Here is a 72,089-nt window from a genome sequence, read left to right as displayed (position 1 = left end):
TACCTCTAGAGAAAAAATTATACAAAATAAAATCTTCAAAACAGCGCCTAGCCCAGGGTTTAAACTATCTCTGTTCTAGCTTTTATATATAAGCAGTCTAGCGTGTGGATCTTAAACAAAGCATTTATAAAAATCAGCTGTTTTGACCTATGTTCATAAAATCAGCCGGTTTTCGTGTGCCAAGCATAAAAGACCAATTCGTTTAAGATACGGAGTTTAGACTGTCCATCTACCTACCAGTGTTTTTAGTTTATTTTTCTACGTTTGTTCTCATGATTTTGTTGTTTTTTGTTTTACATACAAATTTAACTTAAAATAATTATTTAAATTTTTTCAATGTTTGTATACTGTATATAAAAAATATTGATTTCAGTTGTATGTGTATATACTATGTATAAACAATTAATAACATTTATTCGCCTGAACTTATTTATTCTGTATGGTGCTCACTTTTATCTTAATTCTGAATTTTGGTACTTTTCATTGTTGTCCTTATGTAAATGTAAAAAATCATAGTTTTTTAAACCGTATCATACCATGGGCAATAGAGAGAAAACAGACTTGTTGTGGATAACGTTATGAGAAGATAGTTAGCCAGTCTGAATCAAGGTTTTCGTATAGAAAACCTTATTCAGCCAGGCTGAACTAAAGTTTATTGCATAGAAAACCTTATTCAGCCAGGCTGAACTAAAGTTTTTTGCATAGAAAACATTATTCAGCCAGGCTGAACTAAAGTTTTTTGCATAGAAAACTTATTCAGCCCGGCTGAACTAAAGTTTTTTGCATAGAAAACCATTCAGCCAGGCTGAACTAACGTTTTTTGCATAGAAAACCTTATTCAGCTAGGTTGAACTAAAGTTTTTTGCATGGAAAACCTTATTCAGCCAGGCTGAACTAAAGATTTTGCATAGAAAACCTTATTCAGCCAGGCTGAACTAAAGTTTTTTGCATAGAATACCTTATTCAGCCAGGCTGAACTAAAGTTTTTTGCATAGAAAACCTTATTCAGCCAGGCTGAACTAAAGTTTTTTGCATAGAAAACCTTATTCAGCCAGGCTGAACTAAAGTTTTTTGCACAGAAAACCTTATTCAGCCAGGCTAAACTAAAGTTTTCCTATAGAAAACCTTATTCAGCCAGGCTGAATTAAAGTTTTGCTATAGGAAACCTTATTCAGCCAGGCTGAATTAAAGTTTTGCTATAGAAAACCTTATTCAGCCAGGGTGAACTAAAGTTTTCCTATAGAAAACCTTATTCAGCCAGTTAAAAGTTTTTCGCATAGAAAACCGAATTCAGACAAGCTAAACTAAAGGTTTTTGTATAAAAAATCTTAAGTCAAATCCTAAAGAAATTTATAAAGTGCTTTGTTCAAAACCTCAAATATCCACAACATATCTGGCAAAACTCTTGTTTCTATTTAACTTCCTGTTAACAATTTTACTAACATATATATTTATTAAATTATACTTATTTTGCTAATTATTTTGTATGTGCGAGTTTATTGTTTCTGTAATACTTCCTATACTTTTGTGATATGTTTTTTTTCGTAATTTATTTATATATACATTAATGTTTTTTTGGGTTTGTTTTTATTTAAAAACAAATTTTTATGTAAACAGCAACACTATAATCAAATACATTAACTAAATACTTAAGGCCAACTACAAATAATGTTTAATTTATGTTATGCAATTGAAAAAAAAAAATAATAACCAACAAATGCACACAAATTCTCTATTTAATAAAAAGCCGAGAAAAAACTTTGTAAGTAATTATTTTATGCAATTTGAAGCACAAATATACTATAAAAACTTATTATGTATAAATAAGAGAAAGAAGAGTAAAGCTCAAACTTGAAATATTTATTTTTAAATTTATGTTAAAAACAAAAGAAACTACAAAAACAAAATCAAAACAATAAAAATAAAATTTTGTTTTTTTTTCTAAGAAAAACTAAAATAAAAATAAACAGAAGAGAGAAAAGTTTGTTAAACAATTGATTGATAATAAAACATTTAAAATGAATTTTGTTAAAGACCGTCTGTGATGTATTGAAAAATAAATAAACAAGCACATTTTTAAACATAAAAAGAAAATAAAAACACATATAACAAATAAAAAACGGAATCTGTTTTGAAAAACAAAAAAACCTAATATCAACTATATATTTATTATAACTCTTAATAACAACTATTATTATGCGATGTATTTTTCTTTTTTATTTCCAAGAAGTAAAATTTAAAAACAAAAAAAAGCAAACCCCTAAAAATCAATGTTTAAATGTTTTAATCTTAATAACGAAAATATACATAGTACATTAAATGAAAAGAATATCAATAAATTATATATACCTTAAAGGAAAAATAACAAAAAAAAAAAACCCTAAACCTCTTTAATTATAAGCAAAATACAAAACTGTATTAGCTATATAGCAACGCTGTTTTAGCCAAATCGAAATGTAGCCACACCCTTGTATTTAGACTTTAAACCAAGCTAACACAACAGCTATAACCACTGAAAACCCATTTGAAAATGTGAATTTTAGCGTGAGAAGAAAAAATATGTCTTAAACACAAACAAAACTATATACAAATCAAAATACAGATAATTTATCTTAAACACACATACATTCTGATTTTTTTATTTGTTATACATATGCCATAAAAGATTATATAATTTTTGCTAGTTATTTAGCTTAACAAAAATCTTGAAATGTCGAAAAGTCATACTTATTGGCCGTTATAGACTGTTTGACATACATTTTAATATGAAACTCTCTCTGGAATACGTAGTAGTCGCTCATCTTTTTTATGTCGATGCCGAGGTTATTTAAAATCTCCAACTATCCACGGTTGGTACGAATCTACTTTCTCGTACAGGTTAAGTACCGCATGCGTGATCGAGTAGGCTTTTGATTCGAATGAGATTTCGTTACGTATAGAATGGATGTACATATCAAGATATATTCATTTACAGGTAGTTGCAGTTGCCCAACAATAAAATACCGAGTACACTATCTGTCAAAATCAGTGATTAGTGCAAAGTTGATTTTGTATATGTTATTAGTTCGTGGCATTTTTTGTTGTTTGGTTCTTAACTATAATACACACACACAACCAAAACTCGATGACAGATAGTGCACATCGCGAGAAATATTGTACTCAGCTGTTTACGGTACACTACCTGGTAGTTATGTCATGGTAAGGACTACAAAATATGCCCGTATGTATTCCCTGAAGAAAAACATTGTACGGGAATAGGCCAACATACCGGCAGATTATATTCGTGTTGCTTGCAATTCGTTTATTCTCGACTCAGAACAAATGATAATGGAAAATGCGGTCATATAGCGCAAAAGTGATTGGATTCAAAAATATTTCCACATATTTTCGTACTTTGAATCAACAAAAATATTTTCACACAAACAAATTTGGTCGTTTGTCAGCTACCCGGTAAATCTAAATAACATGCATTTGTTATTAATAATATAAACAATTATTTAGATTACTTATTTACGCTTTATTACGCAGTGACATTGGAACACTTTTATATATCATTTCTATGCGAATACGCACAAAGTCCTCTCCAGAAACAGAGGACGACAAGCACATCAAAAGCAATGTAAGCATGCTTTTTCATTTATAAATTCACGTTTGTTTCCAAAAATTTCAATAAATTAATATTTTTTACAAAAGCCGGGTAGATGTTAATTGCCGTTTGTGTTGTTTTGGTTTGCCACAAACATATGTTCAAATCAACTCTGATGCAAAAAATAATAGGCAGCCATTTGAAAAATTTCGATACGACAGCTTTCATGACATAATTACCAGGTAGTGTATCGTAAACAGCTGAGTACGATTTTTTCTCGCAAAGTGCACTATCTGTCAACGAGTTTTGGTTGTGTGTGTGTATTATAGTTAAGAACCAAAGCACACACACACACAACAACAAAAGGCGCGAACTAGTAACATACACAAAATCAGAGTTGCACTAATCACTGCCTTTGACAGATAGTGTACCCAATATTTTGATGTTGGGCAACTGCCACTACCTGTAAATGGGTATATCTTGGTGCCGAGTCTTGTTGGTACGTCCATGGCCGGCGACCGAACTAATGCAGCGACCAACATTTAAACGATACTAAATAGCTTTTACTTCGATTTGAGCTAAACTTCAAAGGACTCATGTCCACCACGCTACCTCCAAAGCTGCTATTGGCTGTTTCTTACATTTCTCAAAGATTTGGCATCATTTGTTCTTTAGATGTTTCTTTCCCTTGGCTTTTTTGCCAAATTTGGATGGCCATGGATTGAGTCATTTCAACCTTTTGTAGCCCATTCATTTTGCATAAATTATTCTTAAATATGAAAAAGTATGTATTTCTTTATTTCATATTATAATAACACTCAAAAACATACATTTTTACTTTTATTTTAACTATTTATATCAAGTAACAATTCTATTCGAATGCTCCAGAGCTCATGTGTTATGCTCTCGTTAGCGAATGCCATAATCTCGAAAGTCGAAAGTGCTTATTGTTTAACGAATGCGGTAATGCCACAACAAAAATTTTCGAACAATTTTACGTGTTCACGTATGCGGTAATTCGGCCCCAGGCTTTGCTGTAGGGACGTGTTGGCGATGTCCTAGTTTGGCCGTGTCGAGAAGTCCAGTGCCACGAGGACCGTCCAACCACATGGCCTGGGCTGATTGAAGCCACGGCAAATGTGTGCGGTGATGGCATGCAAAGCAGTTGTTGTAGTTGTAGCATTGTGTGGTACACCGAGGCGGCAGCCCTTGTCGATGAAGGATTCCATCGGGTCAATCCGATACGTACAACCGGCCGCCATGGGATTGTAATTCTTGTTGTTGTTGCGCTATGCAGCTGATGCTCGGGGAATGGAAATTCTCCTATGAAGTTCGGGAGGAGTAATGCCTTAAGCGTCTTGACTACTGGTGAGTGAGGGGAGTTCGGTCTATACGACTCCCCCAACACTCGGGTCCTTTCCAGGCTTTAGTAACGGGATCACTCTGCCTATCTTCCAGACATCGGTAACTATAAGTGTGTTCAAAGACAGGTTGAGGACAGTAGGAAGGTACTCAACTGCAGGTAGATCTAGATTCTTCAGCATAAGTGTATAGATTCCGTCGGTTACCAACGCCTTGGATTATTTGGCACCGCGGATGACATTTGCAACTTCATCTACGGTAAATTGTGATGGCTGTCCATCGTTTGGAGAATACGAATACGACGAATCACTCTTCTTCTAGCCCTGTTTGGTTTGGTAGTTATCCCTGTGGTAAATGCCAACTAAAAACAAATTATCTTGAACAGACGTAGAGAACAATGAGAATTATTTTACATTTTCAAGTTTTTTGCCTGTTAGGGCGAAGATCATTAAATTTTACAATTTTTGTTTGTTTCTATTTCGAGGCGAGGTCAATGATCGGAGATTTTCTTTGCAAATGGAGAAATCCAGAGATAGAAACACACACCAACGACCATGGGACAAATTTCATCTTTGATTAGAAGACTTTTCAACCATATTAGGTGTGACGGTTTCAAGGGTCGTGCGTTGGTACGTTGTATTTGAATCGTATTTTTTGTCCGTATTTATGCCAAAACGCTTCCACACAAACCACGCTTCCATGTCTATTAACTGTGCTTTTTCCCAATGCATGTGTTTTCTATTATTATTATTTTCAATAAGGCTCTGGAGGAGTAACTATTGAAATATCCCGACTATTGGCGAGAAAACAAAAAACGGTGTATACAATTCCCTTTGTCTGATTTTAGTAGTCTGTCTGCGTCCAGACAGAATTAAGAAAAGCGTCCAGAACTCGACAAACCTAACAACTTTGGCGTCTAAATAGAGATTTCGTCCGTCCCAAAGTAAGTTATATCACATATTCTACATAAGTTCCAAAAGATTTAAGAGAACTAACAAATACCGGCGATTACAATCTTCGGCATTCCCCAATATCGTTAGGGTCTATATACCACAACGTTCTTGCTTCCAAAAGGGAACTTGCCAAAGATCGTGACTCCTCATGCAAGAATGTGGCTACAAAAAAACAAAAAACTTCGCCGTCTACATGGATTAAAAGCGCAATACACAAAACAATTGCGGCTAGCGAGGCTGCTTGTAGAGCTTGTGGAGAGGACAACGAGGCGTTGGAGCACTTCCTCTGGCAATGCTCAACCATTGGGAAAAAAATCCCTACGTTTTAGTATTTTTCGCACAAGAACAAGCGTGATGGGGCTCTTTTGTTGGGGTATCATCAAAGCTTTAATTGTCCATTTCCAATGCGAAATTTCTGATGCAAACCTTCAATATTATATGTATATTTTTTATATCAAAGTTCAGTTGCTTAACTGTTTATATTTTAATGCCAATATTTATTTGTTTTGTGTGAGCGACTTTTTACATAACAAGATTTGAAGCCCAGTAATTAATCAGCAAATGTAAACGAAATAAAAAACAAAAAAATTGTTAACATTGGTGAAACTGTGTAATATAATTATATAAAACATATACCTATATATATAAAAAAAAACGTGTATAGAATTCCAATAGTATTATACTATATTGTTTTTATTTTGATGAAATCCACAAAAAATCAAGAAAATCCTACGAAGAACGCAACAAAATACAAAAATCGATTTTATTTTCATAAAACTTTTTAAAAAAAACCGGGTAATTCGAAAAGTAAATAAACGCAACTACAAACATTTTGGAAAGTTGTATTTTTATATTTAAAATTATAAAGAAATCCTAAAACAAACAAACAATAAAATTGTTGACTCAATAACAACAAAACCAAAACGAAAAATATTTTTGGGAATTATTGGAATATTTTTTAAACAAATTATTTAAATCAAGACACTTAAAATCTATACAAAACCATTCAAGAATATAAGAGAAAGCAGCAAAAAAACATAGTTCCACAAAGCAAAACAAAAAAACTTTGTTCTCTCAGTAAAGCAATAGATCTAAAATTTTAAACAACCAGTATCAAGCCATTAAAGTAAAGTTACAAAAATATTTAATCCAACATGGCTCAAATATTACTACAATAATGCAATAAATATCTCCCAAAAACTCACAGATAAACTAAATGAACGAATATAATCAAAAGCCTCTGCATATATAGAAACTTTTTAATTCAACACAAGAATTTGTCTCCTTGCAACAACAAAGCCAACATCCATTCCTACTGTTCCAACTACTCACTCGAGTAGCTAGCCCTCCATAATAATAACTGTGCAAAGAAAAATAGTTTCCAAATGAATGTTTAAAATGTTACCACAAAACAAGAACCCATATTAATAATAAAAACAAATAGAACTATGTTACGACAACTCTCTAAAATTTTAAAAAGTTTTTTTTTAATAAAAAAAGGAAAGAGGTAAGATTTTCTATATCAGACATTTTTCAGCAAAGTGTCTGCTTCCCAGCCACTCAGCAAAGTGCCTGTCTCCCAGCCACTCAGAAACCAGAATGAAGCCCAAAGCCAAACAGAAAAAACTTCATACTGAAATAGTGAAAATCTGTCAATAGAATAATAAGGCAGCAGGAGCCTATAGTTGCCTATGGAGGAATTCGAGACATTTGAAAACCGCACATGTGTATATTAATCCAATGAAAGCCAATTGGGAGGGCTTCAGATAAAACACAGCTAGAACAAGAACTGATTTCCTTTTCTCATCGGTAGTAGAGGAACTTTTTGCACTATTACTCCCAAGCTTTCTAGGAGTATTCGTAAATTGCCACTGCTTTGAACGCCTACAAGGTCTCAACCAGGTTGCATAGGACGACCCTAGTGGCACTTGCCCAAAATCTTTCGATATGGTCAGCTAAGACTTGCTGATTGAGGACATTGCAAAAACACTTCGCGAAATACATTTTACGTACGTTGTATATTATATTTCGTTTGTCCCAACGTTTCGTCAATTTTTGTTGACATCTTCAGGGGATATGTCTATTTGATTAAAACATTACATTTATTTCAAATCTTCATGAAAATATAAAAAACTTACAATAAATTAGGATATATTCACATGAATTTTTTCGTCAAAAGCACATTTATTAACAACACGAAACGCGACATTAATTATATTGGAGACAACTTAAATTTTAATATCACAGATCTTTATATTGCAGCACTGTATCTTATACTAATATTGTTTGTGTCCTCTGTCAAGTTCATCGTCCTATCTATTTTTTTTTGTATTCTTAAGTTTTCTAAAGTATTGGGTTGCCCAAAAAGATTTTTTAAAAGAAAGTAAATGCATTTTTAATAAAACTTAGAATGAACTTTAATCAAATACACTTTTACACTTTTTTTCTGAAGCAAGCTAAAAGTAGCAGCTGATAACTGACAGAAGAAAGAATGCAATTACAGAGTCACAAGCTGTGAAAAAATTTGTCAACGCCGACTATATGAAAAATCCGCAATTACTTTTTGGGCAACCCAATATATCTCTTTCTCTCTTTGATTTCTTTATCTAATATTTTGACATTTTTCAAGTCTGCCCTATGTCTACTTTTCAAAATATGTTGCGCCAAAGCTGTTTTCTGTGTTCCTTTTTCAATGTCAGGGTTGCCATAAGTGCTGTATAGTTTGCATTTTATTTCGTCGAAACGTTTATTAATTAATTTCGTCTGAATATTTTGAATTTAGGGATACGGAGAACCTTGTAGAGTAAAACAAACTGTACCCCAAGTTTGGAGTGATATCTTTGGCGTTGTATAACATTTGTGCTGTTGTTATAGCAGTATGTTGAACACTGAGGCGGCATCCCTTGCTGAAGGAGGCTCCATCGTGTCAACCAGGAACGTACAACCGTTTGCCATGCAATTGGTTGTTGCTGTAGTCACATACTGTTTGTAACCACATATTTATGTGGAGGTGGCGATCCTCCCCAAGCTCTATAGTTGAGCAAGCTCGTTCCGGTCGTTTGCCATGCAATTGGTTGTTGCTGTAGTCACATACTGTTGTTGTTGTAACCACATATTTATGTGGAGGTGGCGATCCTCGCCAAGCTCTATAGTTGAGCAAGCTCGTTCCGGTCCAAAGGATCGATCGCCGCGGGAACAGGGTGGCCATTGATTATTTAAAGTGGCCAAAAACTCGCCTTGCCATATCGAGCTTCATAGGCACTCAATATTTGTGTAAGAGCCGGTACCAACCGACCTCTCACTGAGACTCCGCTCGATACGGCTGATTGTCCGCGACTGCCGTTGCAGCTACTCCGTATGGAGCATTCCACTATCCGCAAACTGTGGATGAAATCTGGTAGCTCGCAGCTAAGCTTCTCGTAACGGCAATTAACACCACACAGATCGGACCTCAAAGTTCCAATTTGTGTGGTGCTCACAGCTATCCCGTGCCGCGTCACATATTTGTATGTGGGGGTAGCGATCGTTGGCATGCTCACTTTGCTAATCAATAAGCTCATTGTCACCATTTTCTGACATCTTGGTATTATATACAAAATATAGCCATCACGGCTTCAAAATGAAAAAGAAAAACTTTTAATTATTTGTAAATATGTATTTGTTTTAATTTAGAGTCCTTCTTGAACTTAATTTCATTCATATTCGTAATCTACTCGTTCATACCTTTAATTTGATACCCATATTGCCTAAGTTTAAGATACTCATATTGGTTTATGATACCCATATTGTCTAGGTTGCCAAATTTTCAAGATCCCGTAGGTCCTTCCCGTGTCAAAAATCGCAATCAATACCTTTCATTTGATGCCCATATTGATTAGGTTGGGCTATTCCCCCCAAGGGTGGGTCTTCACGGGCCTGAGCCCCAAAAACTGACTTCATATTCGGGTTCCTGGGGTCAAAATTAGGGGTATGCAAAAATGAGATTTTTCTGCCAACTACCCTGTAAAATACAGTCCAGCCTTTGTTTCTAAATTGTTATTTAGTTTATCTAAAGACAGTAAGTGTTTAATAGGTTATTAGTTTTTGCATACACCTAGTTTTTAAATTTTTATTTTGAGTAGGTAGTTTTTTAAACTTATGTTAGAAAAGTACTTCTTATGCATAGTGTGATTGTTTATAAGCCTGATGGGTTTTGAAAGAAAATCTCTACAATGTTAATGTTAGAGATTGGAAAAATGTTCCGCCTACAGCCTAGAAATCGTAGATTTTTAACAGGGACCATTGCGTTGCAAATTTAACATTCCCCACGGGTTTGGGCACCAAGGGTTCTGTGAATTTTGCCTCACGGAAAAAACTGAATTCCTATTAAATGAGACACCAAATGCAATTTTTACTTTGTTTTTTTTTTTTTACTTACGAAAAAATTCTAAAATTAATTTCTTAAAATGAAAATCTATTTCTTTTTCCTTGAGAAGACAAATCCACAAAGCCTACGTTTCCATGGCCTGTTTTTCTAAGTGTGCCTTTAGTTGGACATTAAAATCATCTTCAACATTATCATCGTCCCAGTTGTCTTCCCAGACATTGACTTCATCTTCATCCTCATTGGCGGCATTGAAATCTATCATAATGAAAACAAAAATTATATAGCGTGGAAGGAATGCTACTTGCAAAAGTTGTACAAACCTTCAGCGGGAAATTCTTCAAATTCATCATCCTCTTCAAGTAAACCTAAATCTCCTTTAGCAGTTTTCTCTTTATCAGCAGCCATGAGTTGTTTTTCTTTAGATTAGCGAATGTAAAAAGTTTTGTGTTGCTCGAAATGAATGCGCCGAGTCATCTGTCATTCACCAAAAATGAAAGAAAATTCGATTTCGACTTATCGATTATGAAAAAAGTAACTAATCGATAAAATCAACGTTTTGGAACCAAAGGAAATGAAACATGACTATAAGCAATTGGTGAGTTAGTCGTGAACGTAATGTGGGGTTTACATGTTGCAGACTGGCAAATTTATACAAGGTAAAGTCATTAGGCCAGCAGCCGGTTGTACGCACCGGATTGACCCGATGGATTCCTTCACCGCCAAGGGCAGCCGCCTCAGTGTACGTGTTCGTCGTTTTTCGTCATGGGAGAGCACGCCTCGGAGTGTCTTGTTTGTCTACCTCAACAAACTGAAAATATTTGCAACAAAATCTTTAGCCACATTTTTCACTACATACACGCATGAGATGCGTAGGGAGCTGAAAGTGATGGTCAATGGAGTAATGTTTGCGATCATCAACTGTCCCAAAATATTTGGTCACATTTGACAGCTCTTACAAATTCTCCTCCTCCTCTTACAAATTCTCCTCACATCCCCAAGTCACTTGCCGGCAGCACTTGGAGTACTGACAAAGAAACCTTGTTGACCACGTACCAAGCAATTGGCTGGTCTTACCACAGACCAGCCAATTGCAGCGCCAGTGTGGTCTCGTCAGCTGTGATACGCAGTAAAATAATATTCAGATCTATCAGAATGCCGCTCTTCGAACTGCGACGGGCTGTTTCCTTAATTCTCACGTGGATCACCTCCATCAGGAGACAAAGATCACACATTATGTGTACATAACTTTCAGAGTTGCTATTTTTGAAATTACATATGACATGTCTGATGGTGTAATGACAGCTTCAGCAATACATTCTGGATAGGTATTCACCGCCCAGAAGCGTAAAGGTAGATCTACATGATCATCTAGAACAGTGATGTACACTAACACAATGAAAAAAACTAAAATGTAGTTGTATGAGGGCCATTATAAAGCGAACGATCAACTCAGGGAGGTAGCTACGTAGAATAACAACAATGCATCACTGAACGAAGTCATACGAAATTTCTTATACTGATCGTTTCTTGTGCTGATCGTTTTTACAATGCCCGCGGGCATAGGAATTTGTGTGCAGTTGTGTTGTGTTGCTCATTTATGGTCAAGAGCATAGATGTGCAACAACATAACCGCACATTAATTCCCTATGTCCGCGGGCATAGGTGTAAGCAACTCTTGTGGCTTCGTTCTGTCGATGCATTGTTGTTATTTTACATAGCATTTTTGTTATTTTGGACTTGTTTGATTGGTGGCAATTTACTGTCCCTCATACGAACACAGTTTATTATATTCAACTGTGTTAGTGTGCTTTTAAAAGCGATCTTTCTTCTTCTGTTCCTGTGGTATCACAATGGACGAAAACGTCTAAGTGAGTTTGATGGCATACTGCCACTTAAACCTAACCTAACCTTGTGTGCCCATCACTGATCAAGAGCGTGAGGTTCAGCGCTAGAAGAGAGAATCTCTAGATCAAGCGGGTCTAGACAACACTCATGCAGACACGGTAGCATATGCGGTAAATAGATACCGGGTGCATGTGGTCCTTGGAGAACGACCGCCTGCCATTACACCTCAAGAAATTGACCTCCCCCGGCAAACCACAGTAGTTCTGGCTCGATTACGATGCGGTAGATTGAGCCGTTTCTACTCATACGTAGCGAGGATTGATGCCAACGTGCAGGATTCATGACCCGATTGTGACCAGGGACCACAAGACATACATCACCTGTTTAACTGCCCAGCCAGACCCACTGGACTCAGACCCAGATCCCTCTGGACGCACCCCATCTTAGTCGCGGAGTTCCTGGATCTTGACACTCGATAGAATATAGCAGACAAAAGATATAACACAATAAACTGATACAACAACAACATAAACAACAAAAATGGCTGGAACTGGTAACACACTCGAAATTAGAATTGCACTAATCTCTGATTTTGTCAGATAGTGCACTCCACTCACAAAACATTATTTGTTAAGGCTGGTACTACGTTTTTTTGTGCAAAAATTTCCCTAAATCGTTTTTTCAGTGGTTTGGCAAGGTTACCACATTTGATTTTTTTGGGATTCTTTGGCCAAAATGTTGCCATTTACATATAAAAATCAATATGGCACCAACCAATTTCATCTGTTTATGAACATGCTTACACACAAATGTGAGTGTATGAACCGTACTCAAATTCATATGTAGATATATGTTGTTGCAATGTCAACCAAAACCCAACCCTTCGAAATTAATAAATAATGACCCACAAAACTATTTAGAAAGAATCGAATTCAGCTTTTATTTGTGAAAATGATTAGATTTTGTAGTATGTTTCGTATGTATTAGTTAAGTAAGCACAACTTTCCAAAAGCCTTTGCCGGCATCTTCCACTTGTATAAAAATAATGTTGTTGTAATAGCAAGACCAAAAGAACAACACTTTCTTTCACAGATAATATGAAACGATTAACAGTGATTTGCAGAATGCGCAATCAATTAATCATGGCGAAACAATTAAAGGTGGTCTCATTTGTACAACAACCACAAATCATAAGGGGCAATCCGCCATCTTGCCATCAAGCTGATCGACGGTTTGCCAACACACGTGTGTGTATGAGTGTGCGTACATGAGCAGAGAATCTGCGAGAAAGAAGATGACAACAAAGAGAATGCAAAAAAAAATCTGAAATCTTAGTACCGTCAAACCTGGCTGGCTGTTAACAGCTGTTTGCGTGATATCAATTTGTAAAATCCGCCTTTTCAATTAATAGACAATTTTAGTGTGAATGATCTCAGTGCTAGGCCTAACATAAAACAGTAGCTGTGGTCCAACATTTAAGGCAAAAATAGAATGAGCGTTGTTTTTCAGCGCTACAAAAAGCAACACGAAAAAGGTAAAGAATTTTCAACTTTGACGGATAAATTCAAGCGTCATTTTGAGTGGCCTTACGCGAAAAGTGTTTTTAGGCATAAACGTTAAAAATTGTTTAACTTTTGAGAGTTGATTTTGTGTGATTTGTTTGCAGAGTTGTATTTTCCAACGCAACGCTCAAAAACAAAGCTCAACGCGCTCATCATGTTTTGGCCTTTAGTGTACAACACACTGCCACAACAACAAAATATTTAAGACCCAGCACGGGATAACTACGAGCGCCATACAGGCTGGATTGTGGATAGTGGAATGCTCCATACGAAATAGCTGCAACTGCAGTTGCGGACAATCGGCGGTGGAGAGTCTCAGTGAGAGGCCGGTAACGGCTCTAGCTTAAATACTAAGTGTCTTTGATGCTCGATACGACAAGGCGGGTTATTGGCGTCTGTAAATAACCAATGACCATCATGATCCCGCGTCGATCGGTCGTATGGACCGGAACGAGCTTGCTCATCTTTAAGAGCTTGACAAGGATCGCCACCACATGCAAATGTGGCTACAACAACAACAATATCTAACATCTTAAAAACAAATCCCAATCAATTTTATGTCATCATTAAACCTCTTTATTGCGGTCCTATTAAATATCTAAGAGATACCTATGCAGTTTTTTCAAAATGTCACAACTATGGTGTCTAACTATTTGTTACTATATTTTATTATAATTATCATTAGGCTTATCTATAATTTTATCGTTTTATTCGTTGTGGGTTGTGTTGTCTTGTTTGGAATCTACAAATACTTTCCATTATCGCTTATGCCACACAAATATGTACATACGTATGTGTTATTACCATTTAAATGTAGGCTTGAGATGGAAATAAGCGTAATTTATAAAAATAAAAACGTGGTAAGTTCGGCAAGGAGGAATGTTGGGTACCCACCACCATGAATTCTGCAAAACAATTTACACATACTAACATAGTAAAAGTTCGGCCGGGCCGAATCTTATATACGTTCCACCAAGGATCACATTTGTCGAGTTCTTTTCCCGATATCAAGTTGTCGTCTGATTCGGACCATAATTGAACTGAATGTTGGAGACCATGGTAGAAGTCGTTGTGTAAAATTTCAGCCAATTCGAATAAAAATTGCGCCATTTAGGGGCTCAAGAAGTAAAATAGGGAGATCGGTTTATATGGGAGCTGTATTAGGATAGTCGTTGTACAAAATTTCAGCCAAATCGGATAATAATTACGCCCTCTAGAGGCTCAAGAAGTCAAGATTCTAGATCGGTTTATACGTCAGCTATATCAGGTTAAGGACCGATTTGAACCACACATAACACAGTTATTGGAAATCATAACAAAACACCTCATGCAAAATTTCAGCCAAATCGGATAAGAATTGCGCCCTCTAGTGACTCAAGAATCATGATCCAAGAGCGGTTTATAGCTATATCAAAACATGAACCGATATGGCTCATTTACAATGCCAACTGACCAACACAATTTCAAACGGCTAGCCTTATTCCTTCGAAAATTAGCGTGCTTTCGACTTAAAATGACATGACGATCAAGAATATATATACTCAATGGGGTTTCAGAGGAATATTTCGAGGAGTTATAAACAGAACGACGAAATTACTCTACCCCCATCCTATGGTGGAGGGTATAAAAATGATTGAAATGAATCTCCGTAAGTAAATGTATATTACATCCACTCACAAAACAATTTTATCTACTGAGTAGTATTACAAGTTGTTATTTATTGTTGACGGCTCAAAAAAATTTTATGGTCTAAAACACGGGAAACAGTAGTTGAAGTTATACATTTGTTTACCTATATTTATTTGTTTATGAGGCACAGTGGGCAATACATTCTTGACAAAATGGAAAACAATGGCGTTAGTTAGTTTTTGTATGCCTACCACCAAGGCCGATTTAAAAAGGTGGTCTCACGCAAACAGCTGTTAACAGCCGGCCAGGTTTGACGGTATTAAGATGTCAGATTTTTGTTTGCATTCTCTTTGTTGTCACCTTCTTTCTCGCATATTCTGTGCCCATGTACGCACACGTTTACATACACGCACGCATGTAAATAGTTTCGCCATGGTCGACCACTATCGAGAAGGGCATATACTAATCTCTCGTTCGTTTGTATCACATCGCTTTATCCATCTGTCTCGCTAGAAAGAGGCTGAGACTTCTGACATTTGAAGTCGATCAAACCTTGCCCTCTGCCTTGAAAAATTAAAAATTGCAAAACAGTTGTGGTACAGGGTAAAATGATAAGATTAAGACTTAACTAAGAAACGATCAAGACTTAATCTAAGACGAAGGCCAAGACCAAGGCGGATTTAAAAGGGTGGTCGAACTCTGTTAACAGCCGGTCAGGTTTGACGGTATTAAAATGACAGATTTTTTTTTGCATTCTTTTTTTGTTATCTTCTTTCTCGCATATTCTCTGCTGATGTACAAACACGTATACATATATATACGTATACACACAAATTTCTTTGTGTGCGTGTGTGTGACAACATTGCGGATTGCACCATATGATTTGTGGTTGTTGTACAAATGGGACCACCTTTAATTGTTTAAGATTAAGATTAAGATTAAGATTAAGATTAAGATTAAGATTAAGATTAAGATTAAGATTAAGATTAAGATTAAGATTAAGATTAAGATTAAGATTAAGATTAAGATTAAGATTAAGATTAAGATTAAGATTAAGATTAAGATTAAGATTAAGATTAAGATTAAGATTAAGATTAAGATTAAGATTAAGATTAAGATTAAGATTAAGATTAAGATTAAGATTAAGATTAAGATTAAGATTAAGATTAAGATTAAGATTAAGATTAAGATTAAGATTAAGATTAAGATTAAGATTAAGATTAAGATTAAGATTAAGATTAAGATTAAGATTAAGATTAAGATTAAGATTAAGATTAAGATTAAGATTAAGATTAAGATTAAGATTAAGATTAAGATTAAGATTAAGATTAAGATTAAGATTAAGATTAAGATTAAGATTAAGATTAAGATTAAGATTAAGATTAAGATTAAGACTAAGACTAAGACTAAGACTAAGACTAAGACTAAGACTAAGACTAAGACTAAGACTAAGACTAAGACTAAGACTAAGACTAAGACTAAGACTAAGACTAAGACTAAGACTAAGACTAAGACTACGACTACGACTAAGACTAAGACTAAGACTAAGACTAAGACTAAGACTAAGACTAAGACTAAGACTAAGACTAAGACTAAGACTAAGACTAAGACTAAGACTAAGACTAAGACTAAGACTAAGACTAAGACTAAGACTAAGACTAAGACTAAGACTAAGACTAAGACTAAGACTAAGACTAAGACTAAGACTAAGACTAAGACTAAGACTAAGACTAAGACTAAGACTAAGACTAAGACTAAGACTAAGACTAAGACTAAGACTAAGACTAAGACTAAGACTAAGACTAAGACTAAGACTAAGACTAAGACTAAGACTAAGACTAAGACTAAGACTAAGACTAAGACTAAGACTAAGACTAAGACTAAGACTAAGACTAAGACTAAGACTAAGACTAAGACTAAGACTAAGACTAAGACTAAGACTAAGACTAAGACTAAGACTAAGACTAAGACTAAGACTAAGACTAAGACTAAGACTAAGACTAAGACTAAGACTAAGACTAAGACTAAGACTAAGACTAAGACTAAGACTAAGACTAAGACTAAGACTAAGACTAAGACTAAGACTAAGACTAAGACTAAGACTAAGACTAAGACTAAGACTAAGACTAAGACTAAGACTAAGACTAAGACTAAGACTAAGACTAAGACTAAGACTAAGACTAAGACTAAGACTAAGACTAAGACTAAGACTAAGACTAAGACTAAGACTAAGACTAAGACTAAGACTAAGACTAAGACTAAGACTAAGACTAAGACTAAGACTAAGACTAAGACTAAGACTAAGACTAAGACTAAGACTAAGACTAAGACTAAGACTAAGACTAAGACTAAGACTAAGACTAAGACTAAGACTAAGACTAAGACTAAGACTAAGACTAAGACTAAGACTAAGACTAAGACTAAGACTAAGACTAAGTGATAACGACGATATCAACATTTTTCGAGGTTGTACATTAAAGTTTTATTAGCGAATCTGGCTGGTACCAACTTATAAAAAGTAATACTTTAAGTATAGTATACCTATAGTAGTATTTCATAGTCAACATTTGTGTAGAATATTTAGATCAGTCGCAAACTCATTTCAAATGAGTATTTAACTTTTTTTTATAAAAGGACCCCTTAATGCGTTGGTTGGGGGTTAACTGATTTTACAATGATATTGCTCGCAGTCTTGTAAGTAATATTGCCGAATACACTACTACTAACTACTAAATTTCCCAAGAACATTCCACTAAGGAACGGGAGATACTTCATTCATATCAGTAAGTGCAGTCCGATTAAAGTTTAAGCTCAATGATAAGGGGCCTACTTTTTTATATCGAGTTCGAACGGCGTGCGCAAAGCGAAAGTAAGAAAAGTTTAAACATGGCAGAATTGTTCTGATGTTCACGCCGGAATTTGAACCCAGGCGTTAGACGTCATAGGCGGATATGCTGACCTCTGCGCCAGGGTCGTCTCCTTTCCTCCGAAAAATGAAAGGATTCGAGTAATCGTAAGCCGAATATTTAGAAAAATATCCAGAAGGGGGGGACTTCCCCCCTCTTGTTAGGTTACGCTTTGATGTAAATGTTGTTACTATGCTCGTTTTTTGCGAAATTTTTTGTGATTACTTTTTTAGATAATAGATTGTTAAGCAAAAAATCTTGGTGATTTCATTCAGTAGGACGTTCCTCCAAAAACTGATTGGGGCCATACTTGGTTTGACTGTTGGAGACCAAAGTGGAATTCATTGTGTAAAATTTCAAATCGGATAAGAATTGCGACCTATAGTGGCTCAAAATCTGTTTATGTGGAAGCTATATTTGGTTCATATAAGTATATTAAAGTTTATGCAAAATTGCAGCCAATTCGGATAAGAATTTCTCCCTCTAGAGGCTCAAGAAGTATAATCGGGAGATCGGTTTATATTAGAGCTATATATGGTAGTAAACTGATTTGGGGCAAATCGGATAAGAATTGCGACCTATAGTGGCTCAAAAATCTGTTTATATGGAAGCTATGTCAGATTCACATAAGTATATTAAAGTTTATGCAAAATTTCAGCCAATTCGGATAAGAATTGCTCCCTCTAGAGGCTCAAGAAGTATAATCGGGAGATCGGCTTATATTAGAGCTATATATGGTTGTAAACCGATTTGGGCCAAAACCAAAACACCTTATGCAAAATTTCAGCCAAATCGGAAAATAATTGCTCCTTCTTGCGGATCAAGAAATCAAGATCCGAGATCGAATTATATGGGAGCTATATCAGGTTATAAACCGATTAGAGCCATACTTGGCACAGCTGTTGGTGGTCAAACCAAAACATTTCATCCAAATCGGATAGTTATTGCACCCTCTAGCGGTTGTTGGAAGTCAAAATAAAACACTTTGTGAAAAATGTCAGCCAAAACGGATAAGAATAGCGTCCTCTAGAGGCTCAAGAAGTCAATATAAGATAACGGTTTATATGGCAACTATACCAATAAAAAGTATTTATGCAAAATATCAAGCACTTGGTTTTACTCCTTCGAAAGTTATCGTGATTCGACGGACGGACGGATATTGGTGAATCGACTAAGAATGCCAAGACGATTAAAAATATATTTTTTTTATCCAAAATTTTAGCCAAATCGGATAGTTATTGCGCTCTCTAGTGGCTCAAGAAGTCAAGATTCGAAATCGGTTTATATGGGACAAAGTTGTTGGAAGTCAAAATAAAACACTTGGTGATAAATGGCAGCCAAAAGGGATAAGAATTGCGTCCTCTAGAGGCTCAAGAAGTCAATATAAGATATCGGTTTATATGGCAGCTATACCAAAACATGGATCGATTTGGCCCAATAACAAACCCAACCGCCCTGAACTAATAAGAAGTATTTATGCAAAATATCAAGCACTTAGCTTTACTCCTACAAAGTTATCGTGCTTCGACGGACGGACGGACATTGGTGAATACTCTGTTGGGTCTCAGATCATTATTCCGATGTGTTACAAACGAAATGACGAAATTAGTAAACATCCATCCTATGGTGGAGGGTATAAAAATATACTAAGTTATATATGAGATTTTTGTTGTTTTCAAAAAAGTAGTCGCGAAAAACTTGTGTTTTCAACTGCGAAAAACGAACATAGTACCAGCCATAAACTTTCAAAACGCCGATATGCGAGTTTTCTTTTTTTGCCTCTTCTTGCATATTCCGTGAAGTTTTTCCTGTTATTTTCGTCAAAAGTTGAACTTTGCTCCACAGTGTTATCGTAGAGTAGGTGTAGATTATTATATAGTCGGCTCCGCCCGACTTTAACCTTTCCATATGGGTTACTTTTCGCTTGTTAATATTTATTTAGCAGTTTTAGACAATTCATCATAAAAATGTATTCTAAAATTTTTAAATTGCAATTTTTTATTATTTTTCGTTAGTATTCAGCACACACAATGGTTGATACTCATATAATCACATTTAACTAAATTTGCCAGTCGAAAAAAAAGCTGAATATACATCACAGATCGTTTCAAGTGTAATCTACTACCGCTCTCTCCCCCTTAGCATTAACTGAAGCTCTTCTGGCTATTTATTCTCTTGAACGGATTTTATGGGTGCTGTTTTTAACAACCACTACAATTGTGTGGGGGTATACTAATGCCGTATTTACGTTTGTAACACCTGAAAATAGTGTCCTAATACTATTAAAAGTATATAAACGTATACCCTCCATTCTTTTCCTTTTGTTTTCAATAAGCAAAATACTAAATATTATGGCGATCGGTTAACGACTACACAAAGTTGGATGTAGAACTTTCTAAGGGATAAAGTTTCATAACCAAAGTACATTTTATGACATTTGTGATTAAAAATGAGCTGTGCTCTGCTCCACCACTGCGGCAGTGTATGGTTCGACTTAGAAATTCTTTCTGATTCGGTTTGGCCATGTCCGTCTGTCTGCATATTCCTTCTGCAATGTTTGCCCGTCTGTCGTTATTTTTGGAATCAAGGTGAAGAAGCATTTGTTTCTTAATCATCTTGAAATTTTCCATATATCACTTTTTTAGTCGAAAGACGAAGGGCATAAATTATGTTCAAAATCGGTTGAGATTTAGATATATCTATTACCAGGGATGTAGCCACAATGATTTTGTCTTAAGAAAAGTATTAAATTAAATTTGTTCTAAACAAAAATTTCATTTTTTGTTATGATAAAATTTTATGTTTATAATCTTATATATAAAAGTCAATTTGTGTTTGTTTGTAGGTTTGTTTGTTTGTTTGTGTGTTCCTTATAGACTCAGAAACGGCTGAACCGATTTTCTTGAAATTTTCACACATGGTGCATAAGGACCCCGTGGTGAAAATAGGGTACTTCATTTTGTGATATCTGAAGGAGGGGCGGGCCCTTACCCTAATTTTCAGAAACGCCAGATCTCGGAGATGAGTGGTGCAATTTAAGCGAAATTTTGTGTGATCTCATATAGTACCCTAAAAATAAAAATTTCGTATCCAAATTTCGGATGGGGTACCTAGGGGGTCTGCCCCACCCTAAAACCCACCAAACATATATAGACCAATCACGACAATATGTGACTCAAATGAAAGATATTTAGGATAAGAAAACATATCTGGTATCCAATTGTCGGAACAAGTGCTAGGGGGACCACCCCAAGCCCCAAAACACCCCTAAATCGGACATATTTACCGACCATGGCAATATGGGACTCAAATGAAAGGTATTTGCGAGTAGAATACCAATCTGATATACAAATGTGAGACCACGTTTCCGGGGGTCCACCCCTTTTCCAAAACACCCCCCAAACAGGGCTTATTTACTAACCATGGGAATATGGGGCTTAAATAAAAGGTATTTGGGCGTAGAATACGAATTTAATATCCAAATGTAGGACCATGTATTTAGGGCATCACCTCTTTCCCAAAACACCCCCAAAGGGAAAAAATTTTTCGATCATGCCAATATGTGGTTCAAATGAAAGGTATTTGAGATTAGAAGACGAATTTGATAACCTATTTTGGGGCAATGTGTTTTGGGGACGCCTTATCCTGTAAACTTCTCTTAAGCCAAAGGCAATATGGGGTTTAAGTAAATGGTATTTGAGAGAAGAGCACGATGCTGATATTTTTCCAAGGCCAAGTAACTAGGAGACTACCCCTCCTCCGAAAACACCTCTAAATCAGACATCATGAGAATATCGGGCTGAAATGAAGTATTTGGTTGTCCAAAAAGTAATTGCGGATTTTTTAAAAGAAATTAAATGCATTTTTATTAAAACTTAGAATGAACTTTAATCAAATATACTTTTTTCTAAAGCAAGCTAAAAGTAACAGCTGATAACTGACAGAAGAAAGAATGCAATTACAGAGTCACAAGCTGTGAAAAAATTTGTCAACGCCGACTATATGAAAAATCCGCAATTACTTTTTGGGGAACCCAATATTTTAAGAATGGAGTACACCTTACATCCAAACTTAAATTCGTAGACCAATAAAGATCATATGGGATTCAGACGAAGGCACTTATTTTGTTAAACTGCTAGTCAAGTTAGCATAGTATTTCACTAAAAGATCTTTAATTGTCGAAAATAAATATTCCAAGGAATATTTTTTTGTTCCATATAAAGGAAAAGAAGGCGCAGCGGAGCGGGCCCGGGTCAGCTAGTATTCTATAAAGACAACATTTGGCTGAGGCCAGGGCTGCCTTATCTATGGTAACCTACATAATGGTAACCTAAATTGGGATGCAAAAAGAGTTTTTGGCAATTTAGAAACAAAAAAATACCAAAAATGGTACGAAATAGGTGAACTTTGCTTAGGGCGAACGGGTAGAGCTTGAGCTTTAAAATTTGGTTTAAGTGATTTTTGTTATGAAATAAAGGGGGTAGATAAAAAAAATATGAAAAATAGTAATGGAAACGGGAGAAACGTACGTTTAGTACCGTATTTGGTACCATTTCATACTTTCTTTACGGATTGAACTAGAGCTCTGAAATTTAACATGTAGATTCTACCAAGAAATATAAATTGGCTGACTAAGTAACTTTTAACAAATTAAACATTTTGGGACCAAAAATCACGAATTAGCTTTTTTACTTTAACAGTGAACGGAGAAGGGTAAAATAAAAAAAAATTGCTGAAAATGAACGAAATCTTGACAAATATACGACAAGTTGTACCAAATATGAAATGTTGAAATCGTACAAGGAGTGGAATAAAAAGTACTTAAGTGCTGTAATTGGTACTATGAAGTACTTTCTTTATAGATTGAGCTACAGATCTGAAATCTTCGTTTACAGGCACATTTGGACAGTATCTACCGGACGACTAAAAGGTTTTGTTGATATTCGCACATTTTGTTAAAAAAAAACATAAAATATGGCACCTTCTTTACGGATTGAGTTACAGTTCTGAAATATGGATTACATTTACATCTAGGCACTATGTACCGAGCGACTAGGAGATTTTTTCTACATTCGTTCATTTTGGTGCAAAAACGTACAAAGTGGTACTTTATTTTCAAACTGAGCTAAATCTGTGACATTAGAGATACAGGTACATCTTGGCAGTATATAACGGATGACTAGAAGATTGTTTTGAAATTTGTATACTTAGGAACTAAAACGTACAAAATTTTACTTTATTTACGGATTGAGGTGAACATTTCAAAATTGCGATATAATAACACCTTGATATTGGGTGTAACATCGGGGGCAGGGAAGCGACCGGGCATATGCTGGTATATTCATAATTTAAAGAATTTAGCAATATTTTCAAATATTTTTAAAAATTTTTGAAAAAAAAAATCTTTTTATTTCCTACAACAAAAAAATTTTTTTCTTAATATTTTATGAAAATTTAGCGAAGAAAGCTTGTTTTAATGATTTTTACATAAAATAAAAACCATCAAATGCAACTAGATATCAAAACGGATTCCAGAAATCTCACTCCATTTTTGGAAAATTGCTGACTTTTTACAAGCCAATTTTCCCAAAACGGGAAAGTGACGAGCAAATTTTTTGTAAGTGGTTTCAGTCGTCTATTTTACGCCAATCTAAATTTTATTATGATACTTCTTTCCTAACTCGAACTAGAATTTTTCTAAGACAGCTATATTTGTGGGTAATTTTCGTCGTTAATGTGAATCTGGGCACACGGAGCAGCAGCAAGAGCCGTTGTATACCGTTCGAAGCCATTAATACAACTTCCAAAAGATATTTGCACTGTGTTGGCAATCATTGTAAAATTCAGCTATGACTTTATAACCAAATATCACCGCCGATGTGTCAGTTCCTGCACCCAATAGCACCACCATTTTCAAAAATTTCCAAAATTCTTGTCTCTTTACCAATTACACAGTAACAAGAATTTTGGCAATTTTCGATTTTGAAAAAACGTGGGTGGACCCATCCAAAATAAAATCCTGGCTACGTCCCTGTCTCTTACATATACATACAAGCTTCCCCTGGTCCTCTCCGCTACTCCTTTGGCTGGTATTCAACAAATTCTTGTAGTCCACCAATGTACATAGCCAAGGTGTTACTGTATCCCAATTTAAAGAGCTTTCGCTCAATTCGTAAATAGGGAACTATTTTGTACTTTTTAGTACCTTAGTGTACGAAATTCAAAAGTATTTTCTAGTCACTCAATATTTACTGTCAAGGTGTAACTATATCCTAAATTTTGTACGTTTATGTACCAAAATGTACGAAATTCAAAAAAATCATCAATGTGCCCACTATATACTGTCAAAGTGTATTTGTATCCCAAATTTCAGAGCTTAAGCTCAAATTGCAAAGAAAGAACCATTTTGTATGGTTTAGTACCTAAATGTACGAATTGCAAAAAAAACTTCGAATCGCCCGATATATACTGTCAAGGTGTATCAAAAATTTCAGAGCTCTAGGTCAATCCATAAAAAAGTACCGTTATGTACGATTTGGTACCTAAATGTACGGATTTCAATAAATAAACGCGTGCAAAGTTCGGCCGGACCGAATCATGGCATCACACCGCCATGGATCTGCTAAAAATTTATACAAAATAAATTTAGTTGAAGGGCATAATTTTATTCTACATATCAAACTTCTGTCCAACTAGCAAAAATTAGAGATACTAGGAACCGAACAAGGGTGATCAAGAGACCGGTTTACATGGGAGCTGTATCAGGTTTTAGACCGATTGGGATCGTACTTGGCACACTTATTGAAAATCATAACAAAACACTACATGCTAAATTTTAGCCAAATCGAAAAAAAATTGCTGCTTGTAAAGGCTCAAGAAGTCAAATCGGGAGATCGGTTTATATGGGAGCTATATGAGACTATACACCGTACTTGGCACAGTTGTTGGAAGTCATACCAAATCGGACAAAATTCACGGCATGTAAGGGCTCAAGAAGTCAAATCGGGAGATCGGTTTATATGGAAGTTATATCAGGTTATAGACCAATTCGGAGGCCACCGTAGCACAGAGGTAGCATGTCCGCCTATGACGCTGAACGCCTGGGTTCGAATCCTGGCGAGACCTTCAGACAACGTTTTCAGCTGTGGTTTTCCCCTCCTAGTGCTGGCAACATTTTAAGATACTATGCCATGTAAAAACTTCTCTCCAAAGAGGTTTCGCACCGCGGCACGCCGTTCGGACTCGGCTATAGAAAGGAGGCCTCTTATCATTGAGCTTAAACTTAAATCGTGCTGCACTCATTGATATGTGAGAAGTTTGTCCCTGTTCCTTAATGGAATGTTTATGGGCAAAATTTGCAATTTGCAGACCGATTCGGACGGTACTTGGCACAGTTGTTGGAAGGGACGGAACGGAACACCACATGCAAAATTTGAGCCAAATCGGACAAAAACTGAGGCTTGTGAGGAGTCAAGAAGTCAAATCGGAAGATCTTTTATGGTCCATGAACTTATATGGTCCACTTGCAATCGCCCATGATCTACATCAATATTAAGTATCTGTGCAAAATTTTAAGCGGCTAGCTTTACGCGCTCAACCACTATCGTGATTTCGACAGACGGACGGACGGACATGACTAGATCGACTCAGAACGTCGAGACGATCAAGAATATATACACTTTATGGCATCTTAGACGAATATTTCATGTTGTTATAAACGGAATGACTATTTTAGTAAAGCCCCATCTTATGGAGGTGGGAATAAAAAAAACCTTTAGTCGTGTACGAATTGTTAATAGATCATTTAGTCATCCATCCACTATTTCCTAGTTGTATCTACATGCTAAATTTTAGACCTCTAGCTCCATCTGCAAAAAAAGGTACCAAATGGTACCAATTTTGGTACCAAAATGTACAAAACGTGAAAAAATCATTCAGTCGCCCGTCATTTATTGCTAAGTTGTACCTACATGCCAAATTTCAAACCTTTAGCACCATCTGTAAAGAAAGTACTAAATGGTACTAATTGCGGTACTCGACGTACTTTTCTCCCATTACCAGTAACATTTTTCCATTCTTTTTCTTTTCACTTTTACAACTTTGCAGCAGATGTCTATTGGCTCAAATTCCAAATTTCTAACTCAATCCATCCGCCCTGTGCAAAATTCACCCATTTTGTACCTTTATGGAACTTTTTTAGTACCAAAATGTACAAATTTCGAAAAACTCATTTGCTCCCCCATTTTAGCTTGTCATAGTTTAGCTAAGTACTAAAATTCAGAGCTATAGCTCAATCCGAAAAAATTACCAAATTCCGTACTAAACGTACTATTTCTTCTACTTCTGGTACGATTTTCTAAAATTTCTTTCTTCAAGACTTTTCTTTGAGACGTTCTTTAATTTGAACCCAAGAACATCCTCGTATCCCTTTCCGTTCGCGTTTACCAGTACTATTTTTCCATTTTTATTTTCTTTTCACTTTTATTACTTTGCAGCAGACGTCTATTGGGTTAAATTTCAAATTTCTAACTCTATCCATCTGCCATGTGCAAAATTCACCCATTTTGTACCTTTTTGGAACCTTTTTAGTACCAAAATGTACAAATTTCGAAAAACTCATTTGCTCCCTCATCTTATTTTATCATAGTTTAGCTAAATACCAAAATTCAGAGATCTAGCTCAATCCGAAAAAAGTACCATTTTCGGTACCAAACGTACTATTTCTCCCACTTCCGGTACAATTTTCCAAATTTTTTTCTCAAAGATTTTTTTTGAGACGCTCTTAAATTTGAGCTTAAGAACAATGTCGTAGCCCTATCCGCTCGCCCTGGGCAAATAGTACCCATTTTCGTACAATTTGGTACTATCTAGTACGTTGATGTGCGACTTATCATGCGCTTCCGACCTTATCATGCGCCTCCTACCCAAGACCAAGATTCGTGCAAAATTTCATAATTCTATCTTTAGCCGTTTGGACTGGGCAGTGATCAGATGTCAGTCAATCACGCTTCTCTTTTTATAGAGATAACCCGATTTACACTTTTATGAGGACGTATGTCGTAACTAAAATGTATAACCAATTTGCAAAATTTGTTATGGAATGGTTATTACCAAGCCTCTGCTTAATTTCATGAAAATCGTTTCAGATTTGTATACAGCTACCATATAAAGATACCACCCAACTACTGTTATGATCTTCCATTTCATTCCCACAGCTTCCGCCTTATGCTATTTGTGGCGGAGGGTGTCTAAGATTCGTCTCTGCCAAACTTAACGCATATTTACTTGTTGGTATTGTTTTTTTTATTTTGTTTTTTTTTCTTTTGATTTCTCAGCGGCAGTATTGAGTGAAAGCACTCTTCATTCTGGAATAGTTCTTCAGTCTGGGGTGATCGCTGGCCGAGTGAATTTCAAAGTGTAAAAAAAATTAACTGATAATTTTTTGCAAAATACACAAAATAACATAAACGGAAGTCTGTTAATTAGTGATTAAGGTAAATTTGTGACAGTTGTGCATGAACAAATTTAAAAACAATTGGCATAACGATCCTAAGTGTAAACATAGAGAATGTATGTGAGTGATTTTGGGGGATAGAAGAGTGAGATTCTAAAAAAAGCAAAAACACAAAATCATTTTCAAAACAAAACAAAACAAAGCAGAAATTTAATTGATGGCTTACTATAAAGAAAATGTTAAAATAAACAGAGAAAAGTGTAATAAAATAATTAGTATCTATTTAAAAATAATTACAGTAAAAGCCAACTATTAGTTGGCACTTTAATTTTCCCCTCAACGCCCTTTGGCGTTGGGCAAGTTTTGATTTCAAATATATTTAAGTGCTCATATAAAAAAAAATGTTAAAATTATATTGTCTCGAAAATTGATATTTGTTGCTTAAAAAGATTTGTCTTATCTTAAAGCAAAAACAAAAAAGAAGTGATAATGAATGATTAGAAAATTTGTTAATACTCGCATATCGGCAACCAAAATATTTTACGAACTCACTCTACAAACAAAAATTGATTAAATTCTGCTATCATAACAAAAAAGTTATTGCAAATTCAAAACATTTCATCAACTTTTTTGGAAATTTCATTCTAAAGATGAAATTTAATTTTTAAATTTCGAATTCGCATGTTTGTGTTGTAAAATATTGGCTTAGATACGTGTCGATGACCTTTTGTATCTGTTGATGGTGATAGACTCAAAACCGGAGAAGTTGTAAATTAACATTTAAGATACATATTGATTGATTATTTTACCCTGCAAACATTTTTATCCGCTAAACAATCTCTCGCGAATCTTCTAGATAGAGTTTACGTTCGCGGACGAGCTCGTGAGGAGTTGTGTCCTCAAGACGAATCTTCTGGAAAAGTGTTCCGCGAATCTTCCACACGAGTTACGAAAGAGTAAGTCAGAAAAGTCTTGGAAGATCTTAGAATCGCGCAAATCGAATCCGTCGATGAGTAACAAATGAGTGTTTTGGAAGACTTATAAAATAATCTTCTGAAAGATTGGCGCATTACTCTCCAGGACGAGTAACATATAAGTGTTTTGGAATATTTATTAAATATTGTTCTAAAAGAGTTGCGCGTTATTCGATTGGAAGTTCTAACCAGTAAGGAAAGGCAAAAGTCGGGCGGAACCGACTATATAATGCCGTACACCTTCCCTACAATTATAAATTCGGACAATATATAAATATGCATGTATATGAGAGCTATATCTAAATCTGAACCGACTTTTAAACAGATCGTTTGGAAATTATTGTTACTTCGGCCATATAAGTGCAAATCCGGCGATAAGTATGTAAGGGTGCTATATCCAAATTTGAACCGATTGTAATGAAATCTTGTAGATATGATAAGATCAGTAACAAAACAATCCGTGCCAAATTTTGTGCAGATCGGTTGAAAATTGTAGCTACTACGGCCATTTAAATGCAAATCGGGCAAACATATATATGGGAGCTATATCTAAATCTGAACCGATTTTAATGAAATTTTGCTTATATTATAAGATCAGTAACAAAACAATTCGTGCCAAATTTTGTGCAGACCGGTTGAAAATTGTAGCTATTCCGGCCATTTAAGTGCAAATCGGGCGATACATATATATGAGAGCTATATCTAAATCTGAACCGATTTTAATGAAATTTTGCTTATATTATAAGATCAGTAACAAAACAATTCGTGCCAAATTTTGTGCAGACCGGTTGAAAATTGTAACTATTCCGGCCATTTAAGGGCAAATCGGGCGATACATATATATGGGAGCTATAACTAAATCTGAACCGATTTTGATGAAATTTTGCGGATATGTTAATGTCAGTAACAAAACAGTCCGTGCCAAATGTTGTGCAGATAGGTTGAAAATTGTAGTTACTACGGTTATTAAAGTGCAAATCGGGCGATACATATACATGGGAGCTCTATCTAAATCTGAACCGATTTAAATGAAATCTTGCAGATATGTTAAAATCAGTAACAAAACAGTTCGTGCCAAATTTTGTGCAGATCGGTTGAAAATTGTAGCTACTACGCCTATTTAAGTGTAAATCGGGCAATACTTATATATGGGAGCTATATCTAAATCTGAACCGATGAACCGAACCAAAATCAATAGCGTTTCTCCTTGCGCTAAAAAAGTGATATGTGCAAAATTTCGTGATGATTGGAGAACAAACACGACCTGCACATTGATTACAAGAATGCATGGACTCACAGACAGACATGGCTAAATCGAATCAGAAAGTGATTCTGAGTCGATCGGTATACATATCAATGGGTCTAGCTCTTCTCCTTTTTAGCGTTGCAAACAAATGCACAAACTTAATATACCCTGTACAACAGTGGTGGTATGCATATTAAAAATTGGTTGATAATCAAACAAGTAAAAAGGCGTTAAATTTGGCCGGGCCGAACTTTGGATACCTACCACCTCAAGTATATATGTTAATCACCTATCGTCATAGTTCGGTGAAAAATGTATAATTTATGTCCGAAATATGGCACGATTTTGACCAGATTCGGCAGGGACATTGAGTCATTGTTCAATTTTTTAGAATAAGATATTGTTTTTTTTGGTAGCTGTATTCAACTATAGGCCGTTTGTAGGGTATATATACATACCAATCCATATGATGGTATGGTGGTTTTCTGTAAAATTCTCTTCTAAAAGTCTCTCCGTCGTAATCACATGCTAGCGATTATTCTGTTCAGATTTATTCTTTGGTATCCACAGAAATATGTTTGAAAATCGGCCACATGGCCATACCATGGGATGGTATGGTTGTTCAACAACTCAAACTTCGGATTAGAGAATGTAACGGAAGGCTCGTTAAACACTACTAGGTTATTTTGGTTATAGTGTCTTGGCTTGTAAAATCTACAAAAAATGGGCGATTGAGCCAATTATACGCATACGAGCCAATTGTTTCATACGAAACAAAACAAAAGCGTTTTTTGTCCGTTTATTATGTTCATGTTCAACAGACTGCCCCACACAATATAAGAGAGAAATAGAGACACGCATATCTTAATTTTTTAAACAAAATACGAACGATTTATGGCCATCAGTTAAAAAGGCACGTGCCGACAAGTTGGACATAATTTAATGTTCTCAGCTAAAATTTTACTTCCAATGCTGGCAAAGAGCATGATTGATTTAATAAAATAAAAAATGAAATAAAATAAAATAAAATAAAATAAAATAAAATAAAATAAAATAAAATAAAATAAAATAAAATAAAATAAAATAAAATAAAATAAAGTAAAATAAAATAAAATAATATAAAATAAAATAAAAAAATATGAAATAAAATAAGATATCTGTACTTTCATATAAAAATTAATAATAAAATGAAAGGCAAATAGAACTAAAAAAGTATTTATAGTACAACATAAATAGTTGCCTCTTCAGTGATATTTTCTTCATTTTGGTATCAGCAACGAATAAATCTTTCAAATTAAAGTGCTAAACAAACAAAAAAAGAAAAATTATTGTGTACAAATTGATACCTGATACTTAAAGATTTTTCTTATCTAAAAGTTAAAAAAAAAGAATCCATAATGAATGAGTACAGCAATGGTTAATGATATCGATAATCATAATGTTTATGAATTCCAATGTTTTAAGACGCACAATAACTGATTAAATGCCTACAATTTGTTTACCCTCAATTATAGGATGGGGGTATATTAATTTTGTCATCCCGTAAGCAAAACATCGAAATGTTTTTGATCTTCTAAAGAATCCGAATGAGAAATTTTTTTCCAATAGGGAAACGCAAACTCTCCATTTTTTTCTTTTGATCCCAATAAGCAAAATATGAAATATTGATCATATGACAATTGTTTAACGATAACCTGAGCCGACCGGACTTCCAAAGTTGGATTTTGTACTTTCTAAGGGAATCAGTTGAGGATTTTAGGTCCTAGCATGAATTACATAAGCAAAGTAAAAATTTATGTAGAATTTATTGTCGAAACATCGTGTGTAGAACAAAATATTGGTCTGAACCATATACGACACGGATGTCGAAAAGCCTAACATAAGTCACTGTGTCAAATTTCAATGAAATCGGATTATAAATGGGCCTTTTATGGGGTCAAGACCTTGAATCGAGATATCGGTCTATATCCAAATCTGGACCGATTTGGTCCAAGTTTCAGAAAATTGTCGAAGCGCTTAACACAACTCACTGTCCCAAATTTCGGCGAAATCGGACAATAAATGCGCCTTTCATGGCCCCAAAACCTTAAATCGAGAGATCGTTCTATATGGCAGCTATATCCAAATCTGGACCGATCTGTGCCATATTGCAGAAATATGTCGAGGGGCTTACTTAACTCACTGTCCCAAATTTCGGCGACATCGGACAATGAATGCGCCTTTTATGGGCCCAAAACCTTAAATCGAGAGATCGGTCAATATGGCAGCTATATCCAAATCTGGACCGAAGGGCCAAACACAACTCACTGTCCCAAATTTTGGCAAAATCGGACAATAAATGCGCCTTTTATGGGCGCAAGACTTTAAATCGAGTGATCGGTCTATATGACGGCTATATTCAAATCAGGATCGATCTGGCCCAAATTGAAGAAATATGTCGAAGACCTAACACAACGCACTGTCTCAAATTTCAGAAATATCGGAAAATAAAAGTGGCTTTTATGAGCCTTAGACCCTAAATCGGTGGATCGATCTATACCACAGCTAGATCCAAATCAGGACCGATCTGAACCAAATTGAAGAAGGATTTCGAAGGCCCTAACACAAATCACTGTCTCAAATTTCAGCAAAATCGGATAACAAATGTTGCTTTTATCGTCTTAGATTTTTGCGCTGATCAAGAATAAATATACTTTATAGGGTCAGAAATCGATATTTCGATGTGTTGCAAACGGAATGACAAAATGAATATACCCCCATCCTTCGGTGGGGGGTATAAAAATATCTGAGTGGGATTACTTTGAAGGGGACGTATTATTGAATAAATACTTTTTGGAAAAATTTAATATAAAAAATTTGTGGATCAGACCTTGTATACTTTGTTGGGTCTCAGATCATTACTTCGATGAGTTACAAACGGAAGAACAATATTAGTATTACTTTGAAGGGGACAAAACAGTCTTCGATGAAAAAATAAATACTTTTTGAAAAAAATTATAAAACAGTTATTTTTTGATCAGACTCCGTACAAATGTTTTCTGTCTCATCTCATTGTGTATCATTCCCATAGCTTTTATATGCTTACAATTTAAATCGATTGGAATAAATTGTAAAGGGTTTTATTCTTTTTATTGCAAAATAAGTAAAAAAACATAAGGTCACTCCAATAACATTAATCATAGTCGTATTCATGTATTTCTCAACAAAAAACCTGTGTTTGAAAAATGTGTTCCTCTAAAGTTGATTGGAATAATTGCGACACAGAGACTTGATGAGATATGCAAATATTATGTCAACATATTAGTCCCACAATAATGGCTACTCTGCGAATAACAACATGGAACTGTAATGGCTTAGTGAGCCGCATTAATGAAATAGAATATTTTCTCAACGACCACAAAATTGATATATTATTAATCTCAGAAAGCCATCTGACTAGACATACACATGTCAGTGTCAAAGGGTACATGATTTATAATGCAGTTCATCCTTCCCAAAGACCGAGAGGAGGAGCCTCAATAATAATCAAAAATAATATTGAACACCAAGAAGAAGAGAAAATAGAGAATGAAATGTTTCAAATTGCATGTGTATCAGTGAGCTTAAAAAATAATAAGACCTTTAAAATATGTGCTATCTATTCACCTCCAAGGCATAACATTAAAAGCGAACACTACATTGAAGTTTTAAAAGGTTTTCAAAATCACTTTATATTAGGAGGAGATTTCAATGCTAAAAACAAACTCTGGGGTTCTAGATTAACTACACCCAAAGGACACCAACTTCACAAAGCATGCAGAGCTCTAAAATGTGAGATATATTCAGGAAACGAGCCTACGTATTGGCCATCGAATGAGCAACGTATTCCAGATTTAATTGATTTTTTTGTTACTAAAAATATACCTAAAAACTTTATTTACATTGAGAACACAGCTGCATTATCATCATCGGATCATTCTGCAGTGATAATGACCGTCAGTGATAATTTTATCGAAAAAGAAACTCCAAGTTTTCTCTCGAATAATCGTACTAACTGGCAATTTTTCAAATATATATTGTCTGAGAAAATTGAACTAAAGATTCCCCTTAGAACCAAAGATCAAATTGATGAAGAGTTGACAAGCTTCATCAACGCAATACAAACGTCTGCATGGGAAAGTACTCCTACTACAAGTCATACCAACACTACTGGCACATATCCGAAGGAAATTAGAGACCTTTTATCGAAGAAAAGAAAAGCTAGGAAGAAATGGCAAAGAGAAAGAACAATCGAAAATAAAAGAACATTGAACAGGCTTGTTAATGAACTCAAACGCATCACACAGGAGTCAAAAAATAAGGCTATGTCTAGATACTTAGGAAACCTAACAGCAACCAAAGAAACCAACTACAATCTATGGAAGGCCACGCGGCAATTAAATCAAGCTTCCCCAACCATTCCACCACTTAAAAATGTAGATGGATCATGGGTAAAAAAAGCCGAAGAAAAAGTAGATTTGTTTGCAAATTATTTTAGCAACATATTTAAACCACTTGAATGTAGGTCTGACAATGAAGAAACTTATAAATTAGAAAAATGTGACAACCAAGTCATTAAACCAGCTACAATTAAAGAGCTAGAAAATCTCATCGCCAAAGATCTGAGCGCTAAGAAATCTCCAGGTTATGACTTAATAACAACCAAAATACTTAAAAAGCTTCCACATATAGCTGTTAAAAAGCTTTTATTTATAATAAATGCATGTTTTCGTCTGCGACATGTTCCATTAGAATGGAAAGTTGCAGAAGTTATCGTAATCAAGAAATCTGGAAAACCTGATCATGAAATAACATCATACCGTCCGATATCGCTACTACCGGTTATGTCAAAGATATTTGAAAAGTTGCTATTAAAAAGATTGCGTCCCTTATTAACAAGTAGGCTTCTCATACCTGACCATCAGTTTGGATTCCGAAATAATCATTCAACTATACAACAAGTTCACCGAATAGTTGATATAGCCGAAAGAGCCATTGAAAATAAACTCGTCTGCTCTGCCGTGTTTTTAGACGTGGGACAAGCATTTGACAAAGTTTGGCACCAAGGGCTCTTAACCAAACTTCATAACGATCTCCCAACGGAATTTTATGAAATCTTGGAATCATACTTAACCAACAGACACTTTCGAGTAAAAATAGAAAATAATTATTCAAAACTGAAACCAATAAAGGCTGGAGTACCTCAGGGGAGTGTCCTAGGCCCTGTTTTATACCTTCTTTACACCAGAGATATACCAAACCCGCCTGATGCAACAATTGCAACATTTGCCGATGACACTGCAATTCTTACGACTGCCAATAGTGAAATTGAAGCTACAAATAAACTTCAAGCAGCTCTGTCGGACATTTTACTTTGGATAAACAAATGGAGGATGAATCTAAATGAAAACAAGTCAATCCACATACTTTTCACAAACAAAGAACTTCGTTATTTACCGTTATATCTAAATGGTAAAGTAATACCATTCGCAAACACAGCAAAATATTTGGGAATGACCCTAGACACTAAAATTAAATGGAAAGAGCACGTGAAGAAAAAAAATAAGGAAATAAAAATAAAATTCTCAGAGCTGTACTGGATGCTAGTGGACAATAGAATATCGATTCAAAACAAACTTCTTTTGTATAATCAAATGATTAAACCAATATGGACCTACGGAATACAACTTTGGGGTTGCGCTGCCAAGAATGAAGTAGAAAAGATTCAAAAAACCCAAAATTTAATCCTTCGTACCATTGCTAATGCACCTTGGTACATACGAAACACCGATCTGCACAGAGACTTGGGAGTGAGGTCAATATCAGAGGAAATATCCATTCACGCCCTGAAACATGCGAACAAGTTACATAGTCACGTTAACTCTGACTTAAATAATATTGTTCGAAACTATCCAGCCACCAGAAGACTTCAAAGAACTATACCAATGGATCTAGTCCCTTAAGAGGCCCTAAATCCCAAGAACTAGGATGTAGTTACTGAACTATTTCCACAAAATGAATTCGAACTAGGCTAAATTCTCTAGTTTGTATTATTTATCTATACGCTATCTTAAAATTACTAGATGAGTGTAACTCAGTTGTAATGAAAATAAATAAAAAAAAAAAAAAAAAAAAATGTCAACAACAAAATTGAAATTTTGTTTGTATTTAGTGGGTGTAGTTTTCTTTTCTGTTAAACTAAAACATTTATAATGAGTTTCTCCTCTATTATCTCTCACTCTCCCCCACTTTCCCTTTTTCAGTTATTATGGCCGAGGCACCCAAAATTATTGATCTTCCCTCGGTGATTGAGCCCCATTTGGATGGCGGCAAATTAATCTCCTACACTAGTCGCTATCTCACCAAGGCCGGAGAAAACTATGGCAGTATTATGTTGGCGGTTATTGCAAATATTCAAAAACCCTCGGGAGAAATTGAAGATTTACCCTTGGTGGCCAAATTGCCACCTATTACCAATGATTTCTTCTGGAAGTTATTTAAGCCAGAACGCACCTGTCTTACCGAAATCGTATTCTATAGATACCTGAGTGCTGCTTTGCGTTCCATGCAATTGGAAGAGGGCATTGAGGAATCCCAGCTATTCGATGGTTTTCCTCAATACTATGGCAGTCGTATTTCCCTAAATCCCGATACTGAACTTGTGGACAGAGATGCCGTATTGGTTCAGGAAAATCTACAGACAATGGGATTTAAGGCCGGCAATCGCCATGTCATGTTTAATTTGGAACAAACCAAATTTGTATTACTCGAAACAGCCAAATATCATGCCTTACCCTTGGCTCTGAGAATTAAGAAACCAGAAGAATTCAACCAACACATACGACCATACATTAGGAGGTTCAATATGAATGGAGATATGCCAGCAGAAGTCAAGGAACAATTGAATAGTGTAAGCTAGACACATTTTAGGGCTACTTTCTTTAATTTGATTTTATTTTTCAAATTTTTGTAGGACTTGTTCACCGAAGTTGCCTTGGCCACCAACAACAATGACAACTATGTTAACAGATTTAGGAAACTAATGAAGGATTATGATGATTTCTTCTATAAACCAGATGCAGAGGATGGATTGTACACAACCGTGGCACATTGTGATTTGTGGATTAATAATTTAATGCTGAAATATGGTTTGTGGCTATGCTCTTTATTTATGATTTCTATAGAATATCGTTCCGTTTGGAACTCATTGAAATTTTGGCTTGTCATTTTACATAGTTTTATGTGTTTTTATACCCACCACCATAGAATAGGGGGTATATTTATTTAGTCAATCCGTTTGCAACACATAGATATATCCATTTCCGACCCTACAAAGTATATATATTTCGGATCGTCGTAAAATTCTAAATTCCGAACCATGTCCGTGTGTCTGTCCGTTGTTATCACCCTACAGCTTTCAAAAATTGGCACAGATACGTCTTTTTGCTGCACGCAAGTTAATTTCTTGAACGGTCCAAATCGGACTACATTTCGATATAGCTGCTATATAGACCGATCAGCCGATAAAGGGTCTGAAGCCCATAAAATCTTTATTTTTTCCGATTTCGCCGAAATTTAAACCAGTGAATAGTTTTAGGCCTCCCGACATTCGGTCCAAATATGGTTCAGATCGGACTATATTTAGATATAGCTGCCATATAGACCGATCTGGCAACAAAGGGTCTAAAGCTCATAAAAGCTTTATTTTTTATCTGATTTCGTTAAAATTTGAAACAGTAAGTTGTATTAGGCCTCCCGAAATCCTAAATGAATAGGGTCCGGATCAGACTATATTTGGATATAGCTGCCAAATAGACTGATTTGGCGATTTTGGGTCTCAAATCTATAAAAGCCTTTTTATTAGCCGATTTGATTGAAATTCGGAACAGTGAGTTCTCTTAGAGACCTTGTTATCCATGCCAAATGTGGTCTCGATCGGATATTATTTATGTATAACTGTCATATAGACCGATTTCCAGGTATAGGGTCTTAAGGTCATAACAGGCGAATTACAGCCCTAATTCGCTGAAAATTTAAAAAGTGAGTTGCACGTGGCCTCTCGATATACGGACTGTGTGTGATCCACATGCGGCTTTAGTTATATATAGCTGTCATATAGACCGATATACCGATTTATGGTCTTGAGCATTTATTAACCGATTTTGCTGGAAGAGTGAATTTTACTAGACTTCTTGACTTCCATGCCAAATATGGCCACGATCGGACTATATTTATCTGCCATATACATAGATCTTATGATATAGACCGATTTCCAGGTATAGGGTCTTAAGGTCATAACAGGCGAATTACAGCCCTAATTCGCTAAAAATTGAAAAAGTGAGTTGCACGTGGCCTCTCGATATACGGACTGTGTGTGATCCACATACGACTTTCGTTAGATATAGCTGTCATATAGACCGAACTACCGATTTATGGTCTTAAACATTTATTAACCGATTTTGCTGGAAAAGTGAATTCTATTAGACCCCTTGACTTCCATGCCAAATATGGCCACGATTGGACTATATTTAGATATATCTGTCATATACATATATCTTCTGATATAGGGATTCAAGGCATAACAGGTGCATTTATTACCTGATTTCGCTGAAATTTGAAATAGTGAGATATATTGAGCGTTCCGATATCCAAACCGAATGAAGTCCAGATCGGGCCCTATTATTAGCTATATCTAGCTGTCATATAGATTGGCAGATTCAGTGAGGGATCTTAAATCCATAACATGTGTCTTTGATACGCGATTTTATCCTTTGTAATCGCCGTGTAATCGCCATGAAGAACCTATTAAAGATGCTGGCTGAGCAGGGATTTGTATCAGGGATCTGGAGCGGGTACCATTCTTATCCTACGACCTTCAACATCCTTGCCAAGTATGGTCAGAATCCGTCTCTAACCTGATATTACTCCCATATAAAAACCGAACATCCGATTCTACTCCTTAAGCATATACCGGAAGCAATTCTTAGCCTGATCCTTTTTAGTTTAGCCAAAATAACGAGTTCATTAACCAAAACAAGTAAAAACGCATTCAGTTCGGCTGTGCCAAACTTTGGATACCTGCCACCATGGATAAATTGATTATCCTATTTTATAATAACTCCACTATATCCATAGCTATATCTAAATATGAACCAATTAGGATCATATTCGGTTTAGATGCCGATATCCCAGTTTCAAATTTCAGCGAAATCGGGTATCAAATGAGTTTAAGACCCTTAATTGGCAGATCGGTTTTTATGATAGCTATATCTAAATAGGGCCTGAACCCAGGCGTTCAGTGTCATAGGTGAATACGCTAGACACTGCCCTACTTTGGTCTCCTCGGTCCTCATAATGTTAAAAGGAAGGATTTTTCTTTTTTTGCACAACTTAGTGCAGTACAGTTTCCACCGAAATTCCTTGACATAGGTAAGCTGCTTGTATTTGCTGGATTTCCTTCTCTTTGTCATCCACAATAGGTTCCATGGTTTTGAGTAGAAAGGACTTAAGGCTTATAGGTTTTTAGGTCTTTGGTATATGTTATATATAACCTACATTTACTCTCTGACGTTATCCCCTAGTCACGGGATTATGAAAGGAGTAAAATATTCATTCAGCCTGACTCCAATAGCCCCAAAACAGCTGCAAATTAATAGATTAGATTAGGTTCAAGAGGCAGTCTGGCATCAGAGTCACTTAGACGTTTTCGACCATTGTCATATTGCAGGAACAGGAGAAGGAATATGGCTACTAGTTCGTAATGCTTAACCATCATACAGCTTTCAAAAGCCAAACAACTTGTGAATATTCACATCCGCTGATTCAGACAAATTCTCAAAGAAATGAGAGCTTAAAGTGGAACTCCTTCTGCCTGCCAGTGCGGGACCCACACAGCGAAAATGTTCTATAGTTTCCTATTCCACAATGTCCTCACAGCTTCCGCAGAAGTTGTTAATTGCAACCTTCGCTAACCGTCTGGTCTAGTCAGTGACAGCAAAGCAGTAGACCTCTACATTAAAGTGTAAAAAACTTGCAAATTGTGACCAACTATCACCCGGCTCTTCGGGTCTGATCCTGAAGATTTAGCTTACATTAAGCTAGAGGTCTACTCACAGATTCCAGTTCCCCTAGAATGTGTTAGGTTATTCCTAGACCCGCATCCTCGTCTGCTCTACAATTTCCTCGGATGTCTCCGTGGTTCGGTATCCGAAAAAATTAATTTTAAACTCTCCAGATATGACGTTGAGAGATCTGCGACATTCGAGGGAGGTTTTTGAATTCAGAAATATGTTCCTCAGAGATTTAAAGGGTGCCTGACTGTCTGAGAAGATATATATCCCAATCGTCAGTTCTCCGTTCTTTAAAATGTATATAAATACTTCAAGGAGTAGAAGCTGATAAACCTTAGAGAATCAGTATATTGAACGGGTCGCTAAACTGAACGATGATTTTAGACGGTCCTTTTCGTTCATCAACTCGAAGATCTTTTAATCTGGATTGGGAGTCCCGCAGGGTTAAATTATGAAAAAAGAAGCCTTTATGAAACACCGATGGGACTGTCAACATTTACGCAACCATCATATACAACACTCACTGTAGATTCTAAAATCAGGAGTGTTGTCGCTCAAATCGTATTAGCCAGGTTTGGTAATGAAGAAATTTTTTATGGATTAACGACATTAACTATTGTTAATAAGTCCTAAAAAATACACATACATGAACTTAAAAATGCTTGTAAATCCTTAAATATTGAAAACACAATACAAATTTCTCCTCTCCATCCAACTTTCCAAAAATCTGAATTGTTGAAAAAAAGTAAAGTTCTTCCAAGTCCTGAAATAAGCTTGTTTTTCTACACTTGTTTTTAAATAAAAACTATTATTGGGTAGCTGACACAAAGTGTTACCAAGTTCACAATCCTATATCTGTTTATAAAGGGTGATTTTTTTGAGGTTAGGATTTTCATGCATTAGTATTTGACAGATCACGTGGGATTTCAGACATGGTGTCAAAGAGAAAGATGCTCAGTATGCTTTGACATTTCATCATGAATAGACTTACTAACGAGCAACGCTTGCAAATCATTGAATTTTATTACCAAAATCAGTGTTCGGTTCGAAATGTGTTCATTCACCGTAACGTTGCGTCCAACAGCATCTTTGAAAAAATACGGTCCAATGATTCCACCAGCGTACAAACCACACCAAACAGTGCATTTTTCGGGATGCATGGGCAGTTCTTGAACGGCTTCTGGTTGCTATTCACTCCAAATGCGGCAATTTTGCTTATTTACGTAGCCATTCAACCAGAAATGAGCCTCATCGCTGAACAAAATTTGTCAAAATTTGAACACATTTCGAACCGAACACTGATTTTGGTAATAAAATTCAATGATTTGCAAGCGTTGCTCGTTAGTAAGTCTATTCATGATGAAATGTCAAAGCATACTGAGCATCTTTCTCTTTGACACCATGTCTGAAATCCCACGTGATCTGTCAAATACTAATGCATGAAAATCCTAACCTCAAAAAAATCACCCTTTATATCGAACTAGAAATGGCAACTACAAGATATTTGTTTGAGTGCTCATTATATTGTTTACAAGCCACCAAAAATATTTGCTTCTCATCTTTTTAAAAGGAAAACAATTCGTGAAGAAGTTCAAGCATAATAGTGTCATTGCATTATCAGTATACAACACAATGCTACAACGACAGCAACATTGCATTATATTGGGCTGGAAAATCACAATCGGCTATTGCTGACGAACTTATACACATCAAAGTGAACAAAATGTTTGTGTATGACACCATAAATCGTTGTAATGATATTGGTAGTGCTGTCAAACGCCGTGGTTGATGTCATGGGTAACTGCGGCCGCCGATGGCGGCTTTCCAATCATTTTTATGGAGCCTGGCGTCAAAGCCAATGCAACTAATTATCGGGAAAATATTTTGAAAGTTGCTTTGGAGCCGTGGGTACACAATTCTGGTCGTAGACCATGGGCGTACCAATACGACTTGGCACGGCACATAAAGCACTTGCAAACCAAGAATGGCTAAAAAAATCTTCAAACTTAAAATGCTTGTAAGTCCTTAAATAAGGTATTAATTAAGAAAAGGATGAAAATCCTTTCCCTATACCAAAAAACTATGATATCCCCAAAAATTCAAATTATTGTAACATCGGTTTCGTGGCCCAAGGAAGCTTAAGTTCAACACAATCCTTTCCTTACTTACGATTTAACGTCTTTGGTTTATCCAATTTGATAATATGTTGACTCAATTTTAATAACCTTTGTTTTTTTTTTGTTTCAGATGAAAATGGTGCTCCCTGTAAAATCAAATTTGTGGACTTTCAAATTGCCCAGTACGAAAGTGTGGCCCATGACATTATATTCTTTTTATTTTCAAGTGTTGAAATACCAGCTTTGGAAAATCACATGGATGAGTTGTTGCTGTTGTACTACAAGGCATTTATAGATTGCCTAAAATCTGTGAATGTGCCAACTGATGAATATTCCTTTGTGGGGTAATACTAATCTCCAAAATTACTTAGAAATTTCATTATTAAAAATTTTGGGTTTTTCAGTTTTATGAAAGAAATCCACCGCTGCGCTCCAATCGAAATATGTCATGCAGTTTTTATGGCTAAAATTATTTTAGCTGACAATAGCACTATGCCCGATGATTACAAGGACATGGGCATGGATGTCATGAGTAAGAATTTGGGCGGAAAGGAAATATCGGAGAAAATTGGCCATATTATACGTTTGGCTGAGAAATACAAGTTTTTATTTGATAACTAAATCCGTTAGCATATTGTTATTATATTTGCTATCAATGGCGAAATAAACGACTTTTGGCAATATATTTTACTATACTCCCATATGCTTAAATATTGTGAATAGCTTGCATTTACTTTCAACAACAAATGATATAGTTTTTTGATCAAAATAAAAAGAAGCGTAAATACAAATTTGCTTATAAACTGAAATATATATGAAGTATCAAATATTTGGGCCCAGTTTTGAGATCAAAAAGGGAATAACATTGGTCAAAACCAATAAAGAAATTTATGATCTAAATAAAAAAGACCAATGTCTTGATTTTATGAAGACTGAACTTTATTGCTACAGAAGGTAGAAAAAATGGTCGAGTTTTCCATTTCATAATCTTGACTTTCCAAAAATATGACATTTAGTTTGCTATAAAATTAAGTTTAGAACGTCTTGTCTTAGTCTTAGTCTGTAGCACAAACAATATTGATAATCGATATTGATTCAGAGTAATTGTATGTATATACTTAATCTTCAAAGTATTTTCAACGTGATGAAATATTGGCCTAAGGTACTATGAAGCATTAAATTTAAATACGAGGTATGTTCTCCTTTAATACTGGTAAAAACACTGCTTATGAAAGAATGAGTGACAGAACATGGAACTGAAACGTGAACAAGCTTGACTCCTCAAAACTCTTAGCAGAAATTGACCAGTAAGCCCAGAGGTCAGATAATGTCAACAGTGGCGTTGCCAGTGGCCGTTGCCAAGAATTAAACGTTCGAAGGAAAATAGAAACGCAGTAAACACGTGGAATGAAGCAATGTCTGAGCAACGAAGCAACTGCATCCTACAAAAACGGAGATACAAGAGAGCCAGCGCCAAGAATGCGGCTGAGAAAGAACACACTCAATACAAGAAGGCATACTACGCATACTGTGTAGGAAGAAGATGGACCTGGACGCAGCAGCGTAGAGTATGAGTACGGGATACTGAACGCAGACACAATGAAGGTGATATATATAATCAGCAGATATGGGGTCCACCTCGGAATAATACGAAAGGGATTCCTATGTTGAAGTAATTCCCCAGGGAAAAGCAGGGTCGATTTTTAATCGGTATAGTTGATAACAATGGAGCCAGGCATACATCGAGAGACGTACTTGTTAAATGAGTAAATCATGCTCCTATACTGTTCAGCAAAAGAAAACTGTTCCTTAAAAAAACGATTTATGGAAAAATGTGCATATCAAATGGATGCTTATTTGGAATAAGTAAGTAATTCGGAAACAAAGGCACCTTCCGCCGGATAAAAGATAAACTTTACAAGGCACTGATACTATCCTGTCGTTATAAGGTTCCGAAGCATGTGCAACCGAGCAGAGACCAGACGATAATGCATACAGCGGAATAACCGCCACCGATGAATCGCAGTGTACCACACACGACAAGCAACACATCTGATCTGTCTTTATTGAAAAAACGTGCTTAAATAACTTAACTTTTTCTTTTTTGCTTCTAAACAGGCAATATTGTAGATGCTTTTAAAGTGAAACTTGAACAAAATATGTCAACTTAAATGGGTACAAAAATTCCAAAACGTAGATCGCCCAATTGGGCACATGTTTTTTTTACTAAAAAATTAAGATTTTGAAACTATCTTTGCCTGAAGGGGGTATTTTGGAGATTTTCGTAAAAAAATTAGGCCAAAAAATAATTTTTGGTTTTTTAATACAAAAATTTTAGAATTTTTTTATTCAGCACCAAAAAATTGCAGTTTTGGCAGATCGAACAATTTTTCGAAATGCCAAGGTGACCAAATTTAGGGGCTGGCCAAGAGGCGCTCAGCTCTAACAATTTCAAATTAAGAAGAGATATCTCTACCCGTTCTCACACGGCATATTTTTTACAAGTTTTTTTTTCGATTTTCTCCCACTATGCGTCGTCAGAAAACGAAGTTAAGGCTGCGGATAACTTTATTATCTGCAGCCCTCAATCGATTGCGAGGTGGAAGAAAATCGAATGCGAGGAAGGACAGGTTATAGTACAACGATGCAAACATGCCCGAAAGCATATAAACGAGAATGAAATTATGAACGTGGTTTCGCGATAGTGTCTCATATTTACTGGCGATGGAGATATACTTATCTAAATCTGAACCGATTTCTATAAAATTCACCAGTAATGTCGGTAGTCATAAGAAAACCCCCTCTGCAAAATTACGAGAGAATCGGTTAACAAATGAGCAATTAATTGCAATATTTCTCAAAATCGAATGAAAATATATATAGGAGCTATATCTAAATATGAACCGATTTCAAGCAAACTTCTCCGAGAAAAGCGTTGTGCACATTTTTGGCAAGATTGGTCAGTAAATGCGCTTGCTTGACTCTAGAAGAAAAAATGGGGCGATATATATATGACAGCTATATCTAAACCTGAACCGATTTCCATGAAATTCATCAGTAATGTCAAGAGTCAAGAGAAAATCCTTCCTGCTAACGTGAGAATCCGTAAACAAATTACCATTTTATTGCATTATTACTGCAAATCGGACGAACAATTGCAATTGGCTTCGTCTCTAGGCCAAAAAAAAAAAATGCATGTACCAAGTTTTAAGACGATCGGATGAAAACTGCGACCTGTACACAAATGTACACAAATTAACATGGACAGGAAGACGGACATAGCCAAATCAAATCTAAAAGTGATTCTGGGTCGATCGGTATACTTATCAATGGGTCTATCTTTTTTCCTTTTGGGTGTTCCCAAAAGGAAAACACCCAAAAGGAAAACATCCCAATGTGTCCATGCACTGGAGACACCAGCTATTGGCGATGCAAACAACAGAGACACAAAAGTTGAACATGCCCAAATAAAAGAAAATTTTTCTACTCATTCTGTGGTAAGGACGACCCATAATTATTTCTGGTTACCTGATTTCGAGAAACATCTGAGTGGATATGCAAGAGTCAGCTAAATCCAAGTGTTTGCCCGCATCGACACTGGTGCATCGCTCAGCTATATCGACAACTCGACAAAGACTCAGCTTTGAGCAATGTGAGCAAAGCTCGAAGCTGATACAAATGGCAGATCAGAGAATGGCACCCTGTGAGACGGTTTACTCTGTAGATATTGAATAGCAGGGAAAAATTACATCGCTTCGAGTCTCTGTCATCCTTTTTCTTGCAGAGCCGTTAACACTTGGAATGGATTTCTGGTCGAAAAAAATTGTTATATAAGTAAAGATGGAAGGCAGTTACATTGACTTACGGTGGAACCAATGAATAATTTCCTTCACTCTATCATGACAAGAGAATTTCTTGTAAAATTTATGGACCAATCTATTTTGATAAGAATATGGAGCATGAGGGCTTTAGTACATATAATACAATTTTGTTGGCTATGGCTTGGTTTTCAGAATGTATGAATAAAGAAGGCCCAGCTAAGTTAAGTCATTTGAAAATTAATTTTATGATGCTCGTAAAAAGGGAATCCCAAAATTCCTATAGAAAGACCTAGTGCAGAATGACATCTTAAGTCAAAGTTGCAGATATGGCAGAAAAAGTGCATAAGGTCGAGATGCTTGGAAAAATTGAAAATTGGAAAATTTTAGTTGGACTAATAGATCACTCTGTCTATGGCAGTAAAACTGACTTATGATATCTGCAATATCTGTTATACCCACCATCGAAGAATGGCGGTATATTCATGGGCTATATCGGACTATATCTTGATATAGCCCCCATATTGACCGATCCGCCGATTTAGGCTCTAAGGTCCATAAAAGCCACATTTATTTTCTGATTTTGCTGAAATTTGTGACAGTGAGTTGTGTTAGGCCCTTCAACATCCTTCTTCAATTTGGCCCAGATCGGTCCAGACTTGGGTAAGGCTGCCATTTAGACCGATCCGCCGATTTTGGGTCTTAGGTCCGTAAAAGCCACATTTATTTTCTGATTTTGCTGAATTTTGGGACAATGAGTTGTGTTAGGCCCTTCGACATCCTTCTTCAATTTGGCCCAGATCAGTCCAGATTTGTATATAGCTGCCATATAGACCGATCTCTCGATTTAAGGTCTTGCGTTCATAAAAGGCGCATTTATTGTCCGATTTTGGCAAAATTTGGGACAGTGAGTTGCGTTAGGCCCCTTGACATATATCTGCAATTTGGCCTAGATCGATCAAGATTTGAATATAGCTGCCATGTAGACCGATATCTCGATTTAAAGTCTTGGCCCCATAAAAGGCGCAGTTATAATCCGATATCACTGAAATTTGACACAGTGACTTATGTTAGGCTTTTCGACATCCGTGTCGTTTATGGCTCAGATCGGTTTATTTTTCGAAAGATGGTTTACATATATGCCCGAGGTGGTGGGTATCCAAAGTTCGGCCCGGCCGAACTTAACGCCTTTTTAGTTGTTTTTCAAAAGCCTTACAAGTTTTTTTGTTTACCACTGTTTAGTTTTATCTACTGTCTCCCATGCAAATTATCATAATTATACCAAAAATGTTGCGAATCGTTTTATATTAAGCACCCCAAAATAGATACTAAGAGTTTCTACTACACCAACAGAATGTTAAATGTTTTTACTATCTTTAGTCCTACCAGACAAATTGCAAACATAATTTAAGCAAATTAAATTTTTCGCTTCTGTTGGGAAACAAGATTAAGGAATCTCCAAAATTTTGAGTTAGAACAGTTTTTAATGGGTCTGATGGCATCATATTCGTATTCGTTTGTCAGTTTCTTCATAATTGTGTTCATTTTTGTGAAAAATGGGTTGAGCTAAAAATGTTATCAGCTATGTTTTTGGAACCTAAAATGTATGATTTAAACCTTAATGAGGGAAATTTTTATAGCAACATTATTTGTTAATATTGTTTTTTTAATACACAGCTACAAAATCTTGCCAAAAACTTTACAGTGCTTAAAAAATGAGTTATTTAAGGATTTTAAGTAATTAAGATCTCTCACAAGACATTTTACAAAATTATACTTTCATTGCAATGTAATGTTGACATTTAGCGATAAGATATAGTTATGAAATTTTTTATCCTAAGAATTAAGATACCAATTTATTGACAATGTTTTTAAGATAATTGTTGTTCTATATATTTTATTTGCCCTTGTTTCAAGAAATAAATAACTAGGCCCAAATGATCATTAAACTGCTAATATATGACAAAAATGTTAAAAAATTTTTAATCCCCAATTTGGCATCACTAAATCTAGCAACAAATGTTTCTTCCTATTTCTCTATCAAAATACACTTCTAAATTGTTATCGCTCCCAAGACAGTACGGTATGAAAACCTTACCAAAATTTTAGATTATTTCTCAGTCTTGTACGGTCGTTGGTGGTGTGAATTTTAAAAGCTAACATTTAATCGCGAAACATTCTGATTAGACAAAAATTTGCACAAAGTGAGTCAATTAATGTCAATTCAAAAAAAAAAAAAAAACAAAAAACTGAGAATATTGAAGATAAATTAAAATAAAAAAATTAATTTCAAAAAAAAAAAAAATAACAAGCTGAGCTTACCTTTTTTGAAACAAACTATTCCAAAAAAAAAAAAAAAAAAATTATATGGTACTAATTTGACAAGCAACAGGTTTGACTACTAAGTATAATGGATATTCTACCAAAGTTTACACAGAGGAAAAAAAAACAAGTAAAACGCATTAAATTTGGCCGTGCCGAACTTTTGATACCCACCACTACGGATATATTTATTATCACAAGTTATTTTAACACCACTTTATCCATATTAATATACAAATATAGTCCGATCTTAATCATATTCAGTTCAGGTGCCGAGAAGCTCTATACAAGAAACTGTTCGAAATTTCAGCGAAATCAGGTAATAAGCCCTAATTCGGTTGATCGACCTATATGACTGATATGTGTAAATATGATCCGAACTGGACTATATTTGGGTTGGATGTCGGGAGTCTTAAAGTAGCTCACTGTTCAAAATTTGAGTAAAATCGAATAATAAATGCGTCTTTTATGGTCTTTAGGCCCTAAAGCTGAAGATTGCTCTCTATGGCTCTATCTCTATATATAGTCCGGTCTGGACCATTTTCAGAACAGATGTTGGGAGTCTTAATACAACTCACTGTTCCAAATTTCAGTGGAGTCGGGTAATAAATGCGGTCTATATGACAGCAATATCCAAATATGTTCCGATTTGGACCATTTTTAGTTCGGTTATCACGGGTGTAATAAAATTCACTGTTCTGAGTTTTAGCAAAATCGGGTAATAAATGCGCCTGTTATAGGCTTAAGACCTTAAATCGGCATATCGATCTATATAGCAGCTATATGTAAATATGGTCCGATATACACCATATTTGGGTCGGTTTTGAAGGCATCTAGTGCAGCTCACTGTTTAAAATTTCAGAAAAACCGGAGAATAAATGTGCCTTTTATGGTCTTTAGACCCTTAAGCTGAAGATCGGCCTCTATGGCAGCTATATCTAAATATAAACCGATATGAATCATATTCGGGACAAATATTTGGAGTTTTGATACAACTCACTATGCCAAATTTCAGCGAAATCGGGTAATAAAGGCGCCCGTTATAGGTCTAAGACCCAAAATCGGCAGATCGGTCTATATGGTAGCTATATCATATAATATGTTCCGATCTGGACCAGCTATGGTTTGGATATCGACGGGTCTAATAAAACTCACTATGCCAAATTTCAGGGAAATCGGGTAGTAAATGCGACTGTTATAGGCCAATGACCCAAAAACGGCAGATCGGTCTATATGGCAGCTATATCCAAATATGTTCCGATCTGGACCATTTTTGGTTTGGATATCGACGGGTCTTAAAAAATATAATCGGAATCGGGTTATAAATGCACCTGTTATAGGCCTATGACTCAAAATTGGCAGATCGGTCTATATGGCAGCTATATCCAAATATGTTTGGATCTGGACCAGTTTTTGTTCGGATATCGGCGGGTCCAATAAAACTCACTATGCCAAATTTCAGCGAAATCGAGTAATAAAGGCGCCTGTTATAGGTCTAGTACCCAAAATCGGAAGATCGGTCTAAATGGCAGCTATATCCAAATATGTTTGGATCTGGACCAGTTTTGGTTCGGATATCGGCGGGTCCAATAAAACTCACTATGCCAAATTTCAGCGAAATCGAGTTATAAAGGCGCCTGTTATAGGTCTAAGACCCAAAATCGGAAGATCGGTCTAAATGGCAGCTATATCCAAATATGTTCCGATCTAAACCATTTTTGGTTCGGGTATTGGCGGATTTAATAAAACTCACTATGCCAAATTTCAGCAAAGTCGGATAATAATTCGCCAGTTATAGGCCTAAGACCCAAAATCGGCAGATCGGTTTAAATGTCAGCTATTTCCAAATATAGTCCGATTTGGCCCAAATCAAATGTCTCAATTTTTAAAGACTGCAGAGTGATTACAACTGACGCACGGACAGACAGGCACACGGATATCGTTAAATCGCCTTAGAATTTCAAGACGATCCGAAATATATATACTTTATAGGGTCGGAAATGAATATTTCGATGTGTTACAAACGGAATGACTAAATGAATACTATCCAATGGTGGTGGGTGTAAAAAACAAAACAAGTAAAAGCGTGTTAAGTTCGACTGGACCGAATCTTATATACCCTCTATCATGGATCGCATTTGTCAAGTTCTTTGGACGGTTTCTCTTAAAACGCTGAAAATAACAAGTAAAAAGGTATTTAGTTCGGATTTTGGATACCCAACTACCATCATCTTTTTCATCTGTTTGGCTTTTTAACAGCCGGTCATGCGAGTCAATTTCTGTTTCATTGTTTTTCAAGTGGAGCTTAATGACCAAACGAATGCAATACCCAAAGGAGAGATTGTTAAATTAGTTTTGAAGAAATAAAATTGTCAGTTCTTTGACAAGGCAGGACATATGTCACCCCTCTGGTGGACGCGTTTTCATAATTGGGTTTCTTTATTTCATCGGCACCATCGTGAACTATGTCCGTCCGTCTGACCGGCCTACAGTTCAAGTACTACGATCAACTGTAGGCCGGTAAAGTTTCAGCTTAATTTGTCTATTTTTAAAGACTGTAGCGTGATTTCAACAGACAGACGGTCAGATGGAAGGACAGGCTAAATCGTCTTGGATTTTTACGACGATTAAGAATATATATTCTTTATAGGGTCGGAAATGGATATTTCGATGTGTTGCAAACGGAATAACAAAAAATATACCCCCATCCTTCGATAGTGGGTATAAAAAATAATGGGAGATCATAAAAAGGAATCCCCATTTATATGCTTGGATAAGAATTTCGCTCTCTAGAGGCTCTATAAGTATATTTAAGGGATTGGTTTATATGCAAGGTTTTGGACCGGTTGGAACCATACTCATTATATCTGTTGGAGGTCATAGGAAAAGTCCTCGTACAAAAGTGCAGCCAAATCGGATAAGAATTACGTCCTCTATAGGCTTGATAAGAAAATTCGAGGAATTGGTTTATATGGGAGCTGTACCAGATTTTGGACCGATTGAAACTACACTCGGTACATTTGTTGGACGTAAAAGGAAATGTCATCTTGCAAAATTTCAGGCAAATCGAATAAAAGTTGCGTTCTCTAGAGGTTCAAGAACTATATTCGGGAGATCGGTTTATATAGGAGCTTTATCAGGTTTTGGACCGATTCGGACCATACTCGACTAGGACAAATTTTATATGAAATTTTACTAAAATCTACTGAAACTTAGACTTTTCAAGTGACTACGCTAGGCTTCAGCCGACAGGCGGCTGGTCTGCAGGGGCTTCTGGCGAAAATACCTGGTTCGGATCTTGAGGACAGTACCGATCCAATATCTTCTCTGCTTGCCTGCCAATTGCCTAGGCCAATGCCCTTCTCTGGATAAAAAAACATAGGTTCTTCGAAGAAATGGAAAAAATGCTTCTTGCTCTCAAATGTTTTGAGAGTTTTGATGTGAAGGATTCTAAAACTCTAACCAATTCAGAGATAGATTTCCTTAATTTGGTTTGGTTCGGTAATTCGGTAACAGTACAGCAGTCAGCCAAATACTATTGTTGGTCTAAGAAAACTTGCCAATGTCGCTGAGGAGAGTTTGGTGATGGCCGTTGGAAGAAGAGGGCCACGTATCTAGAAACATGTGGAGTGTCATAGTCAATGTAATGTCATTGTTTTAGTCTGAAGTCTTTACGGAATAGCCAGGACCTCATACCGTTAGTGAAAATGCTGCCACCCAGCATTTTTTATAGGGAAAGTTTCAAACTATTATCTTTAGGGGATCAGCGCTCAGCTAACATGAACCGCTGCGCCCTACAACATATTGGTTTTGATTGGTATTTGATACACTCTGGCACGGGATAACTATGAGCACCACACGGGCTGGAACCTTGCTCTCCGATATGTGTGGTGTTTATCGTTATCATGAGAAGCTTAGCTGGTGGGTACCATGTGCATCCACAGGTTGCGGATAGTGGAATGCTTTATACGGAGTAGCTGCAACTGCAGTCGCGGTGTCGAGAAGAGAGCTTCAGTGAGAGAACGGATGGCACCAGCTCTTGCTTAAATACTGAGTGCCTATTATGCTCGATATGACAAGTCGAATTATTGACGCCTTTAAATAATCAATGACCATAAAGTTCCCACTATGATAGGTCACCTATACGAGCTTGATGAGGATAGCTACTTCCACATCCAAATGTGGCTACAACAATAACGTCAAATACTTCGTCAGATCCCGAATCCATACTTGGTAAACTAAATGACTGGAAAATTGGTAGATTGGATTAGGCTAATGGGAACCGAAGAATTATAGTATTCGCACTAAACTCCGGCTGCCTCGAAGACTAACAATTCAAAGGGAGTTGTGTGGAGTCACCTAGGTGAGGCCAATGCCGTATAAGCGGTAGGCTATTTCTTTAATTTTTTGTTTGTATTCCACAATGTTATTTTGGAAAAAATAAAATTTTGTTGCACAGTGTTACTATTTTTTGTACGCGAGCCAAAAGCGAGTTTAAGATGATGCATTAAAATAGAATTGAAAAAAATTTAAATTTTTTTTAATGCCCTTCACCATAGTATGGGGGTATACTAATTTTGTCATTCCGTTTGTAACACCTCGAAATAATCGTCTGAGAGCCCATAAGGTATATATATTCTTGATTGTCTTGAGGTTCCATGTCAATTTAGACATGTCTGTCTGCTGTCCATCCGGCCAAATCGGTCCATATTTTGGCAAAGCTGCCATAAAAACCAATTTTGGATCTTCATTTCTTGAGCCTCTAAAGGGAGCAATCATTTTCCGATTTGGATAATGGTCCAAATCATAATCTGATACAGCTGTCATACAAACCGATCTCGGATCTTGGCTTCTTGAGCCTCTAGAGTGTGCAATTATCATCCAATATGACTGAAACATTGTACGAAGCATTTTGTTTCGACTTCCAATAACTATGTCAAGTATGATCTAAATCGGTTCATAACCTGATATAGCTCCCACAAAAAAACCATCCCCCGATTATACTTCTTGAGCTCCTATAGGGCCTAAGTCTTATCCGATTTGGCTGAAATTTTGCTCTAACATCCAAACCAAGTATGGCCCGATTTGGTCCATAGCCTGATATATGTAGCTTTAATAGTATGACAATTTTGATCCGTTATCCTTTGCTTGCCTTCGAACAGATATCGGGTAAAAAACTTGAAAAATGCCATCCAAGGTGGAGGTTATATAAGAATCGGCCCGGCCGAACTTTGCACAGCTTTACTTGTCTATGTTTTAAAACCTTTTTTTTATGTCACTTTAGATCACTATGACCGATGTACCTCAAATCACTGATCTTCACTCCGTTCTGGAGCCACATTTGAATGGTGGCAAATTGATTTCTTACACCAGCCGTTATCTCACAAAACCCGGTGAAAACTATGGTAGTGTTATGTTGGCTTTAAATACAATTATTGAAAACCCCAAAGGTGAACGTGGAGAGTTGCCTTTGATAGCCAAATTGCCACCGGTTACCAATCAATTCTTTTGGAATATTTTCAATCCCGAGGCTACTTGTTTAACAGAAAATTGTGTCTACAAATATCTTGGACCTGCCATACGATCGCTGCAATTGGAAGAAGGCTTAGAAGAGTCTCAAATCTTTGATGGCTTTGCCAAATATTATGGCAGTCGCATTTCATTAAGTCCCGAGAGTGAAAAAGTTGACCGAGATGCAGTTCTACTGCAGGAAAATCTACAAATCTCAGGTTATAAAGCCAGCAATCGCCATGTTATGTTTAATTTGGAAGAGACTAAACTGATCTTAAAGGAAATGGCCAAATTTCATGCTATGCCCATAGCTGTCAGGTTGAAGAAACCCGAATTCTTTGATAGGTATGTAAGACCCTGCCTTAAGAGATTCGATATGAATGCTGGGCTGAGTCCAGAAGATAAGGAAAGAATGGATGAGGTATGTTGTATGACAATGAACGAAATACGTTATACAATTTTAAAATTTTCAGGATGTTTTTCAAGAAATTGCCATAGCCACCAATAATAACAGCAATTATGTGGATCGTTTTAGAAAGCTGTCCGAGTATTACGATGATTACTTTACCAAACCTGATGTGAAAGATGATTTGTATACCACTACTGCCCATTCGGATTTGTGGGTTAGCAATATAATGTTGAAATATGGTATGCTGGTTGTTTTCCTGGCAGATTGTTCATATTCCTAACTTTGTATATATTTCCAGATGAACAGGGCGTTCCTAATAAAGTGAAGTTCATTGACTTTCAACTGGTGCAATATGATAGTGCTGCTCACGATGTCATACTTTTCCTTTTGACCAGCATTGAGACGCAGTTATTGGAGAACCATCTGGATGAATTTCTTCTGTTGTATTATAAGGCATTTATAGATTGCTTGAAATCGGTAAATGTATCAACCGAGCAGTATTCATTTGTGGGGTAAGTACAAAAAATTAAACTACCTTCTGTGGGCCCAGATTGGGATACCATCCACTTTGGAAACTCCTTACTTTGGAAACTCACCACTTTGCAAACTCACCACTTTGCAAACTCACCACTTTCGAAACTCACCACTTTTGGAACCCTCACGACATTTTTAATGGTTTTCTTTTATTTTGGTCCCTTATTTTTCTTCTTTATCAGATTTATGAAAGAAGTACACAACCACGCACCCGTTCAAATCTTTCATGCTGTTTTCCTTACCAAAATTATTTTAGCTGACAACAGCACAATGCCCGACGATTATAGAGATATTGGTATGGCTGTTATAAATCAAAATGTTGGCATAAAAGAAGTTTCCGAAAGAACAGCAGACATCATTCGTTTGACTGAAAAATTCAGACTCTTGTATCCTAATTAAAAATGCAAATACTACACTAATTATTTTTTAATTAATTAATAAAGTTGTTAATGTGAAACCTGTAAAAACGCTTAATACGAGGGTTGCCTTTTATATTTCGGGATTGGACAATCCTTGTGTTGCAAAAAAAATCTGCTATCTGACAGCTCTATCGTATAGCTTGACATTTTCAAGGTAATACATATTCAGAGGCCACCGTAGCGTAGAGGTTAGCATGTCCGCCTATGACACTGAACGCCTGGGTTCGAATCCTGGCGAGACCATCAAAAAACTTTTCAGCGGTGGTTTTCCCCTCCTATGCTGGCAACATTTGTGAGGTACTTTGCCATGAAAAACTTCTTTCCAAAGAGTTGTCGCACTGCGGCACGCCGTTCGGACTCGACTATAAAAGGAGGTCCCTTATCATTGAGTTTAAACTTGAATCGGACTGCACTCATGTTTGTCCCTATGTGTGAGAAGTTTGTCTCTGTTCCTTAGTGGAATGTTCATGGGCAAAATTTGCAATTGCATTTGCAATAGCCTTCTTAGCGACCAACAGTATGGGTTACATAGAAATCGCTCTACGGGCGACCTCATGGCACTTGTGTCTGAATGTTGGAGTCGCTCAATCCACCAGTTTGGTGAGAGTAATATACGAGCGCTATTTGATATACGAGCGGTATTTGACATGCGAGCGTTATTTTTGTTGGTTACAGTAACTTAAAAGAAGCCTATTGAAATTGGAAAAAATCGGTTCAGATTTGGATATAGCTCCCATACATATGTTCGTCCGATTTCGGAAATACTGCAATAAAATGGTCATTTGTTAACCGATTCTCTCGAAATTTGGCAGGAATGATTTTCTTACGACACCCGACATAACAAGTGAATTTCGTAGAAATCGGTTCAGATTTGGATATAGCTCCCATATATATGTTCGTCCGATTTGCAGTAATACTGCAATAAAATGGTCATCTGTTAACCGATTCTCTCGATTTGCAGTAATACAGCAATAAAGTGGTCATCTGTTAACCGATTCTCTCGAAAGCAGGAAGGATTTTCATATGATTCTTGACATTACTGGTAGATTTCATAAAAATCGGTTCAGATTTGGATATAGCTCCCATATATATGTTCGTCCAATTTGCAGTAATAATGCAATAAAATTGTCATTTTTTAACCGATTCTCTTGAAATTTGTTGGGAAGGATTTTCTCTTGACTCTCGACATTACTGTTGAATTTCGTGGAAATCGGTTCAGATTTAGAAATAGCTCTCATATATATATATACATATATATATATATATATATATGTATATATATATATATATATATATATATATATATATATATATATATATATATATATATATATATATATCGCCCGATTTTCACTCCTAGAGCCACTGCAAGCGCATTTACGGACTAATCTTCCCAAAAGTTTGTACTACGCTTTCCTCGATGACATCCACAATGTCTATAAAGTTTGCTCGAAATCGGTTCAGATTTAGACATAGCTCCAATATATATGTTCGTCCGATTTGCAGTAATATTGCAATCAAATGGTCATTTGTTAATCGATTCTCTCGAAATATGGCAGGAAGGATTTTCTCTTGACTCTCGACATTATAGATTAATTTCATAGAAATTGGTTCATATTTAGATATATTGTAGCTGTTATATATGTATATCGCCCGATTTTCACTCTAGAGCGATTGCAATCGCATTTTTTGACCAATCCTACCAAAATTTTGCACAACACTTTTCTCGACGAGTACCACGTTATATGAGAAGTTTGCTCGAAATCGGTTTAGAATTAGATATAGCTCCCATATACATGTTAGTCAAATTTTGGGTAATTTGCAATAATGTTGTCATTTGTGAACCGTAGTTATTATAGTTTGAAAAGATTTGCTCGAAAAGTGATACGGATTGTTTAACAACCCATCTGAAAACATCCACTTTGTACCTATGGGGTAGGTGTAGGGTATTATAAAATCGGCACCGCCTGACTTTTACCTTTCCTTAATCAGTTTTGGGGGTGAATTGTTCTAGGGATAACGTTAATGGTATTAAAGCAATCTCGGTTTGGTACTAAAACCAATGACGGTTTAACATTAAAAGCAACAACTGTTTGGTAATACATGCATTACCAATCTGTTCACATCTTTTATATCCTATTCATACCAAGTGGTATTGTGAAGATACTATGCGGGGTTATTTCACTATCAATATCATATTGTGTAGAATTAAATTTTTCCATCATGCAGCCAAAATGAGTGCTGGAAATCTTTTTCTTTCTATTGGGTTGCCCAAAAAGTAATTGCGGATTTTTTAAAAGAAGTAAATGCATTTTTAATAATACTTAGAATGAACTTTAATCAAATATACTTTTTTTCTAAAGCAAGCTAAAAGTAACAGCTGATAACTGACAGAAGAGAGAATGTAATTACAGAGTCACATGCTGTGAAAAAATTTGTCAACACCGACTATATGAAAAATACGCAATTACTTTTTGGGCAACCCAATAGTATAAGCGTATTCGTATTCATAGAAATTACACATAGTTGTGCGTAGTTTGGGTTACATATGCCTACACAGATTTTAATTGATGAAAAACTCAAAGTCATTTCTTGCTCCATTCCGACTACAATTAGAACATCATTAAAAAACAATTAGTGTAAAATTATTGAAAATTGACTGACCAAATAATGAAAAAATGTTGCATTAAGACTTCAAATCAAATTTAAATTTCTTTGGAACAGCAACTGCGAAATATTGCTTTTACAAAATGGATACCCCGAAACTTGAATTAAAAATTATTATTTTTATAACCATTGGAAATTTCTTAAAATTAGTCCTTAGCAAAGAGGTAAATCAACAATGTGAAATAACACAAATACTTTGTTGTCAATTCATAATTTCATAACATTTTATGGTAGATTTGTTATACTCCCATGTTTGTGAATGCTTCATGGACTGACAATCGTCCCGACTTCATTGTTAACATGACCTTTAGTGATCAGGGCAGTATATATTCCGAAACAACCGTTGTCAGAGAAATTGCCTTTCCAATCGCCAAGTTTCTTATTACTCAGAAAGAATTGGGTGCCAAACCTTTAACTCTCTACAATATTTCTGCCCGTTTATGTGATATCAGCGCTGTCTTCAATAAAGTGCCCTTGATAAAGCAAGCCTACCTTGCGGCTACCAAGCAAAGCAATTTGTCCTTCGATTGCCCTTTGAAACCAGGTTTCTATACCATGCGAAATTTGAAAATTAGTAGTCGAAATCCAGTATGGGGAATTATGAATCGTCCCAAGGTAAGTTACACCATAATGGGTGGCATGTACGAAGAGGTGATTGGCAAAAGTAATATAACACTAACAACATACGCCTTCACCATGAAGGTGATTAAGAAAACTTGCAGGGATTGAAGAAGTTTGCAAACGCAGAAGTATGTTGCCGATATTTATTACTTATTTTATCTAAACTATATGACTATCGATTATGATGTAATTTGATAATTGTTGACATTGTAAATTATAACTGTGTCTGGCGGAAATGGCCCTTAAATTTTTTTGTTTATAAAAATAGATCCAGTTTTACGCTTCGGTGAACATTTATAAAAATAAATTGATCAGTGTTTTAAAAAGAAGTATCAGGCCTATTCCAAATTTCGATAACACAAAACGAAATATTTTTGTTGCCTTACTTCTTGCATAACTTGCAACGTCGATGTTTGTTTATATAGTAAGAGGAACATCAAGTGATTTCAAATCTTAAAAGAAAAGGACTTCAACAATATAGGCTATACAATTTTATGCGTTTTTAGAATTCGAAAACCAGAACAGGCCTGTGTATATTTCTTTTTTTTTTGTTTTTCTTACCTAACGATCAATGGAAACAAATGAAAGTAAAAACGTGTAAAGTTCGGTCGTGCCGAACTTTGGATGCCCACCACCATAGACAAATTAACCATCCTCTTTTATAACAACTCCACTACCATATCCATTTTGCAAATCGGGGCTGGTCTAGATCATATTTGATTGAAGTCCCGGGAACTCTTTTACAAGTCACAGTTTCAGCGAAATCGGGCAACAATTCCGCTTTTTTTGGGATTATGGCAGCTATATTTAAATATAGTCTGATCTAGACCATGTCGTATGACGGGATGCTTAATGCAAGTCACCATGTCAAATTTCAGCAAAATTGGGTAATAAATGCAGCTTTTATGGGCTTAAGACTATTAAACGGCAGCTGTGTCTATATAGCAGCTATATCTAAATATAATTTGATTTCAACCATATTTGGGTCGAATGGCGGGAGGCTTTAATCCACTCACTATTAAAAATTTCAGCGAAATTGGGTGATAATTGCGGATCCTGAATCGGCAAATCGGTCTATATGGCAGCTATATCTAAATATGGTCCGATCTGAGCCATATCTAGGTCGGATGCCGAAAGACTTAAAACAGCTTAATGTTTTAAATTTCAGGGAAATCGGCTCATAATAGGGGCTTTTATGAGCTTAGAACCCTAAATCGGCAGGGTCCCTAATATGGCAGCTATATCTAAATATGGTCCGATCTGAGCCATATCTAGGTCGGATGCCGAAAGACTTAAAACAGCTTAATGTTTTAAATTTTAGCGAAATCGGGTCATAATAGGGGCTTTTATGAGCTTAGAACCCTAAATCGGCAGGTTGGTCTATATGGCAACTATATTAATCTATAGACCGCCCTGAACCATATTTGAGTCGGATGTCGGGACGTTTACATCAACTCACTGTTTCAAATTTCAGCAAAATTGGGTAATAATTGCTGCTTCTATGGGCTTAAGGCCCTTAATCGGCAGATCGTTCTATATGACAGCTAGATTTAAATATAGACCGATATGAACCTTGTTTGGGTCGGATGGTGGGAGACGTAAAAGAAATCACTGTCTCTAACTTCAGCGAAATAGGGTAATAATTGCGGCTTTTATGGCCTTAGGACCCGAAATCGGCAGATCAGTCTAAGTGGACTAAATATAGTCCGATCTGAACCATATTTGAGTCGGATGTCGGGACGTTTTTATCAACCCAATGTTTCAAATTTCAGCAAAATTGGGGAATAATTGCGGCTTTTATGGGCTTAAGACCCTTAATCGGCAGATCGGTCTATATGGCAGCTATATCTAAATATGGTCCGATCTGAACCATATCTAGGTCGAATGCCAAAAGACGTAAAACAACTTAATGTTTAAAATTTCAGCGAAGTCGGGTAATAATTGCGGCTTTTATGGGCTTAAGACCCTCAATCGACAGATCGGTCCATATGGCAGCTATATCTAAATACAGCCCGATCTGAACCATATTTGGTTTGGATGTCGGGAGGCTTAGAACAACTCGAATCCTGTCGGGAATATCATGCAAATTTTCAGCGGTGGTTATCCCCTCCTAATGCTGGCGACATTTGGTAGGTACTGTACAATTTGATATGGCAGCCATGTAAAAATTTTTCCACAAACAGGTGTCGCACTTCGGCACGCCGTTCAGACTCTGGTATAAAAAGGACGCCCCTTATCATTGAGCTCAAAAAAAAAAAAAAAAATGAATCGGACAGCACTCATTGATATATGAGATGTTTGCCCCTGTTCCTTAATGGATTGTTTATGGGCAAATTTGCAAATTTGTTTATGGAAATTTTGCTCACTGTGCCAAATATAATCGAAATCGGATGATAAATGCTCCTTTTATAGGCTCACTATACTATATCAGGAAATCGGTATATATAGCAGATATATCCGAATATGGTCTGATCTGGACCACATTGAACAGGAATGGGTAGGGGTCTATCAGAACAAACTGTGCCAATTGTCATAGACTTCGGGTAATAAATGGATCTTTCATGTCCTCATTACCCTATTTTGGGAGATCGGGTGGTCGGTCTATAGGGCAGCTATATCCAAATATAGTCCAATCTGAACCATACTTCACAGAATTGGGTAGGGTCTACCAGAACTTAGTGTGCCAAATTTCATCGAAATTGAATGAAAATTTACCAATTTATTGCCTCAAGACTTTAAGTCGGGAGATCGGTCTATATAGGAGCTATATATAACAAAAATCCGATTTTATGAGAACAGAAGATCATTTTTATATACAAAGAATACAAAATCATCAAAAATTGTTAGGAAAAAGTTTTTATTCCCAATATATCTGCTAAATTATATATACCCAGCTTTTGGGTATAAATGGGTAAATACCCGGGTATTTACCCAATTTACCGGGTAAAAACCTTTTGGGTATTTACCCATCGCCCATCTCTATTGATGTAGACAAAATACCGTTATTTGAAGTATGTGTAGAAGGAAGGAGGCCACCGTAGCGCAGAGTTTAGCATGACCGCCTATGATGCTCCGGGCGAGAACATCACAAAAAAGTTTGGCCGGGCCGAATCTTATATACCCTCCACCATGGATCGCATTTGTCAAGTTCTTTGCCCGATATAAAACACCTCATGCCAAGCGGATAATAATTGCGCCCTTTAGCGGCTTAAGAAGTCAAGATCCGAGATCGGCTTATAATTGCGCCCTTTAGCGGCTCAAGAAGTCAAGATGCGAAATCGGTTTATATGGGAACTATATCAGTTTATGAACCGATTAGGGCAATATGTGCCACAGTTGTTGATGGTTAAACCACAGTTGTTGATGGTCAGCCAAATCGGATAATAATTGCGCCTTCTAGCGGCTCAAGAAGTCAAGATCCGAGTTCGGTTTATATGAAAGCTATATTAGGTAATAAACCGATTTGGGCCATACTTGGCTCAACTGTTGAAAGTCATAACAAAACATCTAATGTAATATTTCAGCAAAATCGGATAAGAATTGCGCCCTCTTGTGGTTCAAGAATTTAAGATTTAAGATCGGGTTATATGGCAGCTATATCAAAACATGGACCTAATAAGAAGCATTTGTGCAAAATTTCAAACGACTAGCTCTACTCCTTCGAGAGTTAACGTGCTTTCGACAGACGGACGGACAAGGCTAGATCGACTTTAAATTGCATGACGATGAAGAATATATATACTTTATAGGGTCTAAGACGAATATTTCGAGGTGTTACAAACCGAATGAAGAAATTTGTATACCCCCATCCTATGGTGGATGGTATAAAAATGTCCATGTAAAAACTTCTTCCCAACGAGGTGTCGCACTGTGGCGACGGAGGTCCCTTATCATTGAATTTAAACTCTCCAATAAAAGCCTTGTTCTCCGGTGCAGCCCTGTATGTTCGTTACAATGGGATACTATTAAACCATTTTGCATAAACTCGGAAGTCAAGTAAGGAAGTCCACTTTCGCTGCTACTCTTTGCAATGGCCTGAGACAGACTTATGCTAAAACTGTGTACAAAGAAAATATACATTGGACGGAATTTTGAGAAACAACTGTAAGATTTAGACATAGCAGATGAATTCCATTATATGCAAAGCAAGGTAAATGAGTTGTTACCTGTCAGGTGGAGCTGAAGTATAAATAAATATAGAAAAGACCAATGCAATGCGCATAGACAATAATAACAACAATGAGTTTATAATTAACCAGTAAGGAAAGGAAAAAGTCGGTCGGAACTGACCATATAATACCATACACCACCGAGTCTACCTACTACTTTTAATGCATACAATGTGCGTTGAAATCTAGTCAGACTTTAATTTTGCATACCTATTGAAATATCAAATCGAACCTTGCAAGATTTTCTTACGATAGGCTCTTATTTGTGGCTACTATAGCCTTAAATTGTGGCTACTACAGCCACATCTATATCATTTCATCCATATCAGATGAAAGATATACAATATATGGGAGCTATTTATTTCTAATTCTGGACCGATTTTAACAAAATTTTCCACACATACTTGAACGTCAAATAAAACATCTCACGAATTTTGTAAAGATCGGTCAAAATTGAGGCTTCTACAGCCTCAAAAGGCCACATCGGATGAAGTATATATTGGGGAGCTATATCTAAATATGAACTGATTTTGATAAAATTTTGCACTCACGAAAATTTTTGTAAAGATCGGACCAAAATTGTGACTACTACAGCCTTGGAAGGCCGTATCGGATGAAAGATATATATGGGAGTTATATCTAAATCTATACCAATTTTGTGAAATTTTGCAAACATGTTGGGACTTCAAATAAAATAGATTACGCTAAATTTTGCAAAGATCGGACCAAAATTGTGACTAGTACAGCCCTAAAAGGCTACAACAGATGAAAGATATATATGGGAGCTATATTTAAAACTGAACTGATATTATTCAAAATCAATAGCGTTTGTCCTTGGACAAAAAAGGAACTCTTGTAAAATTTCATGACAATAGGACAACAAATGCGACCTGTACCTTGATAACAAGAATACATGGACAGACAGATGACTGACATAGCTAAATCGAATCAGGAAGTTATTGTAAGCCAATCGGTAGATTTATCAATGGGTCATTTTTTCTCCTTCTTAGGGCTGCAAATAAAAGCACAAAGTTATATGTAAAAAATAAAATAAAATTATTATATTTTATAAGAGTTTTCGCAACTATTCAGAAACTGAACGGAATATTCAGCTTAAGCTGCTATTACACATTACGTTTTTCTCTTATGACATGTCACTTTTTCCATTTATATGTAGCAAATGCAAATTTGCCCATGAACATTCCATTAAGGAACTGGGGCAAACTTCTCACAAATCAATGAGTGCTGTCCGATTTAATTTTAAGCTCAATGATAAGGGACCCCTTTTTTATAGCCGGGGAAAGTACCTCACAAATGTTGTCAGTATTAAGAGGGGACAACCACCGCTGAAAAAATGTCTGATGTTCCTCCCAGGTTTCGAACCCAGGCGTTCAGCGTCATAGACGGACATGCTAACCTCTGCGCTACATACGACTAAAAATTTGAGATGTCATAAGACAAATATATATAGTGTGATATCAGCTTAAGTAGTCACATACTTGCATGTGGTGCGAGCAAGGCCATTCCAATGCATAGACGCGATCCCTGGGGGAACATTAACAAGTAAGTGATACTGCATGCCTCATTTACTATAGATACAAAAAAAATTATAAAGATTTCCACATTCTAATTTTTCATAGACAATTTGCAATCACACAATACAAAACAACAATAACATCATTAAAATAGTATTACCAAAAAAGATGAACAACTGGCTAGATGATAAGGACAGATGATACCTGGTTCATGATTTTCATATATTACTTCTTCATACGATCAAGAAATAGTATTGTTGAATTTAATGGTTAAATAAGTTTGAATTGATACATTGTAATTGAAAAATGATGAATTTGAGATTCATTTCCATAGTTTTGTGTAGCCTTTACCTTCAATTAACCTACTGCAAAGAGGTAAGCCAAATATATATAACAATCTCTTCCTACTACAAAATATTTTCCATATATTCCATTCAAGTTCCTTTGCTACGCCCCCGTTTTTGTGGATACCACTTGGACAGATAATCGGCCCGATTATATAGTCAACATGACCTTTGGTGATCAAGGGGCCATTAGTTCGGAAACAACTGTGATCCGTGAAGTTGCAGTGCCTGTCACCAAATTTAATGTCCTAAAAACAGAGGCCAACAATCCACCTGTATCTCTATATAATGTAGAGACTCGTTTGTGTGACTTAAGCTCGGCCATCAACAAGGTTCCCATGATAAAGAAGGCCTTTCAAACGATTACCAAACAAAGTAACATGTCCTTGGAATGTCCTTTGAAACCTGGCTACTATGTTATGGGCAATATGCGTATTACAAGCCGAAATCCCATTATGGCCTTTATGTATAAGCCAAAAGTAAGTTATACTTTTGCAGGAGGTGTATACGAAGAGATGCAGAACAGGAGTCTAAGACCATTGTCAACTTATAATTTCACCTTAAAGGTGATAAAGAAATCATGTAAGGATTGAATTCGACTTTGTGTTGCAGAGAAGACGAAGTGTCATTAAGAGGTAACTGGAATTCTATAAAATATATTCTTTTGTTGTAGGACCCAAAAGTTTAAAAGAAATTTTAAATAAACTTATTTGTCAATGGCTTCAAAATAAATATTTTTAAGTACTTTTTAATAAAAATATCAGTTATGACAAAAATTTAATGACATTTTCAGCTATAGACAAAGTTGTCAGTTTGCGCACTTTAATTTTGATCTTTAAAATTTTCTTGTGTTATAGATATTTTGTAATGAAGATATATAGGGTATCAAAAATCGCGATCCACCATGCCAGTCAAAGTGCTTTGAATAAAAACACACACATGCTTAACTATTCTATTCTCCGAACAGAAAGCATTGAATATGATCTCGAGCTGGGATATGTTCAAAAATCACGAGAAGGTTTTAAATATCAAAATAAAAGAGCGCAAACAGTCAAACGAAACGAACCGACCCGTCGCTGTGTTCAAAGAATTTTCAAGTGCACAACAAATGGAGTTTGGCAATTTGACCTGTTTGTATGTTGTAATCATTGATTATAACTTTGTATCGGAATAATGGAAAGTAAGGCTTTCTTCTCTCTTACTCCGCTAATGATGGTTAGAGGACTTATTGAGCTCTGTTTCAAATCAAAAGCGTGCTCTACACTGTACTCAATAGTCTTTGGGTATGTAGGGCACCTTAATCAATTTGGCGCAGATGTTGATGAAGATATATGGCATATTAGAAATCGAGATCCATCATGCCAGTCAAAGTGTTTTGAATAACAGCACACACATGCCTAACTTCAGAAAGTTCTTTGCTATACTATTCTTTGAATAAAAAACATTGAATATGCTAAATATTTATACAAACTAAATTTAGTTAAAGGGCATAATTTTATTCTACATACCAAACTTCTGTCAAACCGGCAAAAATTAAATCTTTTAGGAACAGAACAAGGATAATCGGAAAACCGGTTTATATGGGAGCTATATGAGGTTATAGACTGATTTGGACCGTACTTGTCACAGTTGTTGAAAGTCGTAACAGAATACCACATGCAAAATTTCAGCCTAATTGAACAAAAATTGTGGCTTGGAAGGGCTTAAGAATTCAAATCGGGAGATCGGGTTCTATGGAAGCTATATCAGATTATAGATCGATTTGCAGCGTACTTGGCACAGTTGTTGGAAGTCATAACAGAATACTATTTGCATCTTCAGAATACTATCTGCAATTTTAACCAAATCGGGCAAAATTTGCGACTTTCGGGGGCTCAAGAAGTCAAATCGGGATTTCGGTTTATATGGGAGCTATATCCAAATCTGAACCCAGTTAACATATCCCAAAGCACAATTTTGGTTTAAAAGGTTAATTTTGTTTTTATGTGGATAATTGTTTTAGAAAATTTGACAAAATTGAAATTGAACTATTGAAATTCTTAAAGCATTTATGACATTAACATATGAAAACTGCAGAAAATGTTTGTCGTTTTTGCAAAAAATTGTTGCTTGCCTATTTTCAGCGGACTGTCTTTTGTTACTCCAAAATTTTTTGTTTATTTTACTAATAAATTTCTCAGAGTGTAACTTTTTGCAATATTGAGGGAAAACCTTTGAAGTCAAGATGCAAAAATGAACCCTAAATTTGTAGATCACAAATATACGGATTTTTTTTGTTTTGTATATTGTAAAAGAGGGAACAGCGGAGCGTGTCTGGGTGGGCAAGGAAGTCATTAAATTTTATTTTCTGCAACCAATTATTGGCAAAATAGTTTGTTTAGGTTGGAGCAAAGCAAGGAAAAATCATCAGATTAAACCTCAAAATTTATTCAGGCATAAAATCATCCGCAATATGACGACACAATGACACACTAATTTTCAGAAAAAAAGAACCAACATGTGCCTTATAAACCCTAAAATTCCATAATCAAAACAGAATTTAAATTGCCTTGATTTTGGGAAATACTTAGGGTTATTGTTTTTAAATGAGTTTTTAAATCAATCACCATTGTATGTAACAGCGAGTTGGCAAATTTCTGTTCTCTCAACACAACGAGCTATGTGGGTGTTGATGTTAAAATTTTTTCTAACGTTCTGCTATATCAAGTTTTCAAATACCAAAGAGGTATGGTGTAATTAAAACTCCCAAGAAACTGATTTATTCTTATGTTTTATTTTCTGCAGACTACTTGCTATGCCATGTCATTTTTCGATACCTCTTGGACAGACAATCGACCCTACTTTGCGGTTAACATGACATTCAGCGATAAGGGTTTTATTGAATCCCGTACTTGGGTTGAACGCGAAATTGCAATTCCAGTCTCTAAACTACGCATAAGCCAGAAGGGTGTGAGTAGAGGAGTTATACCCCCCTTCAATATAACAGCACGCTTGTGTGATTTATATGCTGCTCTCAGTCAAGTGCCGGCAATCAAAAATGCTTTCCTATCGGCCACCAAAGGAGGTAACTTTTCACTGGCCTGCCCCATGAAGGCGGGATTTTATGTTATGGAAAATATTCGCTTCGAAAAGGGTGGCAGGATATTGGCCCTAATGTATCGTCCCAAGGCTTACTATCTCTTCGAAGGTGGTTTGTATGGCGAACAGAAGAACAGGAAACTCATTCCACTGACTACATATCGGTTTTCGGCCAAAGTGGTAAAAGCCTCATGTAAGGATTAAAGAGGAGGTTACATTTTAAAATAAAAAATAAGAAACAAAATCTTATTTAAATTTAAAACAACTATAAGCGCTTTAAGTTCGGCCGGGCCGAATCTGTGATACCTTTCACCATGGATCGCATGTGACAAGTTTTGTGAATGGCTTTTTATATATATATATATATAAGAGCTATATCAATCTGCATATCGATATGGACCGTATTTGTCATGACTTTTCATAGAAAGGCATAGAAAAAACACCTAGAAAAAACGCCGACCTGTCTGCTACGCCGACCTGTCTGCTACGCCGACCTGTCTGCTACGCCGACCTGTCTGCTACGCCGACCTGTCTGCTACGCCGACCTGTCTGCTACGCCGACCTGTCTGCTACGCCGACCTGTCTGCTACGCCGACCTGTCTGCTACGCCGACCTGTCTGCTACGCCGACCTGTCTGCTACGCCGACCTGTCTGCTACGCCGACCTGTCTGCTACGCCGACCTGTCTGCTACGCCGACCTGTCTGCTACGCCGACCTGTCTGCTACGCCGACCTGTCTGCTACGCCGACCTGTCTGCTACGCCGACCTGTCTGCTACGCCGACCTGTCTGCTACGCCGACCTGTCTGCTACGCCGACCTGTCTGCTACGCCGACCTGTCTGCTACGCCGACCTGTCTGCTACGCCGACCTGTCTGCTACGCCGACCTGTCTGCTACGCCGACCTGTCTGCTACGCCGACCTGTCTGCTACGCCGACCTGTCTGCTACGCCGACCTGTCTGCTACGCCGACCTGTCTGCTACGCCGACCTGTCTGCTACGCCGACCTGTCTGCTACGCCGACCTGTCTGCTACGCCGACCTGTCTGCTACGCCGACCTGTCTGCTACGCCGACCTGTCTGCTACGCCGACCTGTCTGCTACGCCGACCTGTCTGCTACGCCGACCTGTCTGCTACGCCGACCTGTCTGCTACGCCGACCTGTCTGCTACGCCGACCTGTCTGCTACGCCGACCTGTCTGCTACGCCGACCTGTCTGCTACGCCGACCTGTCTGCTACGCCGACCTGTCTGCTACGCCGACCTGTCTGCTACGCCGACCTGTCTGCTACGCCGACCTGTCTGCTACGCCGACCTGTCTGCTACGCCGACCTGTCTGCTACGCCGACCTGTCTGCTACGCCGACCTGTCTGCTACGCCGACCTGTCTGCTACGCCGACCTGTCTGCTACGCCGACCTGTCTGCTACGCCGACCTGTCTGCTACGCCGACCTGTCTGCTACGCCGACCTGTCTGCTACGCCGACCTGTCTGCTACGCCGACCTGTCTGCTACGCCGACCTGTCTGCTACGCCGACCTGTCTGCTACGCCGACCTGTCTGCTACGCCGACCTGTCTGCTACGCCGACCTGTCTGCTACGCCGACCTGTCTGCTACGCCGACCTGTCTGCTACGCCGACCTGTCTGCTACGCCGACCTGTCTGCTACGCCGACCTGTCTGCTACGCCGACCTGTCTGCTACGCCGACCTGTCTGCTACGCCGACCTGTCTGCTACGCCGACCTGTCTGCTACGCCGACCTGTCTGCTACGCCGACCTGTCTGCTACGCCGACCTGTCTGCTACGCCGACCTGTCTGCTACGCCGACCTGTCTGCTACGCCGACCTGTCTGCTACGCCGACCTGTCTGCTACGCCGACCTGTCTGCTACGCCGACCTGTCTGCTACGCCGACCTGTCTGCTACGCCGACCTGTCTGCTACGCCGACCTGTCTGCTACGCCGACCTGTCTGCTACGCCGACCTGTCTGCTACGCCGACCTGTCATATATTTCTATGCTTGTCGATCTCTCCCTCCTCTGCTGGAGTTAATCAAAATTAGTTCTGAAGTAGGTGTGGCTTCAGATAAAAATATCACCTAATTTACACTTATAGGATAAGTTTATGGTATTATATAGTCGGCACCGCCCTCCTTTTGCCTTACCTTACTTGTTTTATGATAAATTTTAAGCTTTTATTGCTGTAATAAACGATGTGATAGTTATGTGGTATTTTGACAAGCATATCATATCGTGCAAAGTGGATTCTTTGACGCAGCCTAAAAATATGCTTAAAAAAGTACTTTGTAGTTATTCTGTCTTAACGGTAACTGGGGTTTGAATGAAATTGGAAATTTTAATATTAATGACTAAAATATTAACTTTTTTATAATATTTTCAATATTAACGTTTAAGTTAGAAATATGCAATTTACTTTATTCAGTAACACGGTGGAACAATTCTAGGGTTATGGTGTAGGCTGAGCAATTACTCGTTAGGCAGTAAAGCAAGCCATATGTCAATGTTGTTTAGGGCCCTATTAAAATGGGCTGAACCGAAGAAAAAATGTCTCCATATATTGCAATATCTATATATATATAAAAGAGATGCGGGATTGCTGACTGACTGATCATCGCCCAGCCCAAACGGCTGAAGCCATAGGCGCGGGATAAGGCTATAACATGGTACATATTTGCCCCATATTTGTTACAATTATTTTCTGGGGCTCAAATGAAAGAGAGTCTCGAATAAAAAGGGTTTGGCAAAAAAAAATTTTGGAAAATCTTACCGGAAGAAGGAGGAATAGAACGTTTAGTACCGCAATTGGTACTATTTGGTACTTTCCTTGCAAATTACTCTAGAGCTCTGAAGGGTTTTGGAAATTTTTACGGTACTAAAAAAGTACGAAATGTGTGAACTTTGTCAGGGCGGATGAATAAAGGTAGAATTTTGAAATTTGACTTAAAAGACATCTGGTGCAAAAGGAGGAGGGTGAAAAGAAAAATGTATAAAATAGTATTGGTAACGGGAGGAAACGTTATTTTAGTACCGTAATTGGTACCATTTGGAATTTTCTTTACAGATGGCGCTAGAGGTCTGAAATTTGGCATGCAGGTGGAACTAAGGAAAATATGATGGGTGACTATGGTCTTTTTACAATTCGTACATTTTGTTACCAATATTGGTACTCTCCGTGCAGATGGAGCTAGGGATCTGAAATGTGGCATGTAGCTACAACTTAGAAATATTTGATGGGCGACTAAGTGTTTTTTCACAATTCGAACATTTTGGTACCAAAATTGGTACTATTTGAGACTTTCTTTATAGATGGAGCTAGACATGTACACATTTCGCATGTAGGTACAACCAAGAAATAAATGATGAATGACTAAAAGTCTATTCAAAATTCGTAAATTTTTAGTTTCTGTTCAGATCCAGCTAGAGGTCTGAAATTTGGCATGAAGGTATAACTAAGATATATATGATGGGAGATTAAATGTTCTTTTAAAAATTCTTATATTTTGGTACCATTTGATACTTTTTTTTTCAGATGGAGCTAGAAGTCTGAAATTTGGCATGTAGGTACAAGAAAGAAATATATAATGGGTGACAAAATAATCCACATTTTGCTACCAAAAAGTGCAAAATAGTACGAATCAGCTTTTCTTCTCAAAATTTTTGACACCAAGAAGATTTTTTTCAAAATCTTACACGTACTTTTTTATGAATTGAGCTAAATCGCTCAAAATACAAAAATTTCGTTGCTGTTTTATATCCAGAGGGTCTATTTTGTTAAGTCAATGGAAAAATGGCTTGAGATCAAGTGATGTGATATATGACTGTCATTCTACTTGGTTTAAATTTGTTGACCATTTTCTCAAGCAATCAATTTTGATAAGCATGTCTGTGGCAAATGCAACTTATAATTGTTGTTGATATTCTTCTCTTCTGTCTGTCTGTGTGTCGCGTTATGTTGTTGTTGAATTATGTCGTTGCACTTTTATGCGTTTAATCGAGTAGTAGAGCTGCCGTTCCGTACCATCGTTGGCAAATACAAGCTTTGATTAAACTCTGGACAAGTTTATTGCCTTTTGTGATGATACCCGGCGCCGATAAGTTTGCACTTAAGTGGACCATAGATGTTGTTTTGATGACGCTTTTGTTTTGTTAGTATGATGTGAGCATACTGAGTATGTAGAATATTTATGTAGGTATATACTAAATATGGAATTGCACACCTCACATACGTTTATACCGAGTATGTTGATAGATGATAGTTATGAAACCTTATAGCAATTAAGAGAATATTTATGTAGGTATACACTGAGAGAGAGTGTGGTGGTTATTGCATACCTTACATCCGATCTTGGGTATGCATTCGAAGCTTCGGTGAGAAAAAGTTTTGAGACTAGGAGGCTAGCAAATTTTAAGGTTAGGAATCGCTGTTTCCGTTTGGATTTCATCTCCGGTACATATGTCCACAAAACAAGACCAAGAACTTACCTTGCATATGCTTTAACGCGACTCGCAAGGTGGAATTTGGTCGTTTTTATCACAACGAGTTGATTGATTTTGTGATTTTTCTT

At 36.5% G+C, this 72,089-nt stretch overlaps 3 protein-coding genes across 3 annotated transcripts in view; all 3 read left to right on the top strand.

Annotated features, from left to right (window-relative positions):
* Nucleotides 1–598, top strand: part of LOC106084503 (menin) — an 11,374-nt gene extending 10,776 nt beyond the window's left edge. Inside the window, exon 5 of the mRNA XM_013248230.2 lies at nucleotides 1–598. This exon is cut by the window's left edge and continues 1,715 nt beyond it. The gene's annotated coding sequence lies outside the window, so the exon portion shown is untranslated.
* A 26,990-nt stretch (nucleotides 599–27,588) lies between these two features.
* Nucleotides 27,589–42,783, top strand: LOC106084516 (uncharacterized). The gene is made up of 5 exons (XM_013248247.2): nucleotides 27,589–27,703; nucleotides 36,165–36,811; nucleotides 36,875–37,049; nucleotides 42,219–42,432; nucleotides 42,493–42,783. The coding sequence occupies exons 2-5, from the start codon at nucleotides 36,170–36,172 to the stop codon at nucleotides 42,707–42,709; spliced, it is 1,248 nt and encodes a 415-aa protein (XP_013103701.2). The 5' UTR covers nucleotides 27,589–27,703; nucleotides 36,165–36,169; the 3' UTR covers nucleotides 42,710–42,783.
* A 10,735-nt stretch (nucleotides 42,784–53,518) lies between these two features.
* Nucleotides 53,519–55,081, top strand: LOC106084485 (uncharacterized). The gene is made up of 4 exons (XM_059365400.1): nucleotides 53,519–54,160; nucleotides 54,213–54,387; nucleotides 54,447–54,660; nucleotides 54,865–55,081. The coding sequence occupies exons 1-4, from the start codon at nucleotides 53,519–53,521 to the stop codon at nucleotides 55,079–55,081; spliced, it is 1,248 nt and encodes a 415-aa protein (XP_059221383.1).
* The last annotated feature ends 17,008 nt before the right edge of the window (nucleotides 55,082–72,089 follow it).

Source organism: Stomoxys calcitrans, chromosome 3, assembly GCF_963082655.1.
Source record: "Stomoxys calcitrans chromosome 3, idStoCalc2.1, whole genome shotgun sequence".
Taxonomy (NCBI): Eukaryota; Metazoa; Arthropoda; class Insecta; order Diptera; family Muscidae; genus Stomoxys; species Stomoxys calcitrans.
The sequence above is the reverse complement of the archived record's forward strand: the minus strand, read 5'-3'. Positions and strand labels throughout refer to the sequence as shown.

Bases quoted from the DNA above. Each gene is read 5' to 3' on its own strand.
- LOC106084485 (XM_059365400.1), top strand. From the start codon at position 53,519: ATGACCGATGTACCTCAAATCACTGATCTTCACTCCGTTCTGGAGCCA. The intron at 54,161-54,212 runs GTATGTTGTATG...TAAAATTTTCAG, and splicing joins ATAAGGAAAGAATGGATGAG to GATGTTTTTCAAGAAATTGC. The intron at 54,661-54,864 runs GTAAGTACAAAA...CTTCTTTATCAG, and splicing joins GAGCAGTATTCATTTGTGGG to ATTTATGAAAGAAGTACACA.
- LOC106084516 (XM_013248247.2), top strand. From the start codon at position 36,170: ATGGCCGAGGCACCCAAAATTATTGATCTTCCCTCGGTGATTGAGCCC. The intron at 36,812-36,874 runs GTAAGCTAGACA...AAATTTTTGTAG, and splicing joins TCAAGGAACAATTGAATAGT to GACTTGTTCACCGAAGTTGC. The intron at 42,433-42,492 runs GTAATACTAATC...TGGGTTTTTCAG, and splicing joins GATGAATATTCCTTTGTGGG to TTTTATGAAAGAAATCCACC.